Source organism: Lissotriton vulgaris, chromosome 11 (genome assembly GCF_964263255.1).
Source record: "Lissotriton vulgaris chromosome 11, aLisVul1.2, whole genome shotgun sequence".
Classification (NCBI taxonomy): Eukaryota; Metazoa; Chordata; class Amphibia; order Caudata; family Salamandridae; genus Lissotriton; species Lissotriton vulgaris.
Window position 1 is genome coordinate 448751717 of NC_141699.1, and position 72089 is coordinate 448823805.

Sequence of the window (72089 nt, forward strand, 5' to 3'; positions counted from 1 at the left end):
GAACAATTGGATTGTACCTAAGAAGGGAGCTGAACCTCTCCAGTGGCTTATTATAACAAGCATTTGCAATGCAATAGGTCCTGCAATTATTCGAGTTTGAGCGATTTGTATTGTATATGATAATGTTTATTTTGTCACCAAGGGCAGGTATTTAGGAATGAGAACCCGGTACGGCTGATTCTGCCTTTCATGTTTCCGAGATATAGAACAAGAGCGCTATTAAATGATATGAGTTATTTAGTTGTCTATTATCAAACAATCTACAGTACTAGGGGCAATTTAAACCAAAAAAACATTCCTATGAAGAAAATCATTTTCAGAAATCGATTAACAGTCATACTAAAATATCCCCACAAACCCAGTTTCCCATAAATGCTCTTAGGGCTCTTACTACTTTTCACTACCATTGGCCCCGGTTTCAGTCATGTTAAAAAAATCATCTAGATGCTCAAAATACACATCAGAAATTTCGAAGATTCAGGAAAAGTACTTCAAGCTACATGATCCCATAGGATTGCGAAATTATGACAGAGAATGGACCACTGCCATAAATAACAGGCACACACCCACTGGAGTGAGGTGCATCAAGAGCACTGCGCAGGATAGTAACATTAGGCCAAAACACACTGCATTGAAAAGCATCAGGATTGAGCAGACTGCAGTCAAGTGCATCTGCAAGAAAGCATAGTTGTCACACAAAGCAAGAATACAGCAACGTAATACATCCAGCACAAAGGTCGCTCCAGTGAGTGCACAGAGCACTGCAGTGAAAAGCATAGGGACTAAATACAGTGCAGTCAAGTACACCAGACACAAAGAACACTGCAGTGAAGTAGATTAGACACAGCGCACACAGCAGCGAAGTATAGAAATCACACTACAGTGGAGTAAATCGGTAACAAGGTTCAGTGAAGTGAATTAAATCAGACAATGCAGTGTTAACAGACCACAGAGAAAGACACATTGCCATTAAACACAAATCAAAGCCCCCAACAGAAGGTACATTTTCCTAAATCCACTACAAGTAAATCAAATGAGTAGAATCTCTGATATTTGAATGCTTCAGCCAAATAACTGCAAATTAGAAGGTAGCAGAGTGCAAAGTGAAAGAAAACAAAGCATTGCACCTCTATTTTGATTTCCAGTAATGCCCCCATCCACTTTCAAAAGATTAAGGGGCATATTATCAAGGGGGTTTATCTCCGCTTTTTTGGCTTCAAAAGCCAAGAAAGCGGAGATAAAATTATCTCCCTATTACCTAGCTGTCGCTAACACCAGTTAGCAAGAGCTAGTAGGAGATAGCGACCATCTTGGGCCCCGCTTTGCATGTCAGTGATATTTATCACTAATGACATGCAAAGGGGGCGTGCCAAGATGTTAGCGACTGGAAACAGTCGCTAACATCGCTATCTCCTATTACCAAATTTTGGAGATATTCGCGCTTAGCGCGATTATCTCCAAAAGCTAACACCTGCCCCTGAGCAGTTCTTAGCCATGTTATCCAATGGTAGGTGGATCACATAGCTAAGAGCATTAGCTCGGTAATGCATGAATATCGCTGACTTTTCAGCTCGGCGATAAAAATATTGCCGCTAATCCAACATAGCGATAATTATCGCTAGTTGTTGGTAATATGCCCCTTAAGGCGCACAGCAGCCCCCCAGGAAAACCGCATCCCATAATTCCCACGAGAAGGGACTGCTCACACGGTGCACTCCATCCTTCCTGTACAGGGCCCCGGAGCCCTCTACTTCATTGAAATTAATCTCATTGCCCACCTTCTGTGACAGTTAAATAGGACAGATTTCTAGTTTCAGCTAGAAAATGTCCTGGTCCCTCTGATCCTAAACAAATGACTTTATCCATTGTCAGGTGTCACAGCTAAGGATTTCAGGACACCAAAAGCATTCTTCCACAAGTGTTTGATGACAGCACCGGGTGACAGGAAAAAGGACTCAGTGTATATAGGGACATAAAACTTGAGTAAAAAAACAAATTGCTTAAGCAGCAGCACATTATATATGCTAAGGTGTAAAGGAAGGCAGATAGATAAAATCATCGACCCCAGAGCTCTTCCGGGCAGTATCAGGTCAGCGCTCTAGCCATTCTGTGCTCCGACATACTTATTCTGGGGCTTCTGCACAAGCGTCTCCGACGCGACTGGCACCCGGTGGCAGAGGGCTGTCGCTAGCTTCGCATGTGCACCCCCAGAGCTAACCTTGCATATTTTTTTATTGTGCTGCTCTTTACCTTTTAAAAAACTGTTTATTTTACTTGTTGTCATTTGCTGCTCATTCCTGCCTTACCCCTGGCCCTGGTCCGACACGGCTGTGTGCCGATTGATCGGATGGCTTTCGGGGTCATCACATACTCTTCCGGCAAGTATTAGGTCAGAGCTCTAGCCATTCTGAGCTCCGACCTACTTATTCACGGGCTCATGTGCACGTGCAGCGGACGCACGCAGTGGGCGCACCAAAGGCAAGCCCGTCTGCACCCATACGTGGCCAGGCGGGGCCAGGGGCCATACACTATGCCCCTTTTTTAACTTATGCCTCCAAGGAAATATATGCTCTTTGGGGCTATTGGCCCCTCTCTGACCCTGCACTCCTACGAATTAAAAACCTCGGCATTGCAAATCACAGCCCTGTGACCCTCCCTTTGGCTCCCCTGGATTTGACAAACCACTCATTATCTAGGTCTCACCCTGCACAGCCCACCCCACCAAGCATCTCCGCTTATCTTCTTAACACGAGATCGGTGGTGAAGCACCAGGCTGAGCTCTTTTCTTTCTTGGGATCTATTGAGCCGGATATATTGTTCCTCACCGAAACCTGGTATTCCTCTGATTCCATGCCAGATATCCTTGCAGCTATCCCTGACCACTATTATATACTGCGCTCCGACCATCCGGATGGTAAGGCCGGCGGTGGTGCGGCTGCCATCATACACTCTAAGTTTCAGTTCCAGACCTGGTCTTTCCCCCCTATTGCAGCGGTTGACTATTTAGTCATCTGCTCTACCTCTACCACAGTCCCGCTCACATGTGTTCTTTTTTACCGCCCCCCCAGCCTATGCCTCTTTTCTGTCATGCAGTTCAAGACTTGCTGGCCACTCTAGTGATCAACAATTTGCGCATCCTGATACTGGCCGATTTTAACTTTTGGCCATCTGATCCCCGCGAAGATTCTTTTTCGAAAGAATTCACTGAACTGCTTGGGAATCTCAATTTCTCTCAGCATGTCCATTTTCCAACTCACATTCGAGGACACATCTTGGGCCAGATTTGGTCTGCTAATATACACATCCCCACCCCAGCTTTTAGCCCCTGCCCCTGGTAGGACCACTTTTTGATCTCTTTTTCTCTGGACTTCGGACTGAGTGTTAAACCTTTGCTTCCCTCCAACACTTGGACCCGTAACTGGGGCCGAGTGGATATTCCCTCGCTCTGCACCTCCCTTTAGACCTTTCCCCCGTACTTGACCAATCGGTCCCCAACCTCCAAGCCGCAGCTATCAACCACTGGCTGTCTTTAGCCTGTGACCAGTTGGCCCCTCTTAAACGACTTCAGACGCTTCGCCTCCATGGTTCTAACAGATGGTTTACCACCAACCTTAAAGCAAAAAAACTTGGTCTCAGACAGGCTGAGTGACATTGGAGAGTGAAGTACTGCCCAGCCCTAAAACTACCCTATCTTTCCTTTTTGCATGATTATAAAAAATCTATTTTGCAAGCGAAAACTGACTATTTCTCCAAAGTCCTTCTTGCTGCTAATAACCCCAAGGACATTTTTTCTATCGTTCATGACCTATCTACTTCAGATAGAGTCACCCTCAAACCGGCTCCATCCCAAATTCTCTGTGACTCCCTTAATGATTACTTTATTGAAAAGATTGTGGCAATTAAATCCAATATTCCTCCTCCCCTCCCTAGTTTTTTCTATCCAGAGTCCCTGTCTAATCCTCATTTGTTGGAGCAATTGTGAAACCCTTTCCTCCTTACTCACCAAGGTCAAAACTGTCTCTCCTTCCGACAGTTGCCCTGCCCACATACTTAGACAGGTCTTTTCAGCCTGCCCTGAACCCCCGCTGACTCTCCTCAACGATGCTCTCTCACAAGGAACGGTCCCCAACTTCTTCAAGACGGCTACAGTTGTTCCCATCTTGAAGAAGGTTGGAGCAGACCCCTCCTCCCTCTCTAACTTCTGCCCCATCTCCCTACTCCCCTTTCTGGAAAAGATCTTGGAGTGCCATGTCACCACCTGCCTCAGCTCCTTTATTGAGGAATCCCTTTACCTAGACCCTCACCAGGCGGGCTTTCATCCAGCTCATTCTACAGAGTCGGTTGTTCTCTCTGTGCTGGACGAGCTTGGAGGTGGGGCTGACATCAACTCCCCTCAGGCCTTGGTTCTCCTTGATCTGTCCGCCGCCTTCGACATGGTCGACCACACCATCTTACTCGATCGTGTCGGGGGCGCGGACATTCAGGGAACCGCCCTGGCATGGGTCACCTCATTCTTAGAAAACCGCCATCAGGCGGTCCAGTTGGCTGTTTTCTCTGCTTCTTCTCGCTTGGTCTCCTGTGGAGTCCCCCAGGGATCGTCTCTTTCTCCTTCACTCTTCAATCTTTACATCTTTCCTCTCATTTCTGCCCTTCAGTCTATGGATGTCACAGTGTTCAATTACGCCGATGACCTCCAACTCATTTTCAATCTTTCTCCCTCTCCCGCTTCTGTTCTTAACTTTCAATCCGTAATGCTCTTTATCAGACACTGGATGAATTCCAATCATCTTAAATTGAACCCCGAGAAGACCGAGCTAATACTCACGGGTGGCATCTCCAGTCCCTGGTCTTCTGCATTCTGGCCCCCCTCTTTGGGCCCATCTCCTTCTCCCTCCACCTCTGTTAAAACTCTTGGGATAAGAGTCAGTGCTGACCTCTCTATGCATTCTCAGATAAGCACTGTGGTATCGTCCTGTTTCCTCAAGCTTCGCATCATACGCAAGATTTCTCACTTTTTCTCCACGGCAGCTCTGAAAATCATTCTACTTGCTATGATTGTCTCGCGCCTGGACTACGGCAATGCACTGTATGCTGATTCAGAATCAAGCTGTTCGCCTAATTTTTAAATTTCCCAAATACCACCACGTCAATCCCCTCCTTAAATCCTTACACTGGCTCCCTTTATCTGAACATTCCTTTTTTAAAATGGGCTGCTTGATTTTTCAGGCTTTAGCAGGCAGCGGGCCAGCATTCTTAGCTTCAAAGATCACAGCCTATGTTCCTAGCAGGGATCTGCGGTCTTCTTCTAAGCTCCTTTTATTTGTCCCCCGATTTAGGAAGAAAAAACATGGTGGCATGAGGTTTTCTACCCCCTCCCCGGCCTTTTGGAATGCCCTTCCCTTGAGTATCCGTACTGCTTCCTCCTACTCGATCTTTCGCAGAACCCTAAATATGCAGCTCTTTTTGCGTGCCTTCTCCCAATAGGCGATCTCCCTCACTGCCCTATCCAGTCTGCTCGTCCTCAGCGCCAAGAAACCGTTCGGTATACATGCGCTTTATAAATGTTTTAACTTTAACTTTAACATCCATAATTTGTGAAGGTAGACCAAGCGCCGTGGGAACTTAAAACCACTCTGTGACAAACAGGCAGTGTGCACTGCAGGACTGTAGAATGACCAACATCGTTCAAACAGGCAGCTTCTGCTGCTTTATTATAAAGTCTCAATAAACACTGGAAAAGTATTATATTTTAAGACAGACTACTGAAACAGCAGGAAGTCAAAGTTGTTACAATGCTTCTGACCGATAATACCTTACTTGTAAGTTGTTTCACGCACTGCCTGAAACTACTTTTTTGTAGCCATTAGTGGATTATTGCGTTCAAATGAATATACTATGTGTTATGAAATCAAAAACTCATTTTAAATCCTAACTTTGTGCCAATATTTAAGATACAACGGACAACTCACCAGAAATAATGGCGGACTGCTGTCAGGACCACACAGTGGCAACATAATTCCTTTTAGTACCACATCCGTGAGTGAGTTCTCCAACTGAAGGTTCTCCAGGTCATTCTGAAGGAGCAGCAAAAGTCTGTTATTCTAACTGTTTGAGCACCCCGTCTGTTTGTGCTCCCCTGACGTCAGAGGGAAGCTTAACAAGGTACGCCCAAGGCGATGGGCCTACTGAATCCCAGTGTAACACAATGAAGCGGCTGGGTCAGACGGGGCTAGAGATCCCCTCGCATGAGCAGCCTGTATCGGGCAGATTCTCCTCATGGGAGGGGCCCAACGGGGAGTCGGAAGAAACAAGAGAGCACTTGTGGGAGGCTAATACGGCAGCACAGGCCCAACAGCAAAAGTGCTAGGCAGGTATGGCCAAGGACTCTGCAGGGCGGCTTTAGGACCCAGTCAGACGCAATACATCCCACATCCAGCGCAAGAGGCGGCCAACAGACAGGCAGCACGCAGAAGATGGCCCTACAAGCATGCATAGGCCGAGCGACACATTCCCTTGGTGATCTGAAGCCCCACGGCGTCACAGGCTCTGAAAGCCTACAACAGCATATGCGAGTGACATGAAGCCCCACGGCGCCACAGGCTCTGAAAGCCTACAACAGCATATGCGAGGTACCAAAAGGGCACCAGAAAGTAAGAAAGACTGTGGAGAGAGCATCACCTTCCAACTCTCTCCTCCGGCCGTCACTAAATAAGAAACCGAAACTTGCAGCGGCCAGTGGTGCGCGCGCCACAGCAAGCCGTGTGGTTTCAAATATTGCGTCCGTGTCTGGACACGATAATTGAAACCACATGGCTGCGGTGCCCGTAATAGACACCAATAGGCCATGGGCGGAGCAATGCGCCCACCTTTGGCCAATTGCGTGCTGTCTTTCATAAAAAGACGCAAGCAAAGGCCAATAGCGTGGCCCAAAAGGAAAAGCACATGCACAAGCATGTGCAATTTCTAGGTCAGGTTTTAAACCCCCTACAAAAAGTCTTGCGCTGCGCGAGAGTGCTGTGCACTGCAACGCTAGGCGGGAGACCTAAAAATGAATGGCATGCACGTTTCTTTACTCAAAGACACACACACTAGTTTCCACTCATTCACTTCCCTAATTTCATATAATTGCATGCATTAGGAACTAGGTAAAATGAAAATTCTACCCTAGTATGCTCACTTCAATATAAATTCAGATTGAGTTCACCCTTACCTGTCAAATTTGCAGGATTTCTTCTATTATCCTTTTACCTGTAATCTCAGAATTCATAAAATCCAGGATTGTAGGCCTGCTATTCTGGTAGGCCTCTGTCCTTGCTTTCATGAAATTGGGCATCACTTCATAAAGATACGTTACTGCTCCTTTCTTCGATCCACAAATGACAGCAGATTTATGTTTGCACACATATTTAAATCACTGAATCTCTCGCACTACACTGTTTTTACTGATTACAAATTGTTCAAGCAAAATGTTATTTCTGATTTCTGCTAGTGCATGAAGGTATGTTTGGAATTTCAAAGCCAATTTTTTTGGTCACTAATACTTCCTCAATTATTTCGTACTTGGAGTAGCAAAAAAGCAATAATTGAGGTGTGGTGTCACATACAACACACCTCAAATATTATATTTAATTGTCAAAATTGCATAGCATCACAAACTCCTGATAAGGCCCACAAATGGCTCAGACAGAGGCTACTCTGTTTGTTGTGCTTTGTCTAATCGTGATACTGCAATATTGTAGCTGGGCTCACTCCTGGACGAGGATATCTAAGTGTCATTCAGAATATAGCATGCAAACATTACCATCACCTTTTAATGGAAACAGAACATATTTGGCCTGGAAACTGCTCTCCTGAATTCAAATTGCTGAAGAGTGATCTTTATTCTTGCAATATCATGTTCCTGGGCTTTTCTTTCTTTACAGATGAAAGAACCATCATCAGTGTGAATTTTCTTGTTGGTTAAGATAGTCATGTATAGAGCCAATTCTGATAAAATAGTCAGTAGTGGGAGTATGACCTTAGCTTTAATTGGAGAAAGGAAGAACCAATGCACTGGATAGACTGGAGGCTGAAACAGAAAGCTATAAACGAACTGCTTCTGGACTTAGGCAGCCAGTGGATAGCTTGCAGAACTAGTGATATATAGAAACGTGTGTGAAGATGTAGGAATTGTCTTAAAGTAACATTCTTTGATTCTCTACAGCCTTCATAGAAGATAGAGAAGGGTTCCATTTTATTGTACATTGGTGTAATATAGGTGTGGGAGAACCAAGACAAAATGCATTTATATGAAAGTCCTACCCAGGTGTCTACACTCACTCTCAATACACACATAGTCAGCCAACACCACCACATGCAGCCCATCAGCCAAACTCCAGTTCACACACACACAGAAAGTTTCCCTGAGGTCTAGTGGTTTTCTGTGGGCAGATGGTCCTAAAAATATGGTTTAGCTGTCCAAAGGGGCACAGAAAATGGCCAAAATATTGCCCCAATAATGGGGATCGACCCTTACACTAGTGGCCACTCCCTGACATAACTATAACATCATCCCGATGTCTAGTGGCTTTCTAACCCCCATGGAGGCAGATGGGCCTAAAACTGTGACGGATCTGCCATCATGGGGGTCAGAAAATTACCAAAATATGACCCCCATAATGAGGAGTGAATCTTGCCCAAGTGGCCACTTCCCGACCTATAAATATAGAATATCCCTGGTGTCTAGTGTCTTTTAGGCCTAAAAATAAGGCTGATCCTACACCCAGGGGTATAAACAGCAAATATATTTCCCCAATAATGGGGTGCGAACCTTGCCCAAGTGGCCACAACACAACATATAAATAAGATGAATCCCTGGTGTCTAGTGGCTTTCTGCCCCCCTTTGGGGCAGATGGGCCTATAAATAAGCTTGATGTACCCCGGGGGAGGGGGGCAGAAATCAGCCAAAAGAATGGCAACATTATTGGGAAGTAACCCTTGCCCAAGGGGCCACTCCCCTATACCAAATATACAAATATAGAAATTCTTGGTGCTAGTGACTGGATTTTTGCTGTACAATCACGGCCTCACCCACAATTGCACAGCAGGAATGCACTGCAAAGAGACACCGGAGGATAGGAAAAGCTCCTACAATTCCCCTGTGCCTCTTTGCTATCCCAGATCCCTCACAGGAGCAACAACTGACAGTCTCCTCTGGTGCACTGGAAACAACGGCTTCCAGCGCATCCCCAGCCTGCTCTGATGATGTTGGTGTGTGGCCTGCACACGTTAACATCCTCAGATCTGCATGTGGGGCTCGGGAGTGACAGGTGAAGCGCTCCCAACACGGTTGGGTACCTGGACGGCTTGGAGCAGTCCTCAACACAGGTCTCCAAGCCATCCTGAGCACCCAAGGAGTTAAAATACCTTTTCGTTTCATGGTAAAGAACAAATATAATTTAAACTTTTCTGTGGCTTCAGGAATTATTTCATTGGAGATGAGTGGTCAAGAACTAAAAGGAACCAAGCTGTCATCAAAGGACCAAGACGTCCAGCTCTGAGGAGCATAAGGCCGCTGCTCTGTAACCTTGGGGGGCCGTAAGGAGTGAGGAGACACTGACCTTGTATGAGACACTGCCAACTCGGAACTTGAATGGTGGAGGGAGGCGGCAGATGTTTTCTTTTTTTTAAATAACTTCATTTTTGATGTGGGAAACACAAAGTTATAGGTGACTGATCATTTTCCAAACATGACTTTAAAGACAAATTGTGCTGCACAAGAGGTGACACTTCACGATCTGCACACTGCGTCCTATGTGTGCATCAATGTCAGCTGCAGTTTGAGCAGTCATCTCCATGTACTCTAGAAGGAAGTCAAATGACGCTTCCCATTGCGTCAGTAGTGGCTCACCAGAGGAAGGGGTATGAGGAGCCGTCAGCTTACCATTAATCAGTGCTGCACGGTGGTTATACACAGACCACAATGAACCTGTAGGTGTTGGCTCTTCACATTGGTGACACGCACATCATACCAAACTAGGGCATGTCAGAAATATAATATATTTTCCCACAGTCCTGCAACTCACATACCATTGTTGTTGCTAGGTGACTATGTAACACTGAGGTTGTCTTATAGTAGGAGATAACAGGCGATAACACAATGAGTTCAATGCATTCTGTGCTTGCATTTGAATGATAATGCACACATTGCTGCAGCATTCAGTAGTTGTATGAAATATTGTAATTATTTCACACTTAATTTTTGTAGAACATTTTTAAAGTACATCTTATATCAATTAGTGAGAACTAACGAATAACCATCCATGGAAGGTGTGGCACCTCCGACTTTTTTTTTGCAAACATCTTGTCAGTCATTGCAAGAATGGCATGAAATGGAAAAAAGTCTATGAAGCCTATGTTGAGGCTGCGGGCATATTTTAAAACAAAAGGAATCTAACCCCATTCAAGCATTTTCTTGCGTTGAAAATATGGAGATATTGAAACATCACCTGCTGCCTCATGTAGGAGAAGTGGTAGAGGAGGTAGAGTTAGATGAATATGAAATGGCCATAAAGAAGTTGGACAACAAATATCCAACGAAGAAGAATTAGGGGCCAGATGTAGGTAATTCCTATTTACCGACTCTTAAATACCGAATTTTACCGATTCGGTATTTAAGAGTCGGTAAATAGGAAGGGGGAGATGTAGGTAATTCGAATTTAAGAATGACCGAATCGGTAGGATTCGGTATTTACCGATTCAGTAAATACCGAATCGGTATTGCCCATTGATTCCTACGGGCCATGAAGCCCATAGGAATCAATGGGCAATACCGATTCGGTATTTACCGAATCGGTAAATACCGAATCCTGCAAGGGTGCAGGGGGTGTCACTTTGACACCCTCTAGCACCCCAATTCCGGACTTGTGTGCCATGTGGCACACAGACATGACCTAAGGGCATGCCTGTGTGTCACATTGCACAGGTGTGCATGCACACCTGAACACTTAAGGGCCTGTGGCACCATTAGGAGTGCCACCTACATGTGGATTTACCGAATCGGTAAATATACCGATTCGGTATTTTACCGATTCTGTAAATTTACTGATTCAGTAAATTTACAGAATCAGTGAAATATAGGCCCCCTACGTCTGAAAACCCTAATACAGGTCGATAACGGCCGAATTCGGCTGTTACCGACCGGTATTAGGGCTCCTACATCTGGCCCTAGGTTGTGAAAGTGGACTCAGTTTTTGGGCAGAGTGCCGTTGCCAGGAGAATGTGTGGATGACTTTGTTGTAATCCAAATTTGTAAAGGGTGAACAATCACCCGCAAGGGTCTCTAGGCGCTGGAGGCCGTCAGGAGATTAAGAAGCTATTGCCCAGAGTCACATGGTGCTGGGCTAATTTTCCGTCAGCGCTGCGGATCGAACCGTGATCCCCAGTTTCCTTTAGTCGCCCTGGTCACGGCGCCACACCTCTCCCCATTGTGGCTGCTTTGGGTGGTTTCACCACTTAAAGGTACTGCCACAATGGGATGCTAAGAGATAAGATCACAGGAATCATTTCACTACAGATGAGTGGTCAAGAACCTTAAAGAATCAACCTGTTATGGTAAGGACCAAGACGACCAGGACTTGGGAACACAAGGTTGCTGTGCTGCAACCCTTGAGTGTGCAGCAAGTAGAATGGAGACACTGATTGTTGTGTAGAGCCGTGCAAGGAAAATGTGTGGATGACTTCATGGCTGCTTTGATGGTTTTGACCACAAAATGTAATTACAGGCCCATCGACAGCAAGATGTTAAGAGATCGAATTGTGTCGAAGATTGCTAGTAGAACACGAGATAAATTGTTGTTAGCAAAGGCTTTTATGAAGGTCAAAGCCATAGCAAATTGAGTTCACGTCACACAATGCAACTTGTGTCTGTGAAGGCTGTAGGGGCACTGCAATGAGAAGAAAGAGAAGGCAGGGAGAGTATAGGGCAACCTAGAAACATATTTATTTATTTATCTACCTAGTATAACGCACAAACGACCTCCAATGTAGTATCTCGGTGCTTGTGCTGTAGGCCAACGCAGAGTGAGATTCAGAACAGCCATGTTTTCAGTAACTTCTTGAAATTCTGGAAGTCAGGCATGTAGGAGAGTAGAGTCTGCTATCCTATGGTCACCCCAAATATTTGCTTTTTGCTTCACTGGTTTATGACTTAATGTGGCTGTGGGCCTGCTAATCAGACCCACAGCCTGCTGTTCTCTCTCTAAATTACTGCCAATGCACTCTAGGTGCATTACAAATTGGATACTGGTTCACCTTGTTGGCCCCTGTAACAGAGTACCATAGGTACCCAGGGCATAGGTGTTTCCAAGGCCTACCAGGGGCTGCAGCATGTATTGTGCCACCCCTGGCCTGGCCTCCATATTTGACACAACTGGCTGATCACTCAGCTGGGGTAAGTTGGTGTAATCACCACTTGCTTAGATAAAGTATCCCTATATCTACTCTTAAACTGGACACATATGTTCCTATCAGCCACTCCTATGGAAGGCCTCATCAATCCTGGAGGCAGAGTGCTTGGAAATATGTGAGATGGTGCTCTAGCATGAGCTGAGCCTGTCTGCAGCTGTCGGGAACCACTCCCTAAGCTGCTCCGGGATATTGCCATACCATATACTCTTAAGTGCATTATAATCCTCACGGTTAAATGCTATCTTTGGTTTGGCTTTATCAAAACATGTCGAGTAAGGTGTCATACGAATTGGAATACTATCCCCTCGACAGTTCTGTCGACGGGGATAGCATTCCACCCTTCTAGAGGGACACGACATGTGTGTAGCCTTAACCCCGGTTAAAGTTAACCAGAGCCTCAGCATCACAAAATAGATGCTGCCACCACAGACACGAGTCTGACCCCCTGCTGCTAGGAGTCCTTCCAGCGATGGAGGCTTGGACAAAGGGTTTCCTGCCTTGGGAGGTGCGAGCACCACCCCAGGCAGGGTTTTGTGTATTGGGTAGGACAGGGCTGAATAGATTGAGACATGCCCGGGGCACACAAGGTGTCCCCGTGCATAAGTCAGTCCAAACCGGTCCTGGGACTTTCCAGACCCAGGCCTGGCGAGGAGCTGGACAAAGGAAAGGGGGTGTAACCGCCCCCCTTCCTGGTTCCTCCCAGACGATGCACCTAGTAGGTGATCCACCCCTCAGATTGGGAATAAGAGTGGGAGCAGTGCCATTGCACAGCAGATCATCCTGAATCAACTTTACACGAAGAAGACTGGACTTTGAGATTCTGCTGCTCAGAAGACTGAAGAGAATCTCCCTTGTGGCCTAGGAGTGGCCACTCTGTGAAAGCAGGCACCAACCAGCAACTTGATGTCTGCTTTGCCGCCGCCTCCCGCCGGAGCCCGAGCCCAGAGCCTGACAAGACCCAGACTCCCAGACTTCTCACAGCCTGATCCACAGTCCCTGCAAAGAAGGGACCCGTGGAGGCACCGAGTGACGTGGGACCGGACCTCTTGGAAGACACCCGAAAAGCTGACAGCGCAGCAACCGAGGCACCCTCGACATTGTGCTTTGGGGACTGAGAACCCCCACAACCGAGCAGACCTTGCACCGAAGATCAGCCCCCCAGCATCTCCACGATCTGCGTGGGGCCCTTTTGCATTGTGCCACTCGACGCGCCATCCTGGCCACTAGCCACGTGGTCAGCAGCCATCTTGGCGACTACAACTACAAACTACACTACGGGTCTGGTTGCTCCAGACTTGCCCTCGCTCCTGTGAAAAGGAGCACCCGCTCTGACCTTGCTGGTCCGAGTGTTAAGCCTTTTTTGACTCCTTCGTGGCTTGCATTAGCCAAGGCCTGTTTGCTCCGATCCGGTTGCCAATACCGCCAACAGCGAGAAGCCTGCGTGGGACAGCTTGTGACCGACTCCTGGATGTCCTTGTCCCCGGGTGTCCACGTGGCTGCAGAGAGAAGCTACACCTCAATGCCTGTTTGCACCCAACATCACCTGGTTCCAATCTGGTTCCACGGTAGTCACTGGCTAGTGACTTTGAACATTGTCCCCTCTGCTTTCAGGTCTTCACAACTTCAGATCCACCCTTGGATCCACCGGAACTCTTCACATCGAGCCGCCTGCAGCATCTTCAGCTTCAAGCACCATCGACCAGCGTGACGAAACCCGACACTACTTCGACCCTATGCACCCGCTTCCTGTGGGTAAGGTAACTCAGCTCCGCCGGTGTTCCTACACTGTGACACACCTCTAGGGCCCGTGTCTCAAGTTTCAGCTTTCTAGGTCACTCGGAAGGTTCCGAACTAACTAACTTTGTACTTTTTACGCACCATAGACTTTGCATTGGTGAGTGCGTGCACTTTAAACACTGCACCCGAGTCCCGCGGGCCTTTCCCGACTTAGTCACTGCTAGTCTCGAATAGCTCCAGCGATTCCCAAGGCCCTAGGCCTGTTTCCTTTCCGATTGGTATCTCTTATACCACTTTCTTAGTATATGGTTTAGGTGGCCCCTAGGGCTCATCCATATTGTGCAACTTTTGTGTATTTTAAACTGTCTTGTGTTTAACGCTTGTGTTTCTGTGCTCATAAAGAGTCCAGGGGATACTTTTAGTTAATAAATCAATATATATTTTCAATATATATCTGTGTGGTGTCCTTTCATTTGGTATTCAAGGGGGTTGTGTATGGTAATACAGCTTGCTTCACATGCCTTTCAGAGTTTAGCCTAAGACTGCTTTGTCCACGTTACCACTAGGATAACTGGTCTATAAGGTTGACTTACAACCAATCATCATAAGGGTTGCTTGGCATGGTACAAAGTGATCACTAGAATTAGTGAGCATTATATACCAGGCCAACTTCTCACAAGGCAGGTACGGATATGAAGCGGCAGCTTATTCCAATGATAGGGGGCTATGTACGAAAAGGACCTACCACCATATCTGACCAAAAAGATGCAAGGGGGCTGCATAAGTGCTTAATTGGAAGACGTTAAATGTCTAGAGGGCTGATAGTATTTTGATATGGAGTAAAGGAGATCAGTAGAGGATTTATAGAAGGTTTTGTGCAGCAAACAGCATAGCTTGAAGACGTTTTATTTCCTGATAGGCAGCAAATGCTATTTCTTTAAAAGGGGGGCAGATGGAGTCAATGCAGGGAGATTGCAGATAAGTCATGCAGCTGCATTATGCAGAACCTGCAGTTTGGCCAGCAGGTTGCCATTGGCAGACACCAATAGAGCATTGCCATAGTCCAGGCAACTGATTATAAAAGCCTGGGCGAAGAGTTTCCTGGCAGTAGAAGGAAGCCAGGGAAATACTTTCTTTAATGACCTATTTGTGGCAAAGCACATGCCACAAGTGGTGTTAGCTTGATCCCTCATGGGTAGTGTTGTCAGTCTTTAGTCCCAGGTTCTTCACCACCTCCTAAGGGGAGGGAGCTGGGCCACATTTGCAGGGCCACCAGTCTGCGGACCATAGGTCTTGTGCTTTGCCAAAAAGCATGATCTCAGTTTTTTCACTGTTAGGTTGGAGGCAGTTGTTGGCCATCCAATTGGCAATTTCAAACATACAGTTTGCAAATTGAATTTCACTTTGTCGAGATCAGGACTAAGCCTAATTACTTTAGAATTGTGGGGGGTGAGGTTCCGTGACAATTATAGTGGTGTTTTTGACTCGTTCAAATTTGGACGAGTCTGGTATCTATCAACCGCAAATGACGAGTTTAGTGAGTATGCGCGTTTTCGCTATGCTGACCTGAACCGTTTGTCTTATTTGTGGGTCTCTTTATCTGAACCCACGGGTTCCATTTTAGATACGGCATCCATTTTGTCTCTTGCCCTCAAGTAACCAGCGAACGGACACTGTCCGCTTCATGACCCTGGGATCCCCAAGCTCTTGCGGGAGACACGTGTTCCTTTGAGGGTGTCTTTATGACGAGGGGGATGATACCGCAAAGGCAGATGGCCCCGCTCGAGGCTCATCTTGCCGTGCCGATCTATTGTTTCAGCCGTGCATTCATTAGGCACAACTCCTTTGATCCTGCAATCGTGTTTCCGATATCGCCCCCTACACCAATCTGCTGTCTATCTTTGTCTTCCTTCCACCTGTTTCTGACTCTTCCTTAAACTCGTTTACAGCCAGAATGGAATGTACTTAATGTTGGGATAATGTACTTTTACAGTTGGGAACCGGCGATGCTACTGTAATTATGTTCCGGGATCCTGAATGCATGAAAGCAGCCCTTTTGAAGTTTACTGTGGGAACTGAGTTGTAACCTTTTGTTCGCCATGTTGTGCTATGACGGAAATCTGTATAAAAGGAGCAATCCACTATTGCAATTTGAAGCAGTCTCCTAGAACCTACACACGTTGTACTTCTTGTGACTTCTGTGTTCCCTGCAGTAAATAAACCTCGATCTTTGACGCTGAAGGAAGTGTCCCGTGTCTCTGTGATTTGTACGCCGGAACAGGTAACCCACGAAGGTTTCAGGTGTTGTCCCCTGGCACCGCTGGGCCTTAGAATAGCCCAGTCCTTCAGTTGGCACCCAACGTGGGGCGACATCAGCGGTACCGGTCCAAAGCCCGATGATCGTGAGGAACTTCGTGTGAAATATCCGAGGGAAGGTGCACCCCGCTTCATCGATCCTGTTGTCGAAACAAGTGGCCCAAAGACTTTTCCCGCGAAGATCCCCGCCTCCTGACGGCTGCGACGAACGGATGCCCTGACTGTCGACCTGTTTTGGCGCCTGGCGTAGTCCTTTGTACAGCGAGACGATAGACGGGCCTTCCTGGTGACGCCATTGCTCTTTCAGTTAAGTATTTGTGGGTCGCTCCCAGAGTCCTTGGTTGTTGTTGTTGCTTGGTTGTTTGCATGGTTCCATTGCATTTGTGGTTCTTAGTATTTGGTTCTTAGTTGTTGGGTTTTATTTGACGATTACAATTGCCAAAAACCGAGGGTTTTGCATTTTTGCGAGGATATCGTAATCCAATAACCCTTGAAGTTTGTGAAACTCGGTTAGTGTGCACGATGCCTGGCCGTAGTACTTTGTTTAGTTGCTTTAGAAGTTGTGGTGCGGATTCCCGATTGGAGGACTCATGTCCGATACCTCCAGTTGGAACTCCGGTCTATGAGTTATATAGTCGACATGGAGTGGGTCCTATCGCATATAATGATTATTGGATCCACTACACTAAATATGACGGTGTCCTTAGTTGCATAAACAAAGTAGAATCCACTCCGAGTGGTGGTGATCCCTAAAGTGATGGGGAACACACAGTGTTGTTAAAATGCCCCTCACACACCAACAGGCCCCTTGGTGTCATGCTTCATCATCGGGGCCTTCGCACCCCTCTACGGGATGCGGCGTGCTACGACTCGCGGATACGCAGGAGCACTTGAAAGTGAACTATGTGAGGGGGTGTGTTGCTAAAGTGTGAGTAGGGTGAGGTGAAAAAAGTGAATGGTTAAAAAATACTTGGCACGTGGGAGAAAAAAAGACTTTTATTAAATCCCCGGCTGGTATTATTAAAAGCAGTGCAAGGCGTGGTTGTGTGAATACGTACTAGGGTATCGCAACCACTATACAAAGTGTCAACATGTTTCGGAGCTCGGGGGCTCCTTCTTCAGGACAAGGATAAGCACTTACCCTCCCCTTACTCACATGTAAAATGTAAAAGTGTATAAAAATAATTTCAACAATGTGTAATATTCCTAACTATGTTATATATGTTAGTGAGTGTAGTTGCGCCCAGTTGGTGTTAGAACTTAAAGTTCTCAAATATAGGACCTCAAGAGCCTATGCATATTATTGGGGGATCCTTCATCGGAGCCGCGTTGAGGGAAGGCAGGTGACTAGCCATTGCAGTAACCGTCTTTTTCTGAGCAGAAAGGAAGGATCCCCCAATAATACGCATAGGCTCATGAGGTCCTATATTTGAGAACTTTAAGTTCTAACGCCAACTGGGCGCAACTACACTCACTAACATATATAACATAGTTAGGAATATTACACATTGTTGTAATTATTTTTATACACTTTTACATTTTACATGTGAGTAAGGGGAGGGTAAGTGCTTATCCTTGTCCTGAAGAAGGAGCCCCCGAGCTCCGAAACATGTTGACACTTTGTATAGTGGTTGCGATACCCTAGTACGTATTCACACAACCACGCCTTGCACTGCTTTTAATAATACCAGCCGGGGATTTAATAAAAGTCTTTTTTTCTCCCACGTGGCAGGTATTTTTTAACCATTCACTTTTTTCACCTCACCCTTCTCACACTTTAGCAACACACCCCCTCACATAGTTCACTTTCAAGTGCTCCTGCGTATCCGCGAGTCGTAGCACGCCGCATCCCGTAGAGGGGTGCGAAGGCCCTGATGATGAAGCATGACACCAAGGGGCCTGTTGGTGTGTGAGGGGCATTTTAACAACACTGTGTGTTCCCCATCACTTTAGGGATCACCACCACTCGGAGTGGATTCTACTTTGTTTATGCATATAACTAGGGAGACTGAATCCACTGACTCTCTCTCTCCCCCCTTTGTTAAAGTCTTGGTGTCCTTAGTTGACCACCTCATGGTAGTTTCGAAACAGCAATTTTGGATAATCTAGAAGCAAAACTGTTCAAAAAGAAGTCTAGGCCGGCCATGTTTGATTCCTTTCGGTTATGGCGTAAAGAGGCCAAGCAGAAAGAAATCAAACAGCTTAAGAGAAATAAGAGGGAAGGCATCGTTACAACGATGAGAAATGCAGAGCAGTTTCAGCGAGACAAAGAAGAGAAGGAAAAGGAAGTTTTTGATAGACTACAACGTATGGCGGTGGATAAGTGTTATCCCGTTTTACCGTCGAGTACTGAAAAAAAGGGAGAGGAAGCAGTAGAGGACCCTTTGTTATCCTACCTATTGAAGTCACCACCTCCAAACGCACAGGATACTACAGCCCTTGCGGTTCCTCCTGTTCCTCAACCTGTCGTTCCGGCAGCTGCTGGTCAGCCTGTCGCTGGTCCTGTTCTTCCGAATCCTCTTGTTCCCCAAGTCGTTTCTATTCCCTTACCTGCTCCTGTTCCCACTGCTCCACTGCCTATACCTTCTCAGTCTATTGTTCCCGCTACTTCTGCTCTTTTGGCTACTCCTACTGCTCCTACTGCTCCTGTGTTTAGTCCCCATGTTGTTGCTCCTGTGCTTCTCTCCTCTTCTCCGTCTGTTCGTAGTCGCATACCCAATGCTGTTGCTAACCATTATTCTCCGTTTGGACCTATCCTTGGGTCCGATGTTTCCGATGTTCCTCAACGTCGAAGTCAAATCCCTGGTGGTAGGGAGAGTGATACGTTAATAAAAATGGCGCGTAATTGGATTAGGTATCCCGTCAAGAACACCCCGCGTATAATTTTTGAGACCTTCTCTCAATTTAATGAACCAACACAGAGATTTGTGTTTGAGGAAATGTGTAAATGTTTACGAGAAGTGATGGATAATGATGAGGTAGACAATGTGCCGCCCGAAGTGACTGAATTTCAGCATCAGTTTTCGAGTGGTATGATTGTGGGTAGTAATGTTCGACGTGCTGTAGAACATCTTCTATCTTTTCGGCCTACTGTACTACCTCGAGCACTGTTTAAGGACGAAACTGAGGAATGGATGGCAACACCTGGGCAGTATCCTATGCGAGAAGTTCCCCCACTGTGGATGCCAGGTGATGCTAATGTCGCTCCTCCGATTTTGCCACACTTCCAGAGAGTTTGGATACACCTCCCATGGAAGCGATCAGAAGTTTTACAGGTGAAACAAACTCTACCTGACCCCCGTAAAAATCCGGCTGGTTATTATAAAGAGTTGTCCCAATTAGTGGATGCTACTATCATGAATCTTGCCGATATTGACATGTTGTTCGGTAACGTAGTACCTCAACCAATTTGGGCTAAAATCCGTCAAGAGAATCGCGTAGCCGAGTTGGGAGGTGATTGGGCTGCTCTTGGGGCAGCGGACGCGCGACAAGTTGGTGGGGCTAAGCCTGAACAGCTTATTGAGAATCTGCCCCAGAGGATTATTACGCTAATGAAGACACTTATGCCAGCAATGAGAGTTAATTGGGATAAACTGTCTGCGTGCAAGCAAAAGAAGGACGAGAGTGTCTCCGATTTCTTTACGAGATTTGAGGAGGCATTCATCGATCACAGTGGTCAGGATATGAGTACTGAGGGAGGTCAGCGATTGTTCGTCGATAAATTTGTATTGAATTTGTTGCCTGACCTTAGCAACAAATTGAAAAATTCTGAGAGTTTGTGGGCTGTTTCTACCTCTGCTCAGATATTAGCCACGGCTCAATATTACGAAAATAGAGAAAAGGAGGAAAATGATCGTGCGGATAAGAAAACAAAGGATCTCAAAACGAAGGTTCTGTTACAGCAAGCGTATCCTCCGCGCTCAAATCAAAATGCCTCGCAGCAACAGAATAGATCCCAATCACAATTTTCTAGGTCGCAGTCGCGTAATGACTCTTCCACGCCGAGATCTATGCTCGGATATAATCAATGTGCATACTGTAGAGGTGAGGGTCATTTGAAGTTTGATTGTCCGGTTTTGCGCGACCGAAATAATGGTGGTTCGGCTCGAGGAGGCCGTAGTGGTCCTCAACAGGCTTCGCGTGGTAGAGGTTGTGGTGTTACTCAAAATCAGAATGAGCGTTCTAATATTTCATCAGATTCCAATAATTGTTTTGATCAGCGTGGTTCCTCGTCAGGTAGATCTGCACAGTATCATGTGGATGACTGTTACGTCGAGCATGATATTGATGACGGTAACTACTAGGACGGCCATAGACAAAGAGAGGGAGTAGTATCAGTTCCGGTTGATCAGAGAGGGCCTTACGTTGCAGTTGCCACATCAGGCGTAGTTGAGCCTTTTCTGTTGGACACTGGTGCAGCGAAAAGTTCCATCATGCATTCGAAACTCCCTGGCGCACCTTTGTCTGGCTTAACGAATGTTTCCGTTGGATTCTCTGGCACCCCCGTTAGCAATCCGGTTTCTTGCCCTTTGCCCCTTACAATTCGGTCTCGCGAGCTACAAGCTCCTTTGATTTTGACTACTGGTTGTGGTGAGAATCTTTTGGGCCTGGATTTGCTGAAACGGTTATATGCGACCCTGTACTGTTCTCCTTCGGGAGTGGAGCTTACTTTGGGTCAGAGAGTGATCTCTCCTATGTATTTGTCAACTGATAAGCTCCCACCGGAATTGAGTTCTCTTCCTGAGTCTTTGTGGGCAACAGGTCCCAATGATGTGGGCCTGCTGGACATATCACCTTATGTTGTCCAATTGAAATCGAATGTACGATTGCCACGTATTCCCCAGTATCGGATCTCTCTCGATGGTGAACGAGCGTTGTTAGCGATCATCTATGACTTAATTAAGAAAGATGTTATTGAGGAAACTCGGGGAAATGTGTGTAATAGTCCTGTGTTACCTATTTTGAAACGCACTGATCCATCTAAGCCTCCTGTATATCGTTTTGTCATTGATTTACAGGAGGTGAACAAAATTGTGATTCCACAATTTCCTGTGGTGCCTGACATTACGGCTTTACTGACTCTGATTCCAGCCTCTTTTCTTGGTTCTCAGTGATCTATCTGAAGAATGCTTTCTTTAGCATTCCGATTGCTGAGGAAAGCAGAGATCTATTCGGCTTCTCATTAGGTGGTCGCAGCTTCAGATTTAAACGCGCTCCTCAGGGCTACTGTGAGAGTCCATAGATATACAGCCAAGCCCTGAGGAGTCAATTTGATGCATTTGTAATACCGGCTGGTGCGGCCTTGATCCAGTATGTTGATGACTTGTTAGTGGCTGCCGACACCAAAGAGATTTGCAAAACTGCTACAGTATCACTGTTACAGCATCTCTGTGACTTAGATCATAAGGTGTCACCTTCTAAACTGCAATATTGTTGTCAAGAAGTAACCTATCTAGGTCACTTATTGTCAAAGGAGGGAAGAAGGTTGACCCCAGAGAGAATTGCAGCGATCGCTCGAATGACTGTGCCAACAACTCAGAGAGATGTGCGTGCCTTTCTAGGTATCACGTCATACTGCAGGCAATGGATTCCAAATTTTTCATTGCTAGCGAAGCCATTGGTAGCCCTCACGTGCAAGGAAGTTCCGACTCCTTTGCCATGGACTGAAGAGTGTCAGAAAAGTTTTTCTGAATTGCGTGATGCGCTGTGCTCGGCTCCTGTGTTAGGTACTCCTGACTACAGTAAGCCGTTTACACTATATGTTCACGAGAGAGAGGGTTGTGCGTTGAGTGTCTTGACGCAGCAATTTGGTGGTAAGCAGCGTCCATGTGCATATTTTTCCTCGACCTTGGACCCGGTAGCTAGAGCATTGCCGAGTGGTCTAAGAGCGACAGCAGCAGCTGCGGTGTCCATCCATCAATCTGCAGGATTGGTCATGGATAATATGCTTACGGTGATGGTTCCACATGCAGTTGACACTCTCTTGAATCGTACAAAAACCCAACACTTGACGAGCGCAAGGTTGTCCGGTTATGAGTTGACGCTTTTGGCAAGTCACATACAAATAAAGCGCTGTAATGTACTAAACCCGGCGACGTTGTTGCCAACCCATATGGAATCAGATGATGTACCACCACATGATTGTTATTTGCGAACTGAGGAAGAAACGAAGGGTCGTGTTGACCTAAAAAACACTCCATTGGCAGATCCCGATGGTACTTTGTATGTTGATGGTTCGTGCTTTAAGTTGCCGAATGGTGATGTGACGACTGCGTATGCTGTGGTAACGTTGAGTACGGTTGTGGAAACTGCAATATTGAGTCAGAATTCCGCGCAGGCGGCAGAGTTGATTGCATTGACGAGAGCGTGTGTTTTGTCAAAGGGAAAGCGAGTGAATGTGTTTACTGATAGTCAATATGCTTTTGGCGTTGCACATAGCTTTGGTCGTCTGTGGAGAGAAAGAGGATTTATGACATCGCATGGCACGAAGATCCAACACGGACAGCTCGTGAACGATCTTTTGGACGCATTTACATTGCCTAAGCAGGTGGCGATTATTAAATGCAGCGCGCACCGAAAAGTGACGGATGATGTAGGTCGTGGTAACGCGTTTGCGGATGAGATTGCTAAAGAGACAGCTAGAAACCTTGCAACCCGAATGTACGTTACGAGTTCAGTAAGGTGGCCGGCAGAGACTGGTATGTGTGAGGACACTGTTGAGAGTGTGAAAGCGATTCAGAATGAGGCCACCGAAACTGAAAAGACTAAGTGGAAAGAAAGCACGGGAAAGTTAGATGCGCAAGGATGTTGGATTGATTTGTCGGAAAGTCAGAGATGGATGTTTCCGGATGCATATGTGCTAGCCATTGTGACTATGGCTCACGGCTTGTCACATATTAGCGCGAAAGGTATCTGCAAGTTGCTGTCCCCTGTGTGGAAGAATGATGGTATCGCTAAGTGTGCTGAGAGAGTGGTTAAGAATTGTATGGTATGCATGATGTACAATCCTGGCAAGGGCACTCCTACTCCACCTGGCCATTTTGCTCCTCCTACATGTCCCTTTGAAGTTATCCAACTGGACTTCATCCATATGGAGAGATGCAATAACCTGAAGTACGTTTTAGTTGTGGTTTGCACATTCTCCAGATGGATCGAGGCTTATCCTCTTAAAGATAATACTGCTTTGTCCACAGCGAAAGTCCTACTGAAGGAATACTTTCCTCAGTATGGAATGCCACGGATTGTATGGTCAGATAACGGAAGTGAGTTTGTGGGGAGTGTGATGCAGAGTGTGTGTAAAGGCCTTGGAATTCGACAAAAATTCCATAGCGCCAATCATCCCCAGTCAGCAGGTTTAGTTGAAGGGTACAATGGTACTCTGAAACTGAAACTTGCTAAGATTCAAGCTATGACTGGTCTGTCATGGCCTGATGCCTTGCCTCTGGCTCTCTTGTCGACCAGGGCGACTGTACACTCTTGAGTAGGGCTTAGCCCATATGAGATTGTGTTCGGCCGTCCTGCGAACATTTGGGGGGTCCCGAGGCCTAGGGCCTTTGATAGTCTTGAGTACCCAATGTTAATTGATTATCTTCATGATCTGACTTGTAAACTGAGGTTAATTCATCAACAGGTCTTTGAAGCTCTACCGGCACAGACTGAGGGTCCTGGACATCGGCTCCAACCGGGTGACTGGGTGGTCACCTGCAACTTCGGCAGGAAGCGCAATTTGGAGCCGAGATTCGTTGGTCCATTCCAGTTCCTCTTGGCCACAAGGACTGCAGTTCGTCTGGAAGGCCGGAAAAATTGGGTGCATGCCACCCACACCAAGAAAGTGCCTATTCCTTTACCAGCAGATTCTTGGGTGAGGACAGGAATCGCCGCGACGGAGACCGAGACCCCAATAAAATTTGTGCCGTTCAGTGATGCTCAACTTGTAGGAGACACTTCATTGCAGTCAGAAACATTTGTTGAACATTTGCCATTGGAGAACTCGAGACTTGAACTATCATCTGATCGACAGGACTCTGTTCCTCAATCTGAACAATTATTTGAAGAGCAGACTCGTCCTGGAAGAAGCAGATATTTTCTTCGTTCTCACAACAAAGACTAATAAAACTTTTTTGTTTTTGCCCCTTTTTGAATTCATATTACCACCCCTTACTGTTATTTTGAACATTATGAACAATTGCATCTTCCATTAATTCTTGAGTTCTTTTTCCACGTACTTTTTTTCCACAGCTAGGAGATTCGCATTAAGAGTGAATGTTTGATTAAAAGAAAACCTTACATCCGGGTTGACCGTAGGGCCGTGCGGGTACTTCCTTCTGTTTAGCAGGTTCCTGACACTAGGTCGGTACTTTTGTCGATTCCTGGGAACTCCTGGGAATTGATAATCGCTACTCAGAACGAAGTGCGTCAAGAACGTTGCGGACGGTTTTTAGAGGATGGAATTCTCAAAGTTGTCGGAAGTGGAGAAGATGCTAGCTCAAAGATCAACGTTATACAGGGTGGTACGAACAAAATGCTTTCTGTTTCAGGTGTTCCTACTGTTCTTAACTGTTTCCATGCTATTGGTGGGTGGAGTGTATTTTGGACTACAGTCGTTACTGCCTTCTGCTTTACCTACTTCTTCTTCTGAACCAAAATCTACTTCCACTGTTTCTCCACATTCCTTTCATCCTTTACCCCAACACGAACAGATTAGACGTGCGGAATTCATGAATAACTCCTTTGTCCAGCTTCTTCATCAACATCAGTTGGTGATGAACACTACTAACTGTTGGGTGTGTGGTTTAATGCCACATACCATGGATCGGGGAATTCCGTATTTGGTCCTTCCTTATAGTTCCCAGGGGTCAGCTCGAGCATTCCAAACTATGTTTCGTAGCGCACTAGATTCCTACCCCCATCGAGAGCCACGCACTGCAGATCATGGCCCTGGCCCGTACCACAAGCCTTTGGCAAGAGCGATTGCTGATTTAGATAGAGATATTTTTGACGCATCGCTTATCCCAGAGGAAGAGGTGCGAGCATACAGGGATTTGAGTGAGGCTGAGTATAGCATGTCAGTGGGTGATAGACAGCTTAAAAGCTCGTCTCCGATCTGGATCGTACCCCATCTTGGTAATTTCTGCTTGAAAGGTCTTGGCCGAAGTCCGCGAGCTCAGCTTGGGAGGAGTGCTTGCACTGAAACGTATGTTTTACCAACACTCTCTTCCCCTGTTCTTTTGACTGCCAAGGGTACATACTTTGTATGTTACGACCGTGCATATACATGGTTGCCTTGTGACTTCTCGGGCACCTGTTATATTGCTAATCTGTTGCCGCCGACCTTTACAGTTGGGTCGGACTATCATAAGACTAGAGTTGTGAGAGGCGTTATTAGCGAAGAAGACACTGCCTGTCAAGAAGCAGGAGATTTCTTTAAGGGTTTCCTGCTGTTTTGGGGACCTATGATCAATAGTAGGAAGCTGAGACAGTTGACTCGTGTGGTGGAATCGACTGCTAATATAACTGCAAGTGCTCTTGGTAATCTGACAGCAGAGCTTCAGGCGGATAGGCTTATGACGTTACAAAACTGTATGGTTTTAGACGTTGTTCTTGCAGAAAGAGGTGGTGTATGTAAGGTGATCCATTCGAGTTGCTGTATTTTCATGCCTGATAACGCTCCAACTGTCTATCAAGCCATCTCGAAGTTGCACAAGATCTCCGAGTCCATACACGTGGACGTAGGTGACTGGACGCTACTAGGATGGTTTTGGGGCCTGATGTCGACGTGAGGTTGGAAGATTCTGATGATCATTGGGGTTGTTGTAGCATTTCTGTTCACATGTTGTCTTTGCGTACAGTGTGGTCCTGCCTTATGTGGCCTCTGTGCTACGACGTGTATAAGACGGCCATCTGTTACCAAGGAAGCATTGATGGATAGAATGATGTTGCAGCAACATCTGAATGATCTGATGAATATCGAGATCGATTCTGATATCGACTAGTACTTGCCTACATGAGGGCAAAAGGAGCGTCTGAGGTTCTGTGACAATTATAGTGGTGTTTTTGACTCGTTCAAATATGGACGAGTCTGGTATCTATGAACCGCAAATGACGAGTTTAGTGGGTATGCGCGTTTTCGCTATGCTGACCTGAACCGTTTGTCTTATTTGTGGGTCTCTTCATCTGAACCCACGGGTTCCATTTTAGATACGGCATCCATTTTGTCTCTTGCCCTCAAGTAGCCAGCGAACGGACACTGTCCGCTTCGTGACCCTGGGATCCCCAAGCTCTTGCGGAAGACACGTGTTCCTTTGAGGGTGTCTTTATGACGAGGGGGATGATACTGCAAAGGCAGATGGCCCCGCTCGAGGCTCATCTTGCCGTGCCGATCTATTGTTTCAGCCGTGCATTCATTAGGCACGACTCCTTTGATCCTGCAATCGTGTTTCCGATATCGCCCCCTACACCAATCTGCTGTCTATATTTGTCTTCTTTCCACCTGTTTCTGACTCTTCCTTAAAATCGTTTACAGCCGGAATGGAATGTACTTAATGTTGGGATAATGTACTTTTACAGTTGGGAACCGGCGATGCTACTGTAATTATGTTCCGGGATCCTGAATGCATGAAAGCAGCCCTTTTGAAGTTTACTGTGGGAACTGAGTTGTAACCTTTTGTTCGCCATGTTGTGCTATGACGGAAATCTGTATAAAAGGAGCGATCCACTATTGCAATTTGAAGCAGTCTCCTAGAACCTACACACGTTGTACTTCTTATGACTTCTGTGTTCCCTGCAGTAAATAAACCTCGATATTTGACGCCGAAGGAAGTTTCCCGTGTCTCTGTGATTTGTACGCCGGAACAGGTAACCCACGAAGGTTTCAGGTGTTGTCCCCTGGCACCTCTGGGCCTTAGAATAGCCCAGTCCTTCAGGGGGCCGAGGAGCAAAGTTCCATGGAGTTGTTTTTGCAACTATGTGGAACTTCACGTAGTGGCACGATGCCTGCTCCGCCCACCCTTAATCAGGACCAAAGGAAATAACTAGTTTAGTGCCGTCCGGGCCAAAGGAGCCACATAGACATTGGATAGAGTTGGGTTCAAACATGAGCCCTGAGGGACACATTTATTGATGTACATTGTTCTTGATTTAAAAGAGATGAGATAAACGTTTTGTGTGTGATTGTCAAGTAAGTCCCTAAGTCATTGTATCACTTTGTCATAGATGCCTGCTTTATGTAGTCTGAGAATTAGAATTTAGTGGGAGACCGTGTCAAATGCGATGGAAAGGTCCAGTAAAACAAGCATGACTGGAGTTCCTACGCTCAAGGAGTGGTGGTTGCTGTCTGCGACTTCCAGTAGGTCTGTCTTCATGTATAGTAGTGCTCTAAAAAAAGATTTAGAAGACTCAAAGGTGTTCTGGATTTCAAAAAAGGATATCAGTTGTTGTTAATAAAACTTTCTAACATTTTTGTAAACAGGTGAAGGAATGAAATTGGTCAGCAGTTTTATAAGACCTCATGAATAATGAGGGTTTTTGAGGAAAGGAGACAATTCTACACTTCCATTTGGTTGAAACTTTTGTAGAGTCTAGAGAATGGTTAAATAATATTGTTATGGATTAGGCTAGATAGTGGGCAAGATTAGACAAGATCCTGGAAGGGCAAGCAAGGATCCTCGGGCTAGCCAGGTTTGGTAACGGCTAACACCTTCAACACCTGTTCTGTGGAACAGCGATCAAAGTCAACTAAGCTGACAGTAGCATTAGAGTTCAGATGGTTCCAATTGGCTTTCATGTCTAAGTGCAAAAGTCTACCGGAGAAGCTATTATAGGTGTTTTCATTTTTTCTTCAAATAAATCTGCTAAAGAGTGGCAGAGTTTTGGTGAAGCTGGGAAGGTGGTCATGCAGGCTTGTGGTTTCAAAAAAGAGCTAAGGGCCAGATGTAGGTAAATACCATTTACCGATTCTAAAATACAAAATTTTACAGATTCGGTATTTTAGAATGGGTAGATGGTATGTAGGTATTAATTCGGTAATTTTTACCGAATCTGTAAAATTAGGTAAATACCGATTCGGTATTTACCGAATCGGTATTCCCCATTCATTCCTATGGGCCTTCAGGCCCATATGAATGAATGGGGAATACAGATTTGGTAGATACCGAATCAGCAAGGGGGAAGACCTGCAAGGGTGGCAGGGTGTCACACTGATACCCTGTTGCACCCCTGATTAGTGCATGGGTGTGCATGTGGCACACATACATGCCCTAAGGGCATGTATGTCTGCCACATGGCACTGTTAAAAAAGCACAAAATTGCTTTTTTAATGGTTTTCGTTATCTACCACCAACTTGTAGTTGGCGGTAAATAACGAATCCTCACAGGTGAAAAGCACTCACTTGAATGCTTCCTACATTTCAGATTCGGTAATTTACCGAATCGGTATTTAAGAAATCAGTAATATCGAATTCTTAATTCCGATTCGGTAAATTACCGAATCTGAAATGTAGCCACCCACAAAATTCGTTAATTTTGTCCGTTACCGACCATGCTCCAGTCTTGCTCTCCCTGGATCTAGGCCTCACCTCCCCGGGACGCATGGAAGGGCACCGGAACATAATGCACTAATTCACTCCCTCAGGCTAAAGCCCAAATATGCAAGCACATTTCCACATACCTAAAAGACAATATAGGATCAGTATAATCCCATAGTATCCGGTGGGCACCTGCAAAGGTCATCTGCAGTTAGTTCATGAAGGATGCAGCTCTGGCAAATGGACAAAAGGTGACACGCCAGAGGGAAATGAAGGGGGAGAGATCACAACCCTCACATGCCTCTATACTTCAAAACCCTCACACTCCGTGTGACGTTGACTAAAGAAGGTTCACACAGACCTTAACACATGAGGTGTCTTCCTGTCGGACCCTTTCCAAAGAGGAATAAGGCAGGTCATCTAGTTGTCGCACCTGCTATTCCCGCTGGCCATGGAGCCCCTTGTGGCCACCATCCATCAATTGCCACGCCTCACTTGCATACCTATGCCAGATGGGGTATCCAGGAGTTGTTTTTTTATGTGGATGACATACTCCTCACCCTCAAGAACTTGGGGCCATATTATCAAGAAAGGGAGAAACATTATTGCTGCTTTTATCGGCAGGAAACTGCTGCTAAAGCGGCGATAATCGGCTTGATAATATGCCCTTGTGAATTCCCATGAAAGCCCAGGTTCTGGTGTTAACCTGGGCTTCTATGGGAATTGATGTGGCGAATGAAGTCTGTTGCACCCAATTGGCGTTATTAGTACAGAACTTATGGACAAAGGCTAACTGGCCTCATGAGCCAAAGCGTAGTATTGGGGGTTCTTTTTCTTCCTGCTCAATGTAGCAACGGTTACTGCAAAGCCTGGTAGGCTGTCTTCCCCTCAACGCGGCTCCGACGATGTGCTACATCTAATACTAATAACGCCAATTGGGCGCAACAGACTTCATTCGCCATAACACGGATAGGTACATTTCACCTTTTAAATTTTTGTAGAGTACACTTTGACATCTACATTTCCATGTGAGTAAGGTGAGGATAACTGTGCATATCCTTGTCCTGAAGAAGGAGTTTTTACACTCCGAAACATGTCGACGCACTTTTGAGGTTGACGTACCCTACTCAGTAACAGACAACCTCACCCTGCACCTTTTTAACGATACCAGCTGAGGGCTTCTCCTACAAGCCAGGTATCTTTTAACCATCACTTTCCATCACCTCACCATTCACACTTATTTCCCTCACACACATCAACACATAGTCCACTTTCAGTGCTCCTACGTAGTCGTGAGTTGTAGCACGCCGCATCCCGTAGAGGGGTGCGAAGACCCCGATGATGAAGCATGACACCAAGGGGCCTGTTGGTGTGTGAGGGGTATTTAAAACAACACTGTGTGCTCCCCACCATTGTAGGGATCACTACCACTACCAGAGTGGATTCCATTTTGTTTATATAAATTGCTAGGGGAGACAGAATCCACTTCCTCCTCTCCCTCCCTCCTCCTGTTATTCTCGTGATCTCATGCATGTCATATGTGAATGCCCCTCAATCCAGCCCTTTTGGGAGGTGATGAGGTTTACCTTGGGTGAGGCGCTGCCACTCAGGACCCCTCTACTCCACACCATGATTCTTTTGCACAACATGGGGGCATCCCCAGACCTCTCCAGTACTCAATGCCGCCTACTGCATATGGCCCTGGCATCAGCCAAGATATGCATTCTCTACCACTTGAGGGAGACTGGTGGGTGGCAGCCCACGAATGCACCATATACAACCTCCAGGACAGAGCGGGGATATTCCTCAAAACATGGACGCCTTTCTTCTGGCACACTGTAAATTGAAATCGGGCACTGAGCATCCCCTTTCCCTTTCCCTTGATGTTCTATTGGATGGCAGCGCTGAGAATAGCTCACTGTGGTGGAAGGTATTCACCTACTTCCAGGTGCTCCTTCCCCCCCCCAGGGGTAGCTGGCTTTCCATCCCCCCGACACATCCTGCCATCCTACTCATTCTACTCACTCTACTTATTCTACTCATTCTCTTCATTTTACTCATCCTACACATTCTTCTTATTATACTGATTATACTCAGTTTAATTAACCTACTAGTTCTATTGGTCATGCCGGCCACCCTGCGGCTTCACAACTTCTGACAGTAACAGGGGACATTTGCCCACCCCTTCCCCCCACGATGCTCAGGGAATATATTTGACATACCTTTATGATATGCACTGGGTATTGCTAACCCTTCTACGCCAGTTAGATACAATCTAACCATTGTTGAGGCATGGCGAATATGAGGTAATAGACTGCCATGTATGTACTGCACTGTTCCCTCCCATCCGGCCCTTCTTTACCCCTCTCCACATTCTGCATTGATTCTCTGTATTGCTTCTTTGGCTGTACAATAAAGAATAACAACACAAAAAAGAGACTGTGTGTCAACCTTAAGGATCTCAAAAAAATATCTGAACGGGTCGGTTGTCCGCTCCCCTCTTTTGCAACTTTAGCATCACTTTGGATACCCTTACAAGAGCCACTGTTTTCTCTACCTTAGATCTCGTCTCTGAATACCATCAAATAGTTCTTGAGGAGAATTGTATTCTATTATCTCATTAATGTTTGCTGAAGGTGTGAACATGCTTTGCTGTAGGTTCTTCTTTATTGCATCCGCTTTGGCAATGTTCCAGATGGCAATGCACATTTCTTGGATAAGTCAGCAAATGTTACATAGGTCCATGATGACATTTTGTATGGTAGTGATTGGAAGGAGCATGATAGAGTGTTGACGAGTCCAGAGGCCTAGCTAGAGCTTGTGGCGCCCGGGGCTATCCCTCAGATTGCCGCCCATGGAATCCCCAGTCCTGTGATTGTGTTAGGAATTTTGAATCTCACCTCACTGTTAAATTTCGTGCACAAATATTTCTCACATGTATCATTGGAATGCTAGTTTTACATTGGTCTATTAAATAGTGCAAGTAAGTGTTAACTATCTGAACTCGCAGTTGTAGAGGACTGAATACAGCACACCAGGGCCACTCATTTTATTATACTGGTGTGATTTAAAAAAAATACTTGTAAACATATTTGTCAGCCTGCCTGACTGTGACCGCTATGTGTGTCTCACAGGCTCTCCCGGGGCTTGTCCAGGAATCATGCTATCACGCACATGCTCACTGCGGCGGCCGGAGTCCGTGAGTCAGTTGACTCTAATGACTTTATGGTATAGGCCTGAGGCAATTGAGATTTGTGTTAGAGCCTCTCACACCCTGTTATAGTCTAGGTCCAGGTCCCATGTGGGACAGAGAGAGCAGCATGTAGTTTAGTGATTATTCTCTCCTCATTTATTATTTGAGCTCTTTCCAAACAGCCGTAACATTCAAACTCACAGTCAGGATCCGTGTGCACTTGTGAAAAAGATGCAAAAACTGGCCCATTGCAAGTATAGCTGGACTTCTACACAGGGGAGTCAGGGTACAGACATGTTGTATGCCCATAACCACTTCTACAAGCCAGCAACTTTCAGCAAAAGGGTCATGGAGAAATGCCATGCACAGACTACAGAGCAACAGAAGGGTCAGAATTCTGGAGTCTGAGGACTGCTAGACTTCGAATAAGAGTGGTCCTGTTGATTGAGGACACCAACCTCCCTAGCAGACACTTTATTTGGCAACTATACCCCTATTCATAATGTGCTGACTGACAGCGGGATGTGGGAGGCTGTGGCTTTGGGTAATGATAAGTGCGAATAGCGCATTCATGTATACACACCTAATATGCCTAACACGGAAAAAAATCATTCTACTTTGAGGCAACAAACAGCATAAATATTTTTTTAAACTTAACCCACGGGATTAAATCTGTGCATTCAGATAAAACAATCTACGCACAGACATGCCTGGTGGGACTTTCAGAATAGGCCTTAGTATACATGATTTTTCTAGGTCGAACCCCCGCAATCAGGGTTGAGGAGGCTGCTCTGTGGTGGCGAAGTTTGTCAGGCTAAGGGCGTGTTTCACGCAGAATGTTACACCGACCGGTCGAACATCGAGTAGACACACCGCTCTTCGTGAACAACGATTAACAGTACTCTCATAGCTGCCAAGGTTTCAGATTGCAATGTGTGACATTTTTATAATTTCAGTATAATTATGAGTAACATTTGAATGACTATGAGTGACACTTCCTTGCAAACAAAATCAAGCAATGAAGACGAGTGAAACATAAACATCAACATAAATATCAGAAATTACACCCATTTGAGCAATGAGAAACTTTAAGAAGATCTTTAAACAAATGCTACAAAGCACCAGAGACGGAAAGACAATTCACTAACCTAGTGCCCTTGTAACCAATTCCAATTCCAAAAATTCTTTATTTCGGTCGTATAGACCATAAAAGATGCAGTGCAACATTACAGACATTAAAATACATTATTTATAAAATACATTTGAATAAAATCCGCTCTCCCTGCGAGGGGTAATTTAAAATTACATAAAACAAAGTTCAGGGGGCTTCAGTGGATCTTTTCTTTCTGATCAACCATATGGCCATAAGAATTTTTGAAACAGCAAATACAATGTGACCCAGGGTGCTAGTTTTCAAAATCCTGTATGCCTGTGCATACTCTCTGAACCCCAAGTTCTTACATAGCGGCGCTATCCAATATTTTCTGGGCCTTTGGTATGCAGGGCACACAAACAAGATGTGGGGGTCATCTTCCACATGGTTGTTACAGCAGGGACATAATTTATTGCCCCCATTGGTCCACTTGCTGGTGTATGAGTTAATGGGGAGTGTGCCAAGCCTCCATTGAACGTACAGTTTCCTTGCCAGGATGGGAAAGATAAAATCCATAAAAGGTTCAAAAACATATGAATTTTTGGATTCTAAGAAACGCAAAGTTAAGGTGCCGCTATTTTGAGCGTCCATCAGGTGAGCAAGGGACCTGGCTTTATAGATTTGTGCCAGGGCTTTGCGCGAGATTGATTGACAGCCTCGCGCGGGGTCCTCCCACAGGTCACGGAGATTGATGGCAGACAGTTCATTTTCCACAAAAGTGAGCCAGGGGATTTTGCCACTGCGGTTTAGGCTCATGACATGGGTAAGATCCTCCCTATAATGATGAAGTTCGTCCGTAGACCAGAGCCTGTGCCAGAACTTCACTGGTTTTGACACAAGCTCCTCTGCAATAGGGGGGAGACCCATGTCCATTCTCAGAGGCTGGAGTGGCGTGGAGCTTGGAAGGGCTAGAAGGCGCCGTAGAAAACTGTTTTCAACCATTGATAAGTCCTTCACCACTTTATGCCCCCATAATTCGCTGCCATACATGGCCGCAGCCTTGGCCTGGGTCTTGTAAGTTTCGAGGGCCGGGCTTATAGGCTTGAAGGAAGAAGAATTAGCCACTTTCAGGATTGCACCCGACAGTTGGGACAATTTGGCCCTGGATCGTACTATCTGGCGGTTTTCCTGCAATGTTACCCCCAGATATACGAAGGTAGACACCCTCTCAAGGGTGGCGGTCCCCAGGGTGGGATTGGGCCTGGTTTTGGTTGGGGGGTTGAAGATCATGAACTTGGTCTTTTCTGTGTTCACTTCCAACCCATGCTGGTGACAGAAAAGACCAAATCCATCCAAGATCCTCTGAATCCCCATGGGGGATTTTGAAAGGAGGAGGGTGTCATCGGCAAACATAATTGCCGGTACCCTCCTACCTGCCAGACAGGGGGCATCGTTATCCTTAACGTTTTCCAGGTGTGAGATGACGTTATTGATGAATAAACAAAACAGGGTCGGAGCCAGGACACAACCCTGCCTCACGCCTCGACGGACTGGAAACCTGGATGAAAGTTTGCCATCTCTCCCACACCTGACTTGTGCATAGTTGTTTTCATGCAGCCTGGCTAGGATGTTAAGTAACTGGGGGGGAATTTCTAGCTTTTCCAACACCTCCCACAGTTTCCTGCGCGGGACTAGGTCAAAGGCTGACCTCAGATCCACGAAGACCATGTAAAATCTCCCCCCCTCGATCCTCACCGTCTTCCAGTAGAGGAGAACGAGGCGGAAGATCTGGTCCATGGTCGACGTGTTTTTCCTGAAGCCAGCCTGCAGGGGACTCATGATGTCTTTTTCCTCCACCCAGTCCAACAGGTGGTTCAAAATGAGGCGCGCAAAAAGCTTTTGGGGGACATCTATCAGGCTAATAGGCCTATAGTTTGCCGGGCTCAAAGGGGACCCCTTCTTGTAAATCAGAACTATTTCAGCCCCTAGCCAAGAGGAGGGGACCGCCATGCCTCCCAATATAGCATTAAAAAGAACAAGAAGGTACGGGCCCCAGATGTCAGGGTGGTATCTGAACAAATCGCCAGGCAACTTATCCAGCCCTGGTGCCTTCCCCAGCGCTAAGCGTTCCAGAGCTAACTTCACCTCCCCCAAGGAGAATTCCAGGGACACATCCGGGGGGCAGGGGAACTCCAGCACCATCCCTTCAGGCCAAAGAGTAGATTCTTCATATAATGTCCCAAAATGGGCCTCCCAAACAGAAGGGGCAATGTTGGGTTCTACTGCAGGTAACAGATCCCCTGTCCCGTTATTTACCAGTGCCCAAAATTTTCTGGAGTCTTTGGCTTCGAGGGCTTCAGTCAGTTCGTGCCAGTGGTTCCAGTCCCACTCTGCCCTTGCGTTGGCCAATGCTAGCTTGTACCCCTTCCTGAGGGCTGCAACCTTCCCCTTATCGCTGCCCTCTTTAATTACGGCAAGTAGCTCAGACTTGGTTTTCCTACAGGTAGAGGTGTACCAAGTCGGGGCGCGAGTCTTTTTCCTTCTGTTTGGCAGCGTCGGATTGAAGACATCTGCGAAGTCCCTCACTAAAGCCTGGTGAATACCATATAGTCTCTCATTATAATCAGAAGGTCTTGGTTGATTAATGAGAGCGTCCACCTCCTCGAACCTGGGGAGTGCTATGCCATAGAGGTTATTTATAGCTTCTTCTTTGTCGACTAGCTTCCCCCATTTCACCCGGCGCCTACTTGTAGTGAGTAGTAAGTCTTCCTGATCGGCTCCCGAATCAATGGTTGGCCGCCCTACAGCTGGGGCAGGGTGATGAATCTCCAACAGAAGGGAATTATGGTCACTGTCTGTCCTCGGGATCACTCTAAAATCTTGAACTTTGGGCCACAGGGAAATATCTATAAATATGTAGTCCAACCTTGACTCCTGGCCCTTTCTGTTAAAAGTGCACACCGAAGGAGTGTCAGAAGGGGTACGTCCGTTACACGCCCTCAGTGCAAAGTTCAGGGTAAGGGAAGTAAGTTGTACTACCAGCGGGGACCAAGCTTTGGGATGAGGTGAGGAAGAAGGTGGAACTCCCCAATGGTCATCCTCGGCAGTAAAAGCGCCCTCCATTAAGCCTTCCAGGGGTTCAAAATGGCAGTTGAAATCCCCTCCCATCACTATTTTCAGGTCACCTGGCAGTTGGCCTAGAAAAGATGAAAGTTCAACTAGGGTTGGGGATTCCTTGCCCACTGCAACTGGACGTGAGTAGACGTTAACAATAGCCCATGTACTTTTACCAGGCCATCTGAGGAGGACACACTGAATGTCCTGTGAAAGTGTGTCCATCCTTTCCACTTGGCACCCAATGTGGCTCGCCACCCAGATTGCTAAACCGCCCGAGGGTCTCCCCCTCCCATTCGTCTTTGCCAGGATTTCAAAAGTGTCATATCCCCTCCTAAGCTGTGGTGCCCTTGCCCATGTTTCCTGTAAGAGGAGGATATCACCTTTGCTAACCAGGGTTTCCCACTCCAGGGTGCCCACCTTACTTGAGATGCCAGCTACATTCCAGGAAAGAATAGATAAGCCTGGATCTTGGGATTGTGGACCTGCTTCACTAGATGAAGGCAGGATGACATGTGCAGAATTACCCAGGTCGCCCAAACCAATAGTATTGGGCGGCGAGGTTGGCAATTCAGCAAGCTCCACCAATTGCATTGTAAGAGCAGTTGGTGTGCTTGGTAGATCCTCATCTAGAAGTTGGGTGCTTCCCAGGGCGGTCCCCCCCTCATTTACAGGGGCCAGGGACCTTTTTTCAATTACGGGAGTAGATGTGCCTTCCCCCCTGAGTATAGACCCATAGGCTGGGTTTACTAGCATTTGTGCAGAGTCTCCCCTTTTTGGTCAATCAACCTGGTCCAGGCAAGAAAATCTATTCTGATGGGCAAAGTTGTCATGAGCGGGAAGTGTATTATACTTGGGTCTGTACCGTGAGCCATCTACGGCGAAGCCCACTCTGGTCCAACTTTGTTCCCTCCCCACAGCTAGATTGGAAGCATTTGGATAGAAATATGAGAGGGAGACTAGTTCTATGTTGGACTTATTCGGCCTTGTCAGCCAGTTACAGATGTAAGGGGCAACCAATGTGCTTTTAAAACTAATTATGATACAGCCCCCTACCCTGTTTTTAGGGGTGACTCCGATCCAAGGGATCCTTCTAAACATCAACACATCACCTTTGATATTAGGAGGGAGGGGCCTGTTGATATTGAGCCAACTAATTACTTTGTTACGGAGTGAGTCCTGTAGCTCTCTGGTGTCGCCAGTGAGCTCAGGAACTCCCACCATAATCACTGTGTAGGGCACAGCCTCAGGGGGCAGATTGACCGCCCTGCGCCTGGTGTTAGGGCTAATAGGGCGACCAGTATGGTCATTGTTAGCTCGCCCCTCATTCGTTGGAAGGGGTAGTGTCAGTTGCTTAGATCTTCTAGGTGCAGGGACAGGGGGCCTAGACGTTTGTGAGAAGGGCAGTGAGGGAGGATTACTGCCTGGGGCGGTGTGTTGTGCCCCAGCCGGTACCTGTGTGCTTGTTCCAGCAGTAGATGGTCTGTTCCCTACAGATTCCCGGGGAGCCGTCTGTGCACTTGGGCCCAACCCCCTACTAGGACTGTTACTATTATATGCGTTTTCTATAGCCGTAAGTCTAGCAGCTATAGAGTCCAGTTTTGCAGACAGGGGCTCCAACAGGCTCCTAAGAATGTCCCTAAATGAGCCAATCAGAGCCTCTGGCGCATTAGGAGGATTTCCACCAAATATGAACGGCCCAGGACACCCAGTTACCACTGTGTCTATTGGCGAGTCTGATTGATCGGACCCAGTTCCCGGGGAGGTGACCACAGGAGATGCCGAGATGTCTGAGCTAACATCTAATGTTAAATTAGTTGTATCCACTTTGGCCCTTTTTACCCCTCTAAGCTTCCTTGACCTTTTCCTTTTCGGGGGATGGTCCGCTCTACTGCTTACAGGGTCCGTTGACACTACAACTTGCCCTTCATCCTGCGCCTTAGACAATTCCGCACAATTCATATACGGAGTGGTCTCCACCACACCCGAGGGGCGCAGTGGTTCACTATCCCTGGGTAGATTAGACGGGGTCCTAAGTTGTTGGAGGACGGACTCAATTGTCTGATCAATACTATCCATAAGGGATAGATGGGTGGCGTCAAGGGTTATTGGAGTACTAACATCGATGGAGGACGAGTCCGAGGGGTCCACTAACGCTAACGCGTTTTCTGCTTTCACCTCAAGGAGAGTGTCTGGTACTGTGCGACCTTTGTTAACCGCAGCGCTAGCCTTGGGGAAGAATTTTTCCAGTGTGCCCGAGCACTGTTGGCCAGCCTTGCTCCTGGATACTCTAGTTGCCATGAGGAGTGAAACAGGCAGTACCCACAGGCTGATGAAGTAAGGATAATATCCTTGGGGCGGGGACGACGTTAGAGGGGGGGCCCGGTCCAGTCTCTGCCCGGTCTTCGCCCCGGTGACCGTCCCGCGATGCGCGTGCCCAAGTGCACCTATATATGACAAGGGGGCGTGGCACTGGGAGGGGGCGCGGCGCGGCGGGAAGAGGAACCAGCTGGCGGTGTCAGGCAGGAATGCTGGTCCTCGCAGTCCCGCTCGCCGCGCCTCTCACCTCCACTGCGGCCGTTGGCAGAAGCAGAATCCCCAGCACACTTGATTGTGCTGTTTAACCAGGTAAGTAACATCGACTGCTGAGCCCCAGGCTCCTTGGCAATCATGCACAGGAAAATCGCTGAGGCTGCTCTATCCCACATGGGGCACCCGGGCCAAGGAGTCAAAAAGGATGTGAGAGGCCCCAACACAGAACTCACAGCTGCCAGTCAGCCTTTACTGCGCAGCAGATAGTCAGGCCAAAGGCTGTATTACTATAAAAGTGAGGACACAGTACTGAGCAGTATTATAAATAATTAAAATCAATTAGCAGTGAGCACACCGGCTGAAGTTTGCTTTTGATAAGTGTAAAATTCACCGGCATGAATTCAGATTTCCTGGTGCACATACAATAGGCTATCATTCTTGACAGCAGAAACAAAGTCAACTCTGGGTTAACTCCATTGTGTATTCTCAATCGTCTCTCCAGTTTGAAGCCAGGGGGTTCGAACTACACCGAGTTGGATACAATTTTCATATTTGTTTTTTTATCACTCAGATAACTTTTGTCGAGGATAGTTGAACGATACTGTTGTTCTGATATTTTTATATTGTCAAATGGTTCAGTGTAGGTTGTGGTTTGAAAGTAAGGGTACACGTGCATTGATTGCAAAAGCACGATTTTTGGTATTTATTTTATACTTAGGATTACAATTTTGATGAAGTTCTAGTGAGTCATGTACCTGCTACACAAGAGAAGTGAAAGGCTCACCCCGGTTCGGATGCAGGCTGCAGCTGATGTGAAGTACAAGGCAAATAGTTCACTGAAGGGCCCGCATCATCTTCTCTGCTGCTGCGGATCAGGCGCTTTACTTCCTAGACCCACTGACTCGGACTGGCCTTTCTCTCTGTGTCAGATGCCAGGGGCCTTGTTCTTTCATCACGGGTGGCATCGCTGCCCGGTGGGCTGGGGAGATGGCGGTTCGGCTGGAGCTGCGGGCGGGTTGCTGCTGCATCAAGTTCTTTCTTGTTGTTACCTCTTCATTACCTCTTTCGCTAGGGACACGAGCAGGCAGGGGCTGCATAGCGCAGCACCTGTACCGCCGTGCCCTGCATGCCTGCTTCTGTTCCTGTACAAAAGGGGGTGGTGATGGATGGAGCATTTGAATCAATCAAACACTCACACCCAGTCAAAAGATCTGGGTATAATCTATCACCGTTCTTTAGCCCACTCTGCCACCCCAGTTCAGACATGGCTATATGCAAATCAGTCTGACCATTTGCCTCATGGGAACAGTCTAGCCCGAACTGCCAAGCCATGTCTTCCCTGGACCGGAAACAAGCTTCCGAAGACCGGTTTCTGGCATTCCAGCCGTCTTCAGCCCGGCTTGCTTGAATCCAGTGGCAAACTGAGCAAGGGACTCACGTCTGAGCATACCCTGCCGCATCTGTTCCTGGGTAGCTTCTTCTGTTCAGATATGCCACGCACGGGCTGCGGGAGCCTGCCCACGCTGCAGTCAACTCATGAAAGATGTGCCACACTGCCACTTAAACCATTCATTTTAGAGAAGACGCAGTACCAGGACTACAGCTTTGCCCTTCCCTTGGCCACTGCAATTTAGGCGCGAAGGGTGGCCCAACATTGTGCCCAGGGCCGTCATTGGTAGCGCGTTCGCGCGCTACAAGATTGACGGCCATGGGACGGTCACAAGACCCACAAAAACAGTACGTCGTCCACCGTACGTGCACTGCAGGCAGCATTTACAACTTAGTAGATGGGCTGCTTGCAGTTGCACTTCACGCGGGGGCCGCGCGGTACTGGCGGCCCGTTCCAGTGGCCGTTATAATTCATTTGGGGACAGGAAAGTTACTGTAATGACACTTGAGTGTCCCCAAATAAATTAAATTGCCGCAGCCATGGGCCACCAGTGCTGCACGGCCGCCGCCCCAAAATAGTGCCGCCTGGGGCGGACCACCCCCCCCCCCCCACTACGCGGGTGGATGAGTCTACTGGATGGGCTAAAAACAAAGTACAAAAACATGCAATAGGGGCAGTAGAGGTGTGAGCTTCACCCATAAAGGCCATGTTCGAATGAACGACAGGAAATCAGGATAACAGTAGATTTTTGGTGGCCTAAATTGGACAAGGATGTTGAAAACATGGTTATGCATTGTTTTGCATGTGCCTAGAGATACAAATCTCACAACACTGCAACGTACATCTCACAGAAAATGGGTAATGTCAGTGAATAAAATCGTTTTTAATATCATGGGTCCATTGTTCGCTTTGGGTTCTAAGTCAGTGTTTGTTCTGGTGGTTTTAGATTACTATTCATGCTGGCCAGAGGTAATGTTTGTTAAGCAAATAGAGACAAGGAATGTCATTCAATTTTTGGACGAAAGTTTCATGCAGGAAGTGTGCCTGAGGTAATGGTCTACAATAATATTTTGCAACTGAAACTGAGACATGTTTTGATGGTTAAGATGTTAGATACAGCAGAATCGCTGTGTATTGGCACAAAAGCAAACGACCTCTAACGTTTCCAATATACACTTGTGACAATGCTGCAGCGGTTCAACACAATGATAGTATCATCATATCCCGCCATCTCTATACGTTTCCTATGGGACACTATTCATTTAACATTGAAAGTCAGAGGTGTTTCCTCCTTAAGCATTTACACCACAATGAGAAGAATAACATTGCATAGATGAAGGCAAACTTCTCAACACTGCAGATGTAAATATAATGCATTGCTTTTGTAGGAAACTGCTTTTCTGCGTGGTAACCCAGAATTTTCTTCTTTTCCTGGACCCTAGTTCTACTGGTTTTAGAACTCTGTGTAATTTACACCTGCTAACTAAGTGCAAAGTGACGGGGCTTTCCCTTTAATCATGGTTAAATTGGCTTACTCCTGATTTCCAAATGTAACTTACCTGTATATCCACAGTCCCCAGTATATATGGTATAGAGTGGTATGGAAGTAAAAAGCCTGTTGTGGAATGCAGCACTCATTGTGCACCACTCTAAAGTGGCATTGCAAGCCCGGCTACAGGCCTTCTCTGTTTAACCTTCCTGCTGCAGTGTAGAACCTGGTGTGCAACCTGTAAAAATAAAAATGTTTGACAAAAAAAAAAAAGACCCGGGCCCAGAATATGAAGGGAATTAGTATGCGCAAACGGGTTTGCGACCCTATTGCGCATCCTAATTCTGATAGGGCCATGTACAAACACTATTTTGCAAGTCGCAAATAATTTACGATTCATAAAATAGTGTTTTGGGAATCTCTGTTAGGAAGGGGCGTTCCCTTCCTAATAGCGAGTCACAAGCCATGTACCAATGTTTTGCGACCTCAATTGGGGTCGCAAAACACTCGCAATTTACCACCCTCATCAAGAGGGTGGTAATGCAGTGGCAAATGGGAAGGGGTCCCCATGGGACCCCTTCCCCTTTTGTGACTGGCTCTGAAATATTTTTAAGGGCATGCAGTGGTCCAAGGGACCACTACCTGCCCTTAAAAAATAAAAAAAAAAACATTTAATTTTTCTTTTTTTAATGCATCCCGTTTTCCTTTAAGGAAAAAGGGCTGCATTAAAAAAAAACAGTTTTATTGACAAGCAGTCGCAGACATGGAGGTCTGCTGAGCCCAGCATGCCACCATTCCTGGGAGGGCCAACCATTACCAATGGGATCACAAATTGTTAGTTGCTCATTAATATTCATGAGCCTCGCATTTTGCGACCCTATTGGCAATAGTAATCAGTGTCGCTGACACTGTAGGATATTGTAAATTGCGCCTTGCAATTGAGTGCAAATTGGGAGGCGCAATTTACAAGGGTCATACATCTTACCTCTAGTGTTTAACCGCATCGCTGCGGCGGCTTTTCCCGCTGTGCGCGGCAAATTCAAAATTACCGCGTTACGTGACGAGCTGGCCTTGTCATCCGCGCAGGACAGGTAAGCGCGATGACGAGCCCAGCTCGTCAATAGCCTCGAAGGGGTTAAGTATTATTAAGTCATCCCTATGTTGGGCTTTTAGCCCACAATGCAAGGTATTTAAAATTGGGGCAGGTAGAAAATGTATATTGCCGTGTCACTACAGCAACAAGGTCCAAAAAACGATTTGCACTGTGGCAGGCATAGAAGTCTTATATAGAAAATCAGAGTACACACTAAAAGACTTTAGCCTTACCAGCTAAGCCGAATTTGTAAAAAATAAAGGGCCTTATTTATGAAGGCCTTGCACTACCGGTGCGTCACTATTTCCCATGTTAAAAGTTACGCAAAGGCGGCGCAAGGCCTTCATAAATAAGGCCCAAAGTGCACGGGGCCACTGAATTTCACAGGAGTCCACTGCTGGAGGCCCCACACACGAACATTGCCTTAAGTTGTAGGGATGGCCTGGAAGTCCTAGGAATACATTTAACTTAAAAATGATTAAGTAAAAACAGTGTAATCCTGAAATAGCACCATCTGTTTACTTATGATAACAAGCGCTGTTTTCAATGTTGTGCTGTGTTGTTACCCCATTCTTCAGTGTTATTTCTAGAGTATTTTAAATGGCACTCATATACACGATTCATCGAAATCTGTTCACTTCATCCTTAGCACATTCATATCCCGTTCCTGACCTTTCCCAAACAATGCATTGGATGCTTTAAATTAGGTGATGAGCTTCAGGTAGGGTTATTACAATTAAGAATGGCTGCTATGCAGATATCCTAGAATGTAGAGTATTATGCTCTGTGCTTAAAAGAAACATCTTTAAACAAAAATCAAAACAGAAGAGGGATATCCCACTGCCAGATCCATCCTTATCAAAGAGCCGGCGCTGAAAATGTTGGAGAATGGCTGGTGCGTCAAAGTTGTTTGAAGAGGGTTGGAATATGATTGAAAAGTGGACTTAACCAGGGAATGGATTGCTGCATCTATTTCAGTATATTATTTTTCCCCAAATTTTAACAAACAATAATCACTAGACGAAGCCAGCAGGTTGAGGTCTCCACTCCGCAAATATAACTCTTGTAATGCACTTAAGAAGACCAAAGTGGTGAGGTGTGATTAACACAAAAACTTTGAGGCATATTCACAAGGAGCTATCATCGAATAATGACACTTCTGCGCAGCCTAAGTCGTGATAAATTTACCACACCATTCACATGCTGGTGCTACCAGTCCACAGCACCAGTTTTTACGCGATAGAAGCTGCATAAAACATCGCAACAGAGGACCCCATCAACTATGGCTAATGAGATGCAGAGTAGGTGTTCCCGTGACAAAACCCGCGACAACACCACACATCAACATTCACAATGAACAGACAGATTGCTGATAAGAACACAAAACACACGATAAGGCGCGTTATCACACCTGCCCTGATCTGGTGTAAAGTCAGATGGCAGCCTTCACCACAATAGGGAGCTCAGCCCAGGGCGACATCGGAAGGGCAACAGATTCCATGGAGCAACTGATTATGCAGGCCGGACACCCAAGAGGGCCACAACACTCAGCGCCACTACTTCCAGGACCCTCCTCCAGCCCCCTCCCCCCCCCCCCCCAGGCAAAGATATGCCACATCAGCTACATCCAAACATGTACCAAACAATCTGCCTGATGTTGCACAATCACAACTGGTGACATGCATGTGTTGGCACAGAAATGACCATCTCATATTCACTATCGAAGCAAACAACTTTATTGAAACAACACAGAAATCAAATTAATACACGTGGCGGCTCCCCTCGACACATTCCGTGGGTCACAGCCTGCACAACAAAAAACTAGATGAGGAGTGTCCTGCCCACATCAAAGGACAGACAGTAAGTGAAGGAGAGAGAGAGAAGAAGAGAGGGGGAGAGAAAAAGAGAGAGAGAGAGAGAGAGAGAGAGAGAGAGAGAAGAAGAAGAGAGGGGGAGAAAGAGAGTGAATAGAAGAGAGGGGGGTAGAGAGAGTGAGAAAAGAGAGGGGGAGAGGGAGAGAGAGAGAGAGAGAGTAGAAGAGAGGGGTGAGAGAGAGAGCTGACTCTGCGCACCCAGGCCACGCAGCTCACCTACTGCCACCAGTGTGTCTCCAACCACTTGCCGGTACGTAAGGCAGCACACCAGGTCCCACATCTGAGACAGAGCTGCCATTTGAAACAGAGTCCAGAGTCATGACTGGCACAGTACACACACTTGCACAAGACAACAGCGCCCGCCCGCCCATGCACACCCAGGCAGAGGCATCCTAGCCCCTCCTGCCACCCATCGAAGCATGCCCGCCCATGCACATCCGGTCCACACTGCTCACCTTCTGCCACTGGCATGTAGACTGCAGGCCGCTGCAAGCCACAAGGCTGAGGCCCGCAGACATGGCACCCTCCGCACCATGCATCCATGCTGTGCTGACCACCAGGTAACACCTCTGGTGCTTGGACAATATTACACCATTTTGATTGAGGTTGCGGTATAATCGATGGCAGCAGATTTTCTCGTGGCGGTTTCCATCACTTACAATTAAGAAATTAAAGACTGCTTTGAAATATTCTCCCCCAAACAGAAGAAGATCTAAATATTGGAACCAAAGAACGCACTCTCAAGAAGCCGCAGTGACTTTTGTTAATAGAGCTTAAGGAAGAGTAAAGGAACTTTCAAGAATGCAATAAAGGAATAATTTTTATTGACTATGTCCCGGCATTTTCAAAGAGGATACTTTAAAGTAAGCAAAAGTAATCGGGTTAAGGCTTTGATCCGATGCTGAGCCTCGAAAACTATTTTTGACTGGAGAAAAACGTATTTTTAAATCTTTCAATGTTTTTTCTTTTCATCTAATGCTTTTCATCATCAATCCTTTTCATCAAGGTCGCAAAAATACATTTTTTGTGCAATAGACGGTCTCCTGATGAAGGCAGATTTGCCCAAACAAGCGTAGCTTCCATCTACCGCATTGCTTCCATCAATTATTCATCAACTGTATTGTCATCATCTTTTTGTAAGACCAAAATTACTGGAGTCATATATGAATTTGTTATATGTTTTGTCATGATGGTTAAGGATGTATAGGACTTAGTATTTTCCTCTTTTTCTGTTTACATTTATTGACACTGTATTGTTTTCGATTCTTTAATAAAAAAAATTGTATATATATCAATGAAAATGAGTTATAATTATCATTAAAATTACAAATATAATTTTATAACTATATGACAGCCTTGGTCTATTTGTGGAACATCACATGTGGTTACGTCTATGGAAATATTTCACCTAGAAAACTTTGACGTACATAATCGATGCTTGCTATATATCGCTTTTTTCCATAACAGTATACACCATGGCATGGTATGAACCAGGGCACCCGGCAACATCACAGTGGGCACAGCCGCTCAGCCCAATGGGTGCCACTAACTTTGTGACCCCGGAAGCGGGGCCACGTTGCGGTAGGCCTGCGCAGGACGCTGACGCGACCTACACTGCGGTCCAGCAAGGCACACAAATCCTGGGCAATTCGGATCGCCAGTATGGGCCATCATCGCAGGCTGCACACCCGGTCAGCAGCTCAAGGTGCCAATGACTCAGTGCACCATAAGTCACCGTGCCTGTGCTTGCCGCAATGCAACGTCTGCCAAAAACCCTGTCCAACCCCAGTTTGCGCCAAGTGGTGGAAGGTCCAAGCAGGCGGCAACAATGCGACTGCCACAAACCCTGTGCTAACCCAGTCAGTGCCACGTGGTGGCAGGCCTGTGCCGGCATCAAGGCCTCCGGCCCGCCATCCAGTCACCACCAGCGGAGGGGTATGTGACTTCAGCGGCCCCTTATTTTTGCGGGGTCACATGGCCTTTGAAACCTGTGCCGGATGGGTGTAGTGTGTGTGCAGACCTGCCCTCAGGGAGCGGCTGTGACATGCTGACAACTAGACCAGTGACCTGCACACCACCAGCGATTATGCCTGCGACTGGTAGCAGCAAGGCCCCCCCTGGGAGCATGAGCGGAGTGGCCTGGCCTGCCATACACCGAAACAGGGCAGGGGTTGCAAAAAATGACTTGTGGGCACTGGGCGTGGTTCAGTCCATGTCTGGACAAGAAAGTGGCTGATGAGTGTGTCCATGTTGTTGTGTCCACGGGATCCATGACACAAATTACCATGTTGCACCCTCTGACTTCCGCCCCCCGGGATGTGCATCAGTGACGCAAGGGAAATCACTGTCCCTACATTCAGCCACATGTAAATACATGAATGAGGAAAGACATGACATAGCAGTGTGTCACTGGATGTTTATTGCACACCCAGTGCTTTTCCATAGCTGGAGTGGTACAGGGCACTGCCGAATACACCACACTATCTGGGCCCGTGGAGGACCAACCAGAGTCCATCTGTGGAAGACAAGTATTGCGGAAGAGGATGGGTGCAGTTCGCAGTCTGGTCGCAGTGTCATTGGTCATCAAACAGGATGTGGCGGTCCATGTTGCTGCCCAAGGTGAGTGCATATGAGTGAATCGGGGGTCAGTGGAAGGTCGTGAGGCAAAGTGTGGTATGAACCAGGGACAGGCCAGGTGGTGGAAATGAATGCTACTGAGCCCTTCTATTCACAAGCCCATCCATGTCCTCATCCCTGGATATGTGCCCTGCCCCACTTGGGGGTGTTGCTGTGCAGGCTGCCACGGAGGGAGGCACTGACACTTCAGGCGCCGGAGGTGGTCTGTCTACCACACTGTGTGGCACTGACACCTTAGGTGCCGGAGTGGTTAGACCTGACACACAGGGAGACATGGCCACACCAGGGGGCGGAGATGTGAATGGTGTGGGGGCAGCAGCATTCAACCTCGACACACCTTGTGGCTGCAATGCCATGATGAGGATCTGCAGGGCATGGTAGATCCTAGCTACATTCTGCTGATGTTCAGCGGTGGCTGCCATCCTTTCCACCTCCATCCACACCATGTCCTCCATGAGCCTCTGCATCTGTGGCAGCTCATGGCTGGTATCGCTGGGGCCACTCTGAGCAGACAGGTGTTCTTATCTTCACGTCATGACTCCATCAATGTCAGTCAGGGCTCGTTGGAGACCATGTAGCGGGAATACATATCCAAGGATGGAGTCAAGTTTGGTTGCCATGTTGCCGTAGCCCGAACGCACCTGCTCTGCGGTCTACTTCAGGCACTGCAGCACACGGAGTTGGAAGGCCATATATTTTAGCTGCATGGTACATGTTTACTTTCAGACAGCATGGCATTGTGCATTGCAACAGTCTGTAGATCTGTGCATGTGTGCCATTGTGTCCATCTCCTCCCGTCCCCCCAGTACCTGGTGGTCAATCACCCTGTTGTGGTTGTGTTGTGTCCTGTCGAGCAGTGTCCGATCCCCCGACTCTGGCCACAGTCTCCACACTGATGACTGTGGACACCAGCTCCTCCATGTCATCCACATCAAGCTGTGGCACTGAGCCCCCATCTCCAATCTGTGTTGCTGCCTTACGTTTGGCAGAGAGTTTCTCCTTGGTCCGCCGCTTGATGTCATTCCATTGCCTCCTGACCTCGTCCATTGTCCTCCTGTGCTCCCCGATGGCATTCACCTTGTCCACGATGTCCCGCATTATTCTGTTTTTGGTGCACAATGACACGTTGGAGGTGACGAACAGTTGTTGATGGTGTTCCATCACTCCAGTGATTATGAGCCTGTTCCCATGCGGACTGAACTTTGTCTTCCTCTTCTTCTTGTCCTTGCCCTTTACTGTCCCCGAGGTCCCATGCTGGTCGTCCGGGGTAATTGTGGGGTTGCGCTTGTCCTCTGCGCCTGCTCCAGCTGCCTCCATGGTGCTTGGGTGTTAGTCAGTTTGTGTTTGGGTGTTTTTTCTACTTTTATGGTGATTTGAACCCACCTGCCAGGTGCGTGTTGCCGGCCTGGCGTTGCTTATCGCTGGTTTCCTCATTGCGCTTTTACCCATCGCAGGTTTTGTGGTGTTGTGGTTTGTGTTTTTGTCTCCATCGAGGTGGTTGTATCACTGACATTGACCGCGGTTTCCACAGACTATCGCATGCTACCACTGTGTTGTGAATTCCACGTTGACACAGGGTTATTTTTCCATGTAGGCTGCAATGTTGAAAGTGCGTTAAGCTACTTTTGCGGTAGTTATCACACTTTCTTGTGAATATATCCCTCTGTGTCACTAATTAGAACATGGAAATGTTGACAGCTGTGTTGGAGACAATTTATAACATTCTGTTCTCAGTGGATGGAATGTTCTAATAACCTTTTACCCCTCTCCCTTGTTTTATGCCCACACCTGCAGCATTGTCCTACAATCAATGCTTAATTTGAGCCGGTGGATTCCAGTGCTCAGCTCTGGTGCTTAAGCATCAGTAAGGACACATAAATTTTCAGTAAGCACAGGGAGATTAAGTGATTTACCTAGAGTCACAGGATGTTGAGCCAAGGATGAGACACAAACCGTGTTCCTCAGTTCCGAGGTTGGCAGCTTTAGCCATTACACCACATCCTCTCCCCACTTGTAGGTTTTGTTGGTTCTGTTTTGGACTGCATTAACAGTGTAAAGGGCCTGTTCGAAACTGCCTCCTGACAAGACCCACAGCACTTATTTTTTTTTTACAAATTAACCACTGCCTATATCTAAAATGGATGGCCTTGGATAATTGGCATAGCCCTCAGTAGCAAGCTATAAGGTTATATTGCTGGTATCAAATGTTGGATTTTCACATTCCCAAAGTGAGGGCTCCGGGGACAAATAGCATAATGTAAGCACTGCAAGTGCTAACTTAAGACAGTCAGTGCCACAGTTTTGGCCTGACTGGTGTCTTAAATTGCCCTGGGCGTAGTTCCCGTAGTTGCTCTACGGGTAGCTACAGAAAGTGCACTTCGCACTACGCGAGATACGCATAGCGCTACAAGAACTGCGTAGTGCGCTGTTCACAATGATTGCACAGTGCTGGATGCTTGTACCCACTGTAAATCCTAAAAAACAGCACCTCGTACAGTGCGAGCTGTCGTTTTCTGCCGTTCAAGTAGATTTTTACTCGAGCGGCAGCTTTCTCAACGCGGACTGGTAGTTTCTCATCACGAGCGGTTGCGAGCATATGCAACCACTCGCAATGAAAAACCTGACCCCCCCACGTTGAGAATCTCGCCGGGAGTTTTATTTTCCTCGTTCGCGATCGCCAACTTGATGTTGCTGATCGCGAATAAGAAAAAAGTTTCTCCGGGATGTCATTTTGCCCGCTCGCGGTCGCCAACTTGAAATTGAGGACCCAGAGCGAGCAAAAAATGACAACTACGCTACGCGATTTTGCACAGTGCTACGTGCAATTCGCGTAGCGCGAAGTAGCACATACTACGCAAACTGCAGGAGCATAGCGTAGTTGGCCGCCCAGGGTTAGTCTTAAATAGTTGACAAGGTGGAGAAGCGCTATTTTACCTTTTTAGACAGTAGTAATGGTTGCTTGCCATGTTAACATTACGCATATGCTACTTTTGGCTCCAAATGTGGGAGCTTTTGTCAATGTACCGAAAGTGAACAATTGAAAAAAACACAATAGAATACAAAAAATACTTAACAGTACAGTAAAAAAACAGGCACAACATAACAAACAATGAAAACAAAATGCAACACAACAACCACACAACAACGCAACAACATCACATTACGATAATGCAGCAAAAAAATAAGGGAGCACAGGAAACAACAGAACATATTACTACCACAACAAAACGCCACTCAATAAATAAGCCCACTTGTGAAAGTTGAAGAAATTGATGTACATAGACAGCATTCATTCCCCTTCTTCTCCCACTCCTCCCCCTGTGAGCACCATGAATACTGTAAACTGTTGACCGTATCACCCTGCCAGTAAGAGCCCGTACCAATACGCATATGTACAACCATTCCTAGGCACCATGGCCTTTTACCCATTGGGATCCCCGGCTTCCCTCCTGCGCGTATCTTAACCCCCCCCCTCTCTCATGCATAGACCATGAAACCCTCTCCCTCTGCGCGACCCCGCTGTGAAAGGCAACTCTCCTACTTGACTCTCGCAAACCCCCCCCCCCCATTCCTTCTTGAAGAGGCATCCTTCGCCTTAGCTGACGTAGCCCTCCCCAGCTGCACCTGACTGCCCCCGCTCTCTCATGTACGGATCATCAGATCTCTCTCTCTTTGTGTGACTCTGTCCCTGTGTCCACCCTGGCTACCCCTCCCTTCCCCTCACATGGGCAAGTCATAAACCTTCTTCTTCTGCAAGGCCCTGTCCTTGAGAGTCACCGCTGCGCCTGACCAACACCTCCTTTCCTTCCATGAATACCCCTCTGTTGATGAGCCTTCCCACCGCGCTCGATTGTCCACGCGGCATGAATACCACTCCTTGATGACCCCTTCCCCCGAGTCCGGCTGACCACACATGCCCGAGGCCATCGCCTAAGCCAGGAGATACCATTTACTGCCCTTATTGTATGAAGTCACTCCCCCTCAAGAGACCCACTATTGATGCTAGCCACCCCACCCCCTGGGCTATGATCAGGCGTACACATCCTACGAAACACTCAGCTACGTGATTGCCCTCCCCTCTTATCAGCAGGTCAAGGGTCTCCATTGTGAACACATGTGGGGTAGGATTGACACAAGGATTATAGGGATGTCTTTCTTTTGCGTCATACTGTCCTGATTGTGTTATCAAGTGTTCTGTAAGGTATAAAAGCAAGAGTCTCAGCTCACTTGTTAGAGCACCTCCCGAAAGACACTGTGTTTCGTGTCCGAAATGACTGGCTCTCCTCAGGAGAATTAAACTCTGTTCTTGATTCCTGCTTCCAGCGCCCGTCTCTTTATTTGGTAATTATTCAACATGGGAACTAAGAGGCGGTTTGCGCCAGCGGCCTGGGCATCGATAGGATTATGGGCTCGTTTTCCACAATTGGCGTCCCAACGCGGGGTCCATCAGTGACATAGGGTCCGATAAGAGAGATCCAGACGAAGAAGTGAACATCTAAATGATCGGGGTATGCCTGCCTTGAGAGGGCCCTCGCCCGGCTGCCGATCGACAGAACTTCACCAATTCTGAACGGACCTCTCTTGAGTGACCTATTGTCCTGACTGGAATCCCACAGGAATGCTACAGGGAGTAAGAGAACGATCGGGCGCTGGAGGAGGAAGTCAAAGAACTGTCCGTATGGTCCGGTCCGGGTAAGATTAAGTAGGGCGTTCTTACGCCTGATTGGTAGGGTGGTTCTATCCACCTGATTGATTGATTGATTGTATTGAAAATCGGTATTTGTATACCGAAATTGTTGGTATTGGTTCATTTAGCTTTGAAGGCTACTTGACATATTGGTTCTCTTCTGGAGAACGAGACATTCTCTGTTTGCAAACAGCGGCGAATAGGAACGTCGTCCCTCTTTGCAGATAGAGAAGGGTAGGTAATGCAGACTTTTGTCCCCGGTATTAATCCGTCATGCCTACCTTTCTCCCCACTGATTGTTTGAAGTCGATTAATAATCGATTGTTGTTCTTTGAGATCTTCCCTGTCTACAAACTGAGACGAGTAGAAATATTCTGTCTTCCTTTTTGGATAGCGAAGGGCAGGTAATGCAGACATTTGTCCCCGTTGTAATCCGTCATGCCTGTTTTTCTCCCCACTGATTGGTTGGTTGCCTGGACATTGTTGTTCCAGGAATTGTTTCGTTTGAGGTATTTTCTACTTGCAAACAACGTGGAATAGAAATATTCTATCTAGTCTTTGCAAGTAGTAAAGGGTAGGTTATGCCCCTTTGTGAATTCGTCAGTCCTACCCACTCCCCACTGTTTGGGGGGTAGCTCGCATGGTCTGCCCAGGAGACTACCCTTATGGAGGACATATGCTCCCCGCTCATGGGCCATTTAGTGGAAGTAGACCATCTGGTCCGTCCAGGAGGCTACCCTAGTAAATGGAAGTACATCGCTCGGTCTGTCCAGGATGATACCCTAATGAAGGAATATATGTTCCCCTTTTGATCGATAATCTCGTTCCACCCCGGACCATTTATTGGAGGGAACTCGTCTGGTCCGTCCAGAAGTACCCCCTAGTGAAAAGGACACATGAAAAATATGAAGTGATCACCGTTCCCTACTAACAGAAAACTTTAGCTCGAAACACGCTAAGGAAGAGAAAGAAAAATAAAAAGAAATCAGGCTAAGTCAGTAACCCCCTGATGAGCTTTTGACTTCACTAAAAATAAGAAACATTAGAAATAGTTCATAATAAGAAATATAAAATGGCGAAAAGTTTGGCAGCAAAAATAGCCACGAGGTAGCTAGGCTTCACTGCCTGTTCCTGCTCCCAACATGCCTGCCTCATTGCCCGCCACGCCCAAATAACGGTCACGTGAAATAGAAACAATCCAATAGGTACCTACCCCCATTCCGGAAGCTCCCGAAGTGCAACAGGTCCGCGGTTACGCCCATCCGGAAGGCGAGGCCTCGAGGCACGAGGGGCTCGCCTGGCCACGGTCAGGAGGAGATGATGTTGGGCAGGCGGTCCAAAGAATGGCAGAGACCTCTCCTTCTCTCCTCTTCTGCTGCTCTGCAGGCCACGGGGGGGGGGCTGTCTTGCCTCAGCCACCGACCACCCCCCCCCTTCTGTCTCTCGCCTGGTCCGACCCACGAAGAAGGCCGAAGCCAAAAGCGAGAATGGCGGCGCTTGCAAGTAGTCCCGCCACATGTCAAATTCCTGGGCAGTTCCAGGTAGTGCCGCCACATGTCGACGCCTGGACAGTTCCAGGTAGTCCCGCCACATGTCAAGAGAAAAGGGGGGGCTGTCTTGCCTCAGCCGCCGACCACCCCCCCCATCTTCAATAGCCAGCACGGCCAATATCGAAGCGACGGAGCCGAGGAACGGCGCGGGGTCGCTGGAAGGGGGAGGTGACGCGAACGAGCCTCCCCCACCTCCCTCCAGGTGGAGGCTTCCAGCGACACCCCAATGCTCTTACTTAAAGAGGGTCAACATCAAAAAGCGGTCTTCTGCCCAGGACGGGCACACGCTCCATGCCTTCTCTCCCCAACCTTGAAGATTCTATAAGAGCCGGGGGGCACCCCGATCCCTCCGCATGGGTGCCCCCGCCCCCTTCATTGGGAACCACGACACCGGTGCAACTCCTGCCGGCACCAGCCTCGGATTGGAAATGGCTAAAATGCAGCCGCGGCACAGACTTGTTCAGTTCCGGAGGAACACCAGGATGACCCGGTAGGAAAATTGTTGCCGCCCTTCCCACTCTTTGACTCATGGTCCATATTTGATAAACTGTTAACCACATAGCACAAAACTTTTTGAACTGCCAACGGAAAGTTCTGGGCCAACCACGCGAGACTAGAGACTTTCTGACTATGCTGGAACTCGCCTGACCCCTCCCAAAATGGCGCCGACACAAAATGAGACGTTTTTGAATAAACTTTGTTGCACCCTGATTGCGCAGCTTGTTGTCCCGAGATCTATATGCAGTTTTGGATAGTGAAAGTAGATATGAAGGATGTTGAGTATGTGCTTGGATAATGAACTGACCTAGGGTGGGTACTGATTACGATTTGGAAAATGAATTGGTGTAATTTAGATAAAGAATGAGTATCGGATAATGAATTTATGAATTAATTAAAACTGAATTCTTGACATGCATCATGCTTACTTTGTAAGAAAATTTTAATACGATTTTATTGCACTGCTGCACTTTATGCAATGAACTGCCACCAATTTCGTTTATTAAAAGTATTTTGAAGAAGAAAGCATGGTCGTAGCAGTTGCATTAATGAGTTTTGGATGCCTTACTACTGTGAGCGAAGAGTAAGTATGATGAAGGATGTAGATCAAAAGGGATCAGATATTTAGCAGCTACATTATGTGTCACAAGCAGCCGGAAAAGTGTTTCAGACACCCTTAAAATGACACCACAGAAATGCCACCTGACTGTCACCCTTGCACCCGATAAAGAGGGTTACGACCAAGTAGCTCATGTAGATACTCAGATCGTCAATGATTATCTATCTGACATCACTGGTCCCTCTGGGCTTAAACGCCGAGATGGCAAGGGAATGCAGTACGAGGAGATAGGGCGAGTATGTGGTAGGTAAAAACATTTTCGAACTACTGCATGATGATGTGCTTTGAATGCTGCCCCCCCCACCCCTTCTTTTCCTCCCTTCTGCAGGTCACGTCAGAACGTCGGCTGAAGTGTGGAAGAGCGACGGTCGGACCACCGACGAAAAAGGGAAAGAGGGAATATGTGTGTAGTCGTTATAACGATAAGTTTTTAAATGACGTAGGCTTAACATGACTGTTCCTCCTTAGGACATAGCGACTGAGAGGATGGACTGACATAGAAACTGGACAGGTACTGAATGACGAAAAATTGACTAGAAATGACGTGTTAAATAATGTAACTGGACGTTTGACTAGGTAGGGAAAGGACAACGAAAAATTATACGGGTAAGGGTTGCCACGGCACCACCCGTCTAGGAAGTTAGAAATGTTGCTGATGTTCAAAATGCACTACCCCCTTTCTCACACTCTTATAGATATAGCCAAGCTGTCCGACTGTTCTCCCGATCAATACTTGCCGTTGCCTCAGCCTGGAGAACTTCCCACCAAAGGAGGGAACAGAAAAATGGCTTAAGATCCAACCATGGGTAACTAGCACGACCAGGTTAATTACTGATCGACCAACCGAGGTGTGAGTATTGGTAATTGGGAACGCTCGCAGGCGCGACAAGCGAAAAGGGAAAGGGGGGAAGGGTAGAAAGAGCTAAGCACGTAGATAAAATAGGATAGTAAAGATACGTAGGATATATATATAAAAACAGATCTTGTAGGCTAACAATTGTTTCCTGTCTTGTCGTGAATGTCTTGTATATGTGTAATACATGTGCCGTCTTCCCTGTCTGAGTTTGTGTGTGTGTAATGTACGAATTTATGTTTTCCCTCTGTCTGTATCTGCGTGTTACCTGACCTTTGCTGTTCCGTGTTGTGAGCGCACTAAATGACCTATTTTTGTACACGTCTCTCTCTCTCTCTCTCTCTCTCTCTCTCTCTCTATCTCTCTCTCTCTCTCTCTCTCTCTCTCTCTCTCTCTTTCTCTCTCTCTCTCTCTCCCTACATGTCATACGTGTACCGAATGGCTCGTTTAGATTGCGGACGACTCTCACTCTCTATGAGAGTCTCCCTATTTTCTCTCCCTCTTTTTGGTAAAATTGTGCCCCACCGGCACCAGTCTGATTTGATACATATTGAACGCGAAGGTGTTCAGCGAAATTGACCGAAACTAAAATGATTGTATCTCGCCATATTACTGCCTCTCCTTTCTGTAAAATGAATGAACTTGAATTGGCTGAGAAGGAAAGGACAGGTAAGACGACTAAAGTCCCCCAAATCTGGCCATTTATAGGGGAACTGTATGTCAATGGCACCTTATGTCTGTTCTTCAGAGACGAACGCCAACGTCTAGATTGACCCCCAATGCCCAGATTGCCCCACCCCCCTTTTTGCACCGAAGCGTAAGCGCCCGAAGCGTCCCCGCCCCATTTTGATAGAACCCAGTTGCTGTCCCGAATATAAACATGATGACCATGAGTAGCTGTTGGCCCCCGAGAAAACACTGTTTTGCCTGACTCTCGATGATGGCACCCCCGCCCTGTTTGAAAAGGTTAGCCAGTCCTGAAGGGAAATGCTCCGTAATGTTGAATATGATGTAACGCACAGTTGATGGGAATCTCATTTATCCTCACTTGAGTTATAAACAGGACAATGAATAAACCTGCCATAAACTCAGTAGGAATGCTGATACATGCACTGCTTGGTAATAGGACCTCTGACTGTGACCAATGAGCGTATCTCCCGAATGCGTAGAATTGAGGGAGGAATTCACATGCGTAGATATCTTCTTCTGCCGTTTCTCTAAAACCTTGTCTTGTACCTATTCAAAGATTCACGATCACCGAAGGAGATGGGTCAGATGTGACGTACAGCCTGACTGCGGATCTTGGGACTCGTGTGACCTCGACCAAAGGTGGAGCCGCAGAGCAGCAGGATACGGGACGAGACTGCAACTTCAACGTGGAAAATGAAAAACGATGGGCTGCCTCGAAGCCCCCCGCCTGCTAACCCACGTGTGCCTGGAGTCTCCGTCCCCCTTCTTTGGGCCCGATGGATGGGCCTGCCTGCTTGTTATCCTTTGCTCCCTTGGTCCCTTTTGTGTGTCCCAGGAACTCCGACCCAAATCCGCCCTCTCACCTATCGACTATTTGAACCACACTCACCCTCTTTTCCACGTGACTTTTTGCCAAGGGAAAGAACCGCATTCCACTGGGAATAGGGTGCTGCCATAGAACTATGGGTGCCGAGCATAAGGCGCCACCAACCGGATTGTTTAGGGAACAGGACTGTGGTCTAACAGCAGAGGACTGACCGCACCCTGCAACGCGTAAGGATAGAACCGAGCTGGACCTATAGCTCCACCGCCGGTGCTCAACAGCGCCAACGAAAATACTCGGACTAGAGCCTACCAGTGATGGCTCACTGACAAAAAGACACTGTGACGAAGAAATATTGTGTATTGAACTGAATTCCGCTCTCAACTACCTGGTCAAAACTGTTCATTGGTCACACATTTTTTAAGTCAGAAAGATTTTTGCTATGTAGTGCGTTTAATTGTTAGGAACTCAACGAAAAACAATTTTCTATGTACTGCATTCTACCCATCACCTTAACTGTCTATGATTGTACGCCAAATGTTAGTATCGACAAAATGCTAATTCATCAATGATGCCTGTCTACCTGTAAACTCGTCAATTGCAAAAATGACTGCTGTTATGTAAAAAGGGGCGACTGTGAAAGTTGAAGAAATTGATGTACATAGACAGCATTCATTCCCCTTCTTCTCCCACTCCTCCCCCTGTGAGCACCATGAATACTGTAAACTGTTGACCGTATCACCCTGCCAGTAAGAGCCCGTACCAATACGCATATGTACAACCATTCCTAGGCACCATGGCCTTTTACCCATTGGGATCCCCGGCTTCCCTCCTGCGCGTATCTTAACCCCCCCCCCCTCTCTCATGCATAGACCATGAAACCCTCTCCCTCTGCGCGACCCCGCTGTGAAAGGCAACTCTCCTACTTGACTCTCGCAAACCCCCCCCCCCCCCCATTCCTTCTTGAAGAGGCATCCTTCGCCTTAGCTGACGTAGCCCTCCCCAGCTGCACCTGACTGCCCCCGCTCTCTCATGTACGGGTCATCAGATCTCTCTCTCTTTGTGTGACTCTGTCCCTGTGTCCACCCTGGCTACCCCTCCCTTCCCCTCACATGGGCAAGTCATAAACCTTCTTCTTCTGCAAGGCCCTGTCCTTGAGAGTCACGGCCGCGCCTGACCAACACCTCCTTTCCTTCCATGAATACCCCTCTGTTGATGAGCCTTCCCACCGCGCTCGATTGTCCACGCGGCATGAATACCACTCCTTGATGACCCCTTCCCCCGAGTCCGGCTGACCACACATGCCCGAGGCCATCGCCTAAGCCAGGAGATACCATTTACTGCCCTTATTGTATGAAGTCACTCCCCCTCAAGAGACCCACTATTGATCCTAGCCACCCCACCCCCTGGGCTATGATCAGGCGTACACATCCTACGAAACACTCAGCTACGTGATTGCCCTCCCCTCTTATCAGCAGGTCAAGGGTCTCCATTGTGAACACATGTGGGGTAGGATTGACACAAGGATTATAGGGATGTCTTTCTTTTGCGTCATACTGTCCTGATTGTGTTATCAAGTGTTCTGTAAGGTATAAAAGCAAGAGTCTCAGCTCACTTGTTAGAGCACCTCCCGAAAGACACTGTGTTTCGTGTCCGAAATGACTGGCTCTCCTCATGAGAATTAAACTCTGTTCTTGATTCCTGCTTCCAGCGCCCGTCTCTTTATTTGGTAATTATTCAACATGGGAACTAAGAGGCGGTTTGCGCCAGCGGCCTGGGCATCGATAGGATTATGGGCTCGTTTTCCACACACTCTTCTGACACATTATCACCTCCAAATCGGCTTTAATTGTCCTAAAAGGCATTTGCACCAAGCATTACCCGAACTTTGCATGAAGGACATGAAATTGTGCCAGTCTCAAATCTTTGTGATCCGGCCTCCGATGTTTGGTGATGATTGCTACTATACAATTTTTGAAAGCACACTTTCGTTTCTGCACTTTCTTTGAGAGAAAAATATTTAAGGTTGATTTGTTATTGATTTTCTAGGATTCCCAACTTGATGCGATTGCTGCACACAGTAGAATAACGGGGAATTGCTAAACATATTTTATTTGTCCGATCAGATTAAAAGGAGAGAATTGTTCCAGGAGCCCAGGAAAACATGGTGAGTTTATCTCTTGTAGTTATGCTATTAGCTTCAATGAACTCTGGTCCACTGAGCTTTTTCTGTAGAGACGAGATCGATAAGTGAGGGAAAGTCTGTTTCTAGCCATGTCTTTATGATGTTCGCATGAAAAAGATTACAATGTAACTGAATTTTGATATGCGGAAAGAGATAAAATGATTATGGAAATGAGCATAAAAAAATCACAATTTTGTAAATGTATTTACGGTACGGTATTGGAATGCATTGTAGCATATTTATAATGCTATAATACAATTACGGCTAGATTCATCAAGGAGCCGTTTTGCGAGTCCTTAATAGCGATTATTAAGGAATCGCTATTAAGGACTTGCAAAACGGGATTCATGTAGGAATCGCTAAATAAATTGCGATTCCTACACATTCCTTATTTGCTATTAGCAAATAGCTAATCTAGCTAGCCTAAAGGCCCATAGGAATGAATGGGGAGTTATTCCTTATTTGCGATTAGCTATTTGCTGATCGCAAATAAGATTAGCTACATGTCCTTTGGACATGTGTGTGCGCAACATGACTCTACATTTTCATTTCAGGGGTGCTACAGGGTGTCCTTTGGACAACCCTGGCACCCTTGAAATCACATCCTTATTTGTGATTAGCAAATAGCTAATCGCAAATAAGGAATGACTCCCCATTCATTCCTATGGGCCTAAAGGCTATTTGCTAATCGCAAATAAGGATGCGTTTTCAAGGGTGCCAGGGGTGTCCAAAGGACACCCTGTAGCACCCCTGAAATGAAAATGTAGAGTCATGTTGCGCACACACATGTCTAAAGGACATGTGTGTGTGTAACATACAACTGAGAAAAATGCACAAAAGTGCATTTTTCTCAGTTTTCGCTATTTACCACGAAGTCTGACTTCGCTGTAAATAGCTGGAAAAAATAGCGAATTTGCAATTTTTTATTGGGTCATGAATAGCATTTAAGGAATCTCAAATTGAGATTCCTTCAATGCGATCCAAATTTGAAAAATCGCATATTTTTGCGATTTCTCAAATTGCGAGTACATGACCCAATGATGAATTCAAATGCCATTTTTGCGGGCGCAAACGGCCGAATTCTGCGATTCGCACCGTTTGCGCCCGCAAAAATGCTTCATGAATCTTGCAGCTTATGTGGTATCTAACCGCTTTTACTCAGTTCAGTATGCAAGTATTTGTAAACAATGCATTTTCTCGCAAAACATTCTACATGGGCTGTACATAGATGATACACAGATGAAACAATACAAAGGTGGGGTGGGAGTGAGTTGAATGGTGATTAATCTACTTGCACTTTAACTAACGTTAGAAATGTGCTGGGCGAACCTTGCAAAAACCTCTTTATGCATATCTTTTCATATAATAATGTTTGCAAAAGAAATACTTGAGGTCTGTTACGCACAACAATTCACTCAATCTATTGGTTCTGCTACTTTTCATTCAATACTTTTGACTGGCGTTGGTATAAGCCCATATATTTCGCTTATGCGAAAACCTTTCAAGAAACTGCAAATCAAAGATGAGATTTGTCCATAGAATAAATTTCCGCTATATTGAGAGTGCAATAAAAATGAGCCTAACAAGAAGAAACAAGCATTTTTAAATGCATTAGGTTTCGCCTATGCGATGAAAAAGTTTTTTGTTGTAAACTGTAGCTTGCTGAGTGGTTGTAAAATAATTTACATGAAGTCTGTTAAAGTGTATGACTTGTTTATGTTCAAAGGGCAATATATTGTGCATTTACTAGTGGCCTAGAGTTGGTAAGTAATAGCAACATTTTGGAAAATGCAATGAAAGTGGAAAATCATTAATTGATGTTAGAGGTGTTCTGACAACTTTTGGGCCGCTGCGCCTAGAGTGTCGAGGCATAGAATTCAGCAGCACACAATGCAGCATTGTAGAATGCAGTAGCCTAGATTGAAGTGTTGCATAGTAGAGTGTTGCATGGTAGCAGTGGCAGAGAGCAGCCTGGCACAGAGCAGAGTGGCACCGAGCAGAGTGGCACAGAATATACTGGCATAGGGAGTGAGGCAGATTGGAGTGCTGTCGAGTGCAGTGGCAATGAGTGGAGTGATTCTGAGTAGAGTGGTGAGGAATGCATTGTCAAGCAATGCAGTAGCAAAGAGTGGTCTAGAGTTCAGTAGTGTAGAGTGCATTGTTGCAGAGTAGTGGAATAGAATACATTAATGCATAGTGCAGTGGTGTAGAGTGTAGCAGAGCAGGGTGGTGCAGAGCACAGTAGCGTAGAGTGCGGTGGTATTGAGTAAAGTGCAGGGGTGTAAGAGAGCTTCTTTAAGGACAAGAACCCTCACTCACCGAGGGTGATATGCCTCATCATTGGGTTCCCTCCTCACGCCAGGACCGCAAGGTACCTGGTGTGCGCTACAACTGCACTTTTTTTTATAACATCTGTTTATTGATTTTTCTGTTACAGTTACCATGTATATTGTTAATACATTTCTTCAGGGAATGCGTAGTTGTTCACCTGTGTTAAGGTTTCTTCGCATAGTGTCCACAGTATTTTTTTTTTTTTTTAGTTGGCTACTATGCATCCGTAAAACCAAAGGGGATGATGGACGGAGTGTTGAACAATGCAAGCACTCATCCCCAGTCAATTGATCTGGGTTTTATCCATCATCATTCTTTAGCTCACTCCGCCACCCCAGTCCAGACATGGCCATATGCAAATCAGTCTGACCCTGTGCCTCATGGGAACAGTCCAGCCCCAAATCCCAAACCATGTTTTCCAGGACCTGCATCCGTTACAAGGTCAGAGTCTAAATGGTTAGTTGTACATGCTTGAGCCTGTAAACAGGCTAGTCTAATAACAGGTTAAACATAAACAACAGTAACTTCTGAGCGATTTGGTGGTAGTTGCCTTTTGGGTATGGATCTCTCCCTCTTTTCCCATTTCCATTTATACAATTTGATGTCTTTGTTATGTATTTGCGCCCCCATGTTTCAATGCGTTGAGCGAGCTGAGTAGGTGTTGGCGCGGACAATTGGTAATCATCGACCCTGTGCACAGTTTACATGTTTATCAGCATGTTGGCTACTTTCAATGGCTCTATGGCTTGGCGTGAGGGGTAAACAACAGCAGTGCGTAATTTTTGAAGACCAGCCAATCCAGTATCAATGCTTTGTGCATGTACAGAGGGTGTGGTACCCAAGGAGTGTCTTTTACTTTTTAAGTAAGTTAGCTGCGCATGTAGTTATAGGGTGATGTGAGATGCGGCAGGGAAGGACTGTCTACAGGGACTACCCTTTAAAGAGTATTTAAATGAAATGTCTTTACTGGCACCTGGGGTTCCCCATAATTGTGCCCATGTGCCCATATCCTTCAGCTTTGGAGAAAGAGGGGAGGCTGATCTAGGTAATGGCTCCCCTTGCTGCCCACCCTCACTGCCCAACCCCAGCGCCTCAACATCCTGGAATACAGCTTGCGGCATCAACAATTAGATTCACCAGAAGAGGATGGAGGAGGTGCCGGCTCAATGCCAGGTCTTGTCCCCTGAACGTCGTGTAATATGGACTCCCAGTGTGTTTTGAGAGGCTCCTAGCGGAGTTCGCAGGTATCTTCAACTCACAGCGCCAGTGAGTGTTTGATTGATTCAGATGCTCCGTCCATCACCACCCCCTTTTGTACCGCTTTTGGCCGCCATAAGTGTGGCAGGGTTTGCTCAGACGTGAGTCCCTTGCTCACTTTGCCACTGGATTCAAGCAAGCCGGGCTGAAGACGGCTGGAATGCCAGAAACCGGTCCTCGGAAGCTTGTTTCTGGTCCAGGGAAGACATGGCTTGGAAGTTCGGGCAGGACTGTTCCCATGAGGCACAGGGTCAGACTGATTTGCATATAGCCATGTCTGAACTGGGGTGGCAGAGTGGGCTAAAGAACGGTGATGGATTAAACCTGGATCTTTTGACTGGGTGTTAGTATTTGATTGATTCAGATGCTCCGTCCATCACCACCCCCTTTTATACCGCTTTTGGCCGCCATAGGTGTGGCAGGGTATGCTCAGACGTGAGTCCCTTGCTCACTTTGCCACTGGATTCAAGCAAGCCGGACTGAAGACGGCTGGAATGCCAGAAACCGGTCCTCGGAAGCTTGTTTCCGGTCCAGGGAAGACATGGCTTGGCAGTTCGGGCTGGACTGTCCCCATGAGGCATAGGGTCAGACTGATTTGCATATAGCCATGTCTGAACTGGGGTGGCAGAGTGGGCTAAAGAACGGTGATGGATTAAACCCAGATCTTTTGACTGGGTGTGAGTGTTTGATTGATTCAGATGCTCCGTCCATCACCACCCCCTTTTGTACCGTTGCAGGTATTTGTGTCACGCACTAATCAGCATCGCTTTGTGGTGGGGACCTGTTCCATGTTGTGTATTGCGTACAGGGGGCTAATCATGTAGGACAGGGAAGCGTTGGTCGGTTGCAAAGAAGCTATAAAAACAACTATTTAAACATAACATATACAACAGTGATAGAGCAGATTTGTGACAGGGATCTGCCCAAACTGATAAGCCATAATTTGGCAACAAGTTCATTCCCCTTTTCGGGTGGGCATAGAGTACATAATCTAAGGGGTGAAAGGCCATATCTCTAGCTTCCCTGTACCCATGTGTCTGCACGTATGGTGTGTCAGCTGCAGTGTTTATGGGTTTAGGTATGTAATGCTGCTACTGTCTGCAGGGCGCTCCTCCTCTTCAATATCATCATTTCCAAAGTAGGTACTGCTACGGACGGTCTGGGTGGACCAGTGTGTCGCCTCTGTCCATGTCTACAACCTTCAGCAGTCCGGGAAAATTACTCAGTTGTGATGGACTGCGTTGTCGCTGTCACCTGTCCCACAGTCTCCATCCAATCCCATGCATCTTCTGGGATGTCAAAGGAATAGGTAAAACGAATATTTACCACTCTAAGGCATGCTGGGAAGAGCAAAGAATATTAATTGTCCAACTTGCGAAGGTGTCGTTTAACAGCTAGGGAGGAGTGTTGATGCTTTTGTACATCTAGAGAATAATCCGGGAACAACATTAATACTGAATTGTTCACTTTATTCTCCTGGTGCCGGTGTGCTTTGTGAAGAACACTGTCTCAGTCTCTGTAATTAATGGTCTGGGGTTATGTCCCGGTTGTTTTTTCCGTGATGGCACATGAAGTGCAAGCTCAACTGTGAACTAGGGCGTTAACTGTGCTGCGGGCATCCATTCTCACAACCAGGCCTCTGTATATGCTACTGCATTACGTCTCTTCACCCCCACTGGGAGTCCAATCACTCATATGTTATTATGCCACGACCTTCCTTCGGCATTCTCCACTCTGTCTTCTAAGGCAGTCACTCGCCCCAGTAGTGTTTGCAACATAGTCATATTCTCTTGAGTGACTGGTTGTAGTTTCTATATTTGTAGTTCAGTGTTGCACTGTATATCCCTGAGCTTTCGCTTGTCTGCACGCAGAAGGTTGAAATCTTTAGTGATCTTGTCTATTTTGCTTTCAAGGGATGACCTTGTGTTTTCTAGGGTTGCCCAGATTTTCTCTACTGCAAACAAAACATTGTCATTTAGTACTATTTCAGTGTATGTTGACAACGTCTGTGCACCTCCCTCTGGTTGTTCCCCTTGCCCCGGGGCTGACCTTGACAGGGCAGGTGAGGGATTGGATCCCAATTGAAATTGTCCTATAAGTATTTGTTGGGCCATGGCCATCTGCTGTTCTATGGGCTTCCTTTTGCAGTTGTACTGGTAATTCAATTTAGAGTGACTAAGTCAGCCTTCCTAACTTCAGAGGCCTGCAGTGCCCGCATGTGTCGTCTGGGTAAGTTATTGTCCCAGAGAGGTCATGTTCTGGGGCTTTGGGTGTTGGATGTGTCTACAGGTCTCCCAGGGCGTGGTCCCCAACCCTATCTTACTTTGCCTCCCTCAGTCCCCAGGGGGAGATTGACCCTCAGTGTCTCTCCGGCATCTGTTTATTGCAGTTTGGCGTGAGTGAGGAGACGGTGTAAATCAGCAGCACCAAAGGGAGATAGAAAGAACAGTTCACAGGGTCACATTAATTAACACTTCATTATATCTCAACCCTTGCAGCATTCTACCACCTTCCCCTTCCCTTTGCCCTCATAACTTCAGGTCTGTCTCCTTATTCTCTGCAGACCCGCATCTCAGCCTTGCAAAGGGTTTCAGACCAACAGCGCACTGGAGACCCTAGATGTAAGGTATCATGGTCAGTTCAGGTTCTGATGACATAAATTACGACAGTTCAGAATGGCTTCCTTTATATTATTTCTCTGTACACATATGTCTACCCTTCCATCATTGTCCCTGCTTTCCTCCTCCGCCCAGTCTGCCAGCTTCTCCACAGTGGTTGGTGACTGCTCCCCTGGGCTCCTGTGTGCCTGTCAATTGCCAATTTGCCAGTATCCCCAGTCATTGCGTTGCATTATATTCCAGTCTGTGTTATAGGCACTCACGTGGCCCACAGCAATGAGCTATTGCCTCCCCACAGCCGCCAAGGTTGACAACGGCCGGTGCAAACACTCAAATTCCTAATTCCACAGCAGTCCTCCAGCATGCTAGCAATGCCACCACTCTTTCTGCCTATAGTCCGCCACTCCTCTTATTCTCAGTGAATGGACCCGCCTCCTCTGCACGCCTGCCACTCAGTAGCTGTCCGTTCAGTGTAGGACTCCAGACGCTTGTTCTCTGGCCTGCATGGGGGTAGTAGCACACTATTCCTCACACCAGGCAGTTGGGAGGGATCCCCGGGTGGTCGGGTTGCCACCTGACAGGTGGGATGGTAAATTACTTTCACTGCTAGACAGGATTCATGGCCGATTAAGGGCCAATCTTAGCCTGCTGCCCGCGCCCCCTTGCTACAACTCCACTACAGGGAGGTGCAGAGGTGTTTTTCATAGGATGAGCAGATTTTGAGTTACAACGGAAAGGGGCCGGAACTGGGATTTGTATCGGGGACTGTGCCAGCCGTGATACCGACCAAGATAGCAGCGCTGAGCATGCCGGCCCCAGTCGCAACCTCAGCCCCAGTCCTAGTTGGGAAGGGAGCCACCACTGTGCTGAATCACTGACATATTATCAATAGACACAATATCGTCCTACACAAATATCGACACAAAATTATCGAACACAATAATATCGATATCCTATACATAACTAAAAACATACAAAAATATCAGATACACAATATCGACCTACATAAACATCGATCTCAGTAAAATCGACAACATACATATCGAAAGTTTTAAATATCGACTACATTAAAATGTATACCCTAAGTCAAAATTATCATAAACATTTTTATCGACAACAATATTATCGTTATTTTATATATATTGAAATTATTTATATATATATAACAATACTTTCCAACATACAAAAATTAAATTAACACCAAAATACACATCTCTCATAACAAACTATAAATATAATTAAATTTCATATTTATTAAACATCTAATAAATTTACAATTTGTAATAAAAGTTTTTAATTTAATTATATAAAATAAAGACGCTAAAATATTATTTTACGTTTGCCTTATAATAAAAAAACCCTAACAAATATTCAAAAATATAAACTGACCAATGAAAACACTATAAATATAAATTAACCAATAGCAAACTAATTACTAACTCCAAACCACTATATAAACAATTACACACTAAACACAAACCACCTGAAGAAATAAACGACAGGAGAAAATACATTAGATAAATTCGAGTAAACCTACAAGAACATCAAGATTGGACCTAAAGTTCCAAGGGTTAAAAGTAAGTAACTAAAATAAACTAAATAAAAGTAACTGCTAAAATGTGAGAAATTACAAACATGATCAAATTACTAATGCATATCTACTTTTTATTTTCCCCTACCACTACAGAATACTTTTCTAACAAAGAACAGAGAACAGAATTCTGAAAACGTAAGATACAACTAACAAAGTAAGTATGTTCAAACATTAAACCAAGTGCTAAAATGTTAAAAATTACAAACATGTTCAAATTACTAATACATATCTACTTTTTATTTTCTCCTACCACTACAGAATACTCTACTGACAAAGAACAGAGAACAAACATCTGAAAACAAAGATACAACTAAAAAAGTAAGTATATTATATTATTTTCTGAAACACATAAAATAAGTTTAAGCTAAATGTATCAAAAACACTATAATTGCAACCTAAAAAATATCTCTGAAAAATTAACACAAATAAATGCATTTTTTCCTAAAAGATCAAGAAAACACAGAAACTAAAGGCCACAACTAAACAGTCAAGTACATCAAAATCAAAGACAGAATTTCTAAAAATGTAAGTATAGAGTATAAAAATGTTTTTTAAATTAACCTAAAATACATACATAATTTTTTTAATAACTACAAAATATATTTCTTTTGTAGAATAACAAAAACCAAAATGAGTGAAGGAGCTGAATTTGTTACAAGCCAGAAAGGAAAACTATTACTCTGCTACATGGGTTACACTCATACCCAAGAAAAACAATTTGGCATGAAGATTAATTGGAAATGTTGCAAATATTACTCCAACAAATGTTACGGAAGGGCAACAACTAGAGAAGCAACAGTAGTTTATACTAGGGAACACAACCATTAACCAAACGTAACAGAAATAGAAGTTAGAACAGCATTGGAAAACATAAAAGGGGCAGGCACAGGTTCCCAAAAACCAACAAGCGCCATCTTAAAAGAACAAATTCCCAACACAGTGACTACTAAGATGCCAAATATTTCTTCCCTAAAAAGAACAATAGCCTGAACAAAAAGAACAACTACTACTACCACTCCACTTCCTAGAACATATAGCGATATAAATTTAAATCCTAACCAAACTATAACTTTAAACAAACAACCATTTGTCATTTACGACAATGAAAGCAATGATAAAAGACTTATAATTTTTGGCACAAATATAAACCTCATAGACCTTCAGCAAAGCCAATATTGGATGATGGATGGGACTTTTAACATCTGTCCCAAACCTTTTTTCCAATTATATACAATACATGGCCTATATCAAAACTGCAACATACCTCTACTTTATGCACTACTACCAAATAAAACTAATTCCACATATATGGAATTATTAAACACAATCAAACAAAAAACTAATGACTATTCCCCTGAAAAAATAATACTTGATTTTGAACAAGCAATGCTTTCAAGTATTTTAAAAATACACCCCCATACCTGTATTCAAGGCTGCTATTATCACTTTAACCAGTGTCTATGGAGACATTTACAAAAGACAACTTTAAGTATACAATATGCAACAAACTCATCTTCTGCATATCAAATAAAAAACTCACAGCACTGGCTTACGTTCCAGAAACAGACTTAGTAGAACACTACAACCTTTAAATTGATAGCACCTATTATAAACAAAATGAAGCTAAATTAATTCAACTTTAGACTACTTTGAAGATACCTGGGTAGGCAGACTCCACAGATATGCCACAGAAGAAATCCTAAATTCCTAATACACTGGTGGAACGTTTACGGAAGCACCTTAAATGGTGAATCAAAAACAAACAACGCTGTTGAAGTCTGGCACAAATGCTTTCCTACAATCAACTGGCCGAACTAAACCAAGTTTAGAAAAAATCATAAAATGCCTACAAAAAGAACAAAGCTATCAAGAGTTCAGAATGGAACAATCCATTACTGAACTAACTCCCAAAACATCTAAACAAACCAAACAAATACACAAATACCTAGAAGAACAAGAAAAGTTGTACCCTAGCACAAACGGCATTGAATACCTTAACATAATAGCCAAAACACTACTCTAAATTACTGTGAAGAACAAACCAGTCCTAAAAAATAAAACCAATACAATATAATTAACAATAATATATTTTATTTCAAAAACATTAATGTGTGCAATATATGTAAAATGTTATTAAATATATATACACACATTGATTAAATTTGAAATAAATAAAACATAACAATTATAATAATAACATTACCCACCCACAATAAATAAAAATGTAAAAACTTACCAAGCATATTCCAAGTGCTGTAGAATCCATCTTCACCAAAACAATCCAGTTAGGAAAAAGTTTGTTAAAAAAAATGAAAAAATACAACTGTCCCAAAACTGAATATTCCATTCAACAAATATCCTTCGAATAACCATGAAAAAAAGAAAATTTGTAAAATATAGAACAACCACTTCAGGAAACCCGAAAAATGTAAAGAAGTGTTCAAAATCCATTAGTTAATAAAACTAACAAACACTTCTTTAAAAAAAAAAAGACTGCTCCCAATATCACGAACACCTGCAACAAAAATATATAATAAATAATTCCCACCCACATAAAACAACACATAAACACATACCAACATCACTAGTAACATTATATTTCACCTAAATGTACTTTTAACATCGAAATACTAACTATACAAACAAGCCTAGAACAAGCTAAAAATACGTACATCCACCATGCATAAATACAACATATCAAACAGTTTATTGTAACTAATTTGCTTCTAACAACACTAAGGCGCCGATTCCGATCTGGTAAAAAACGCTCCGAATTGCTGTACGGAGCGTTTTTCCCCGTACGAATCGTACCAGAAGGCGTCCCCGTACGAATGTGCAAGTACGATCACAACCTAATGCGTCACTCCGTACGCCCGGTAAAAAACGCCGTACGAATCGAAAGTCTATACGAATAGCAGTCGGCTGACGCTCGACGCTACGTCCGAACGTAAATAGACCGCGTCTCCCGAACCACAAAGTACGATCCGTGTTCCTCACACTCCGTACGGCTCTTTTCCTACGAGAGCTCAAAACTACCGTAAAACCACACTCCGGCACGACCCGCACCCTGGTACGCGACAAGCAGGACATGGACGCCATCGTCCGTGTAATCCCTATCCTGTACGCCCACCACCTTGTACTGAGAAACCGACGACGGCGCAGAAGGTGAGTACAACGAAGTTCTACATACCTGTACGTCTTGCAACACGCGCACATCTCCATTTCACGATTGTAATGTCTGGCCATGTTGCGCCACACACTCCCGCACATCACCAGTGAAATACAGTGACCGGCCGTACCTACGTCATCAACCACGGTGTACGGTACGTCACCGCAGTACACCAGTGCAATACCGAGACCGCCCGCACCTACGTCATCGACCACGGGGTACGGCAGGTCACCGCACTACACCAGTGCAATACGGAGACCGGCCGTACCTACGTCATCGACCACGGCGTACGGTACATCACCGCACTACACCAGTGCAATATGCAGCACCTACGTCATTGACCATGGGGTACGCAGGTCACCGCACTACACCAGTGCAATACGGAGACCGGCCGTACCTACGTCATCGACCAGGGGGTACGGTACGTCACCGCAGTACACCAGTGCAATACGCCGCACCTACGTCATCGACCACGGGGTACGGCAGGTCACTGCACTACACCAGTGCTATACGGACACCGGCCGTACCTACGTCATCGACCAGAGGGTACGGTACGTCACCGCAGTACACCAGTGCAATACGCCGCACCTACGTAATCGACCACGGAGTACGGCAGGTCACCGCACTACACCAGTGCAATACGGAGACCTGCCGTACCTACGTCATCGACAGGGGGTACGGTACGTCACCGCAGTACACCAGTGCAATACGCCACACCTACGTCATCCACCACGGGGTACGGCAGGTCACCGCACTACACCTGTGCAATACGGAGACCGGCCGTACCTACGTCATTGACCAGGGGGTACGGTACATCACCGCAGTACACCAGTGCAATACGCCGCACCTATGTCATCGACCACGGGGTACGGTACGTCACCGCACTACACCAGTGCAATAGACGTGTGGCACATACGCCTGCAATGTGATTGTAAGTGTAAGTGGTGAGCAGAACACCCAGCAGTGCCCAGCATCAGAGTGTGTGCCTAACACCCCCCCCACCAGTGCCCCCCAGTGCCCACCAGTGCCCAGCATCAGAGTGTGTGCCTAACACCCCCCCACCAGTGCCCCCCAGTGCCCACCAGTACCCAGCATCAGAGTGTGTGCCCAACACCCCCCCCAGTGCCCACCAGTGCCCACCAGTGCCCAGCATCAGAGTGTGTGCCCAACACCCCCCCAGTGCCCACCAGTGCCCAGCATCAGAGTGTGTGCTTAACACCCCCCCAGTGCCCACCAGTGCCCAGCATCAGAGTGTGTGCCTAACACCCCCCCACCAGTGCCCACCAGTGCCCAGCATCAGAGTGTGTGCCTAACACCCCCCCCCCAGTGCCCACCAGTGCCCAGCATCAAAGTGTGTGCTTAACACCCCCCAGTGCCCACCAGTGCCCAGCATCAGAGTGTGTGCCTAACACCCCCCCACCAGTGCCCACCAGTGCCCAGCATCAGAGTGTGTGCCTAACACCCCCCCACCAGTGCCCCCCAGTGCCCACTAGTGCCCAGCATCAGAGTGTGTGCCTAACACCCCCCCACCAGTGCCCCCCAGTGCCCACCAGTGCCAAGCATCAGAGTGTGTGCCTAACACCCCCCCAACCAGTGCCCCCCAGTGCCCGCCAGTGCCCAGCATCAGAGTGTGTGCCTAACACCCCCCACCAGTGCCCCCCAGTGCCCAGCATCAGAGTGTGTGTGTGTGCCTAACACCCCCCCCAGTGCCCACCAGTGCCCAGCATCAGAGTGTGTGCCTAACACCTCCCCCAGTGCCCACCAGTGCCCAGCATCAGA